This window comes from Zingiber officinale, chromosome 3A (genome assembly GCF_018446385.1).
Source record: "Zingiber officinale cultivar Zhangliang chromosome 3A, Zo_v1.1, whole genome shotgun sequence".
Taxonomy (NCBI): Eukaryota; Viridiplantae; Streptophyta; class Magnoliopsida; order Zingiberales; family Zingiberaceae; genus Zingiber; species Zingiber officinale.
The window spans coordinates 58,019,716-58,091,804 of NC_055990.1; the positions used below are offsets into that span (position 1 = coordinate 58,019,716).

General features: G+C 34.4%; 1 protein-coding gene across 4 annotated transcripts; it reads right to left on the reverse strand.

Moving 5' to 3' along the window:
* Positions 1-16,336: 16,336 nt before the first annotated feature.
* Positions 16,337-46,182, reverse strand: LOC122051927 (COP9 signalosome complex subunit 7-like). 4 transcript variants are annotated; one of them, XM_042613265.1, is made up of 9 exons: positions 45,967-46,182; positions 45,793-45,868; positions 28,928-29,016; positions 26,313-26,402; positions 25,945-25,989; positions 25,791-25,861; positions 18,221-18,353; positions 17,861-17,949; positions 16,337-16,774 (listed from the first exon to the last, which is right to left on the reverse strand). In XM_042613265.1, exons 1-9 carry the CDS (start codon positions 46,129-46,131, stop codon positions 16,753-16,755), a joined length of 780 nt encoding a protein of 259 aa, XP_042469199.1. In that variant the 5' UTR covers positions 46,132-46,182; the 3' UTR covers positions 16,337-16,752. The 4 variants fall into 4 exon arrangements, with proteins under 4 accessions (XP_042469199.1, XP_042469198.1, XP_042469201.1 ...); XM_042613264.1 differs by having other exon boundaries at positions 17,861-17,952; XM_042613267.1 differs by having other exon boundaries at positions 17,861-17,966.
* Positions 46,183-72,089: the final 25,907 nt, after the last annotated feature.

Below are 72,089 nucleotides of genomic sequence, written 5' to 3' on the forward strand. Positions count from 1 at the left end.
TGTAGTCCATTGAGAATATCCTTAATTCTCATGTGTAGTTGGCTTGCTGACTCATCATCTAGCATTTTAATATTTAGTAATGAATTTAATAAAATATCACACTTTATTACCTTTGTGGCATGTGTCCCTTCATGTAATTTGACTAAATTATCCCACAAATCTTTTGCATTGTCAAAGGGGCCGACTCAATTTAATTCTTCTTTTGATAAGACACATTGTAAAGTGTTGAGTGCCTTCGAATCAATTTTTACATTCTTCTTTATTTCTTCAGCCCATTCCTCCAGGTCGTTGACTGGTGTTGTGTAGCCGCATTGGATAATAATCCATTGGTCAATGTTCGTTTTGAGAGCATCTTCTATCCTCTTTTTTCAATATGGGAAATCACTTCCATCGAATAGAAGAGGACACATGGTGCATGGATTATGTCATTTGTTCTTGCACCAAAAATTGAGAAACAAAACAAAATCCAAGACTCTTGTCTTGGGATTAGCAGTGCAAGATAAAAATTTGCAATGAAGATATATATAATGTTTTTTAAAGAAAAAGAAAAGATTTTTAAAATTACTTGAAAAATAGTTAAGTTAATTCAGAACAACCTTACTCTGATACCAATTGAAGGATCGAATAGAGATGATAGAGGGGAGTGAATCTCGTTCGATTAAAAAACCTTTTCTTTTCACATCAATTCGTAAAATGAATATCAAAGTAGCAATGGAATAAGATAGCAAGAACAATGCACAAAAGGCACAGTTGGTTACTTGGTTCAGAGCTTGTGTCGACTTCTACTCCAAGACAAGCGATCCTTGATCATACCGTTGGACAATTCACTAATAGTCTTCTTTCTGAAAACTTCGAAAAAGAAGTAACTCATACAAATGATGTATAGGATAGTAACAAACTACTATCTTTACAGAAATAATGCAAGCACAAAATATACCGAAAAAGATGAAGAGTTGAAGCGTAGATCGTCGGAGAAGAGTCGTAGAAGCTTGCACATGTAAATGAAGCGTAGTAGTAGCAACAGCATGAACAGAGAGAATGAGAATGTTGCTCAGAAAAGTTGTTCTTTGACATTGAGCTCTAGGTTCTTTTATAAGCCACATTCGGTAGACCGAAAAGACATTCAGTCGACTGATCCTTTTGGTCGACCGATCTCCCTATCGGTCGACTAGTCACATGGATTTCCTTCTTTGCTGAGATCAGATTTTCTCTCCATTAAGTGCATTAATTGTTTGGTCAACCGATCACCTTGTTTGATTGACCGATCCCTCAAATTATCTTCTTCACTGTGATCTAAATCTGCTTTGTCATTCATACTTTTATTGTTTAGTCGACCGATCCTCAAAATCAGTCAATCGATCATACTATTGGTGTAGGAAGCACCAGATGATCGAACCTGAGTTTTGATTATGGGCAAGGGTTCAAAAGTTAAGATATCTTATGATCTAAAAAGTGTGACTGAGCTTGCAGAAAAATCCTAAGTGCTCTTAAGAAAAAGTCCTAGTGAATTTTAGGTAAGTGAAAACCCCTAGGGAGATGTAACCCTAGGTCCTAGGGAGACGTAACCCTAGGCTATAGAAGATCCTAGCTATGATTAGGCAATGAAGTCCTGGTCCAGGGGACTAGCAAAGCCTTGGCGGGTCAAGAACATTAGGAGAAATCCTAAAGTCGAGGACTCTAGGTGAAAATCCCAAGGGTCGCGGACACCGGGTGGAAGACTAGACGGGTCAGGATTGGATGTTCAGCATGAAGTCCTGATGTCTCGTACACTGAGAAAAAGTCCAGTTGGTCTGGAGGGCCGGTCTGGTAAAAGATAATTTCTCCTGAGAGGAGTAGGTGAGGATACATTTCTCGTTGAGAGAACAGTAGACATCTGTTTGACCTAGTGGTTTCAAGAAATCCAAAAGTCGAAATTGGACAGTCCAGAGATAGGGATGGAAGGTGCCTTCTATGTGCTTGAAGGCACCTTCAGAGAGATAAAATTCATAGAAAGCAAATGTTATTGACAACAAAAACTGTGGGGATAAGATTCGAGCTGGAGGCGCCTTCAAGGAGGTTGAAGGCGCCTTCAACAGCTTATAAATGTCCTCTTCAAGCAATGCATCATTAAGAACTCATTCTTATGACTCTTCTCTTGCGCGCTGCTTCAAGGATGATCTTGTGACTCCACGACACGACTCTGATGACTGAAAACAAGACTCTCCGAATTCCAAAATTCGTCGGTATAATTATTGTAAAGCATTCAAATTATATTTTTATTGTGTTCGTCCTTGTAACTGGAATTTTTGAATTGATAGTGAATTGCCCAGCGAAAGCGATTGACGATCACAAGCCTTGGAATAGGAGTCATTAAAGGCTCCGAATCAAGTAAAACCAACACGTGTTAGTGATTGTTTTACTTCCACTATATTTTTGCTTACTATTTCCGCTACATTTATTCTTTGTTTTTTGAAAAGTGTGAAAAAGTCACGAGTGCTATTCACCCCCCCCCCCCTTTTAGCACGTCTCGATCATATAATTGGTATCATAGCAAGGCCACTCTGAATTGGTGAAACCACCAATCGAGCAGGGGGTTCCTTTTTAAAAAAGAAAATTGTATATTATTTTTGTTTAAAAATTATTCTTATTCCTTTCATTTTTTCCCTCTAATTTTTTTAAAAATTTCACTTTCAGTTTTTCACCATTAGTCAGAGTTGGTGAAATATCACATTTAACAAAATTTACCTTAATATTTTTTAGTATTTTATTATTATTTTATTATTTTTCTCGAAATTAGTGAAACACTCTTATTTTATTTTTCTCCAGCACTACTAATTCAAGACCAAGTCTTATGACATTTGTCATTTTTTTATTTGTATGCAAGATTTTTCTAAATGACCTACCAAGAAGGCTATAGCACCGTACGCCCACCACTTTTCTCTGGCAAGGACTTTGGATACTGGAAAGGCAGGATGGAGTGTCACCTCAAGATGCAAGTGGAGATGTGGATCATAATCCAAACTGGATTCACACTCCCCACTTAAAATAGAGAACCACTCGCCTGTGACAAATGGGATAAACCAACAAAAAGGAAGATCGAGGCAGACACAAAGGCCACCCAAACCCTACAGTGTGGCTTGACCAAAGAGGATATAAACCGAATTGGACCATTTAGCAATGCAAAAGATCTCTAGCAAAAGCTGATCAAACTTCACGAAGGAACCTCCAATGCTTAGCTATGTAAAAAAAAAATATTGTTGAATAAATTATATAACATCAAAATGCAGAATGGAGAATCAGCAAGTCAACTACACGCTCGGATCTAAGACCTACTTAATGGACTACATGTAATCAGCCAGAAGGTAGAGAATCATGATATTATATGGTAAACACTACGAGCCTTTTCTAGGAATACCTTATGGGCATCCATGGTAGATGCCTACAAGGTTTCCAAGGATCTTTCTATTAGTACCCCGTGATAGTTTTGATGTGGTCAATCAAGTTCAATTAGGTCATGTTATGTTTGATCCTTATGTCTAAGTGTGCAAGAGCTTAGGAACACAAGAAGTCAAGCGGAAGATGCAGCTAGCGAGAAGGATGGCACGGGAAGGGAATCGATGGGTTCAGTACATCCTAAGGACAAGATGTTGCGGAAGAGTACACCGGTGGATGAGAAGGATGGGTGTGGCGGTCTGAGGGATAAGAAGCTAGGGAGGAAGACTGCTCAAGGAGAATGTCAGAGTTGGGCTTAGATGAGCACAATTCCGATTAACCGAAGAATTACCTACGCGAAGAGATCAACGTTGAGCTGAGTTGTCCTATGGAAGACACCTTCGATGAATAGTATGAAGGTACCTTCCAGCCTTTGAAGGCGTCTTTGATGAACAGTACGAAGGCTCCTTCCAAGCTATTGAAGGCGTCTTCCAAGTGACAGTTAGCAAAGATAAAGTTTATCTTTGCACAGATAAAACTTGTCATGCTAGAGGCACCTTCCACCCTATTGAAGGCGCTTTCCAATCTCGGATAAGATTTTCCAGAGGCTATAAAAAGATCCCTGAAACTATAAATAAGACAACAACTGAACTACAAGTCTTGTATTCACTTCCTAGTCATTCTATGAGCTGTCAACGTTTGTAAAAGACTACTCCGCCTTCAACAAAGGAGTTTTTCTAGTGAAGCTTTCTTCAATGCCTTGAATTAATAACCACTTAGGTTGTAACCAAGTAAATATATTGTTCTCTTACTTTTCTTTAATTGTTCAGTTTTATTATTCTATTTATTATTATAATATTACTAATCAAATCAAAAAAAATGAGAAGGGGTTTATTCTTTCTATAGGTAATTCATTCCCCTCTTGTTGGTCCTTAGATATGTTTGATAAACTAAAAATAGAAAATGAAAAATTGAAAGCAAAAATAGAAAAACTAGAAAATGACTATGCATGTTTGAATTCGAACAGTTATCGAAAATCAAAATTTATAAATTATAATAGAATCAACTGGTACATTATAAATCACCAAGGATAAATTAGGAAAATTCCTAAAAACTATGTACCCCAAAATTTTTAATATATCTAGTAGGAATATATATTGGGTTCCAAAATTTTTTTTAGATTAAACTTAATTTTTTTTATTATCTCAATTAGAAAAATATTATTTTTAAAATTCTTCTATTTGTATTTCGAGTTGAAAATTTGCTTCTGTACTGAAATATATTGGCTTATTGATAATATTTGTTATGTTATTTTTCCCTTTTTTTGATGTAATCAAAGGGGGAGACAAAGATATAAGTACAAGTTAAGGTAGAGTTAGGATAATTCCCATAATTTTTATCCTTGTATTTATTTTTGCAATTAACTTATTTAACTCACTGCTTTAATATATTATTTCATTGCATTTTTCACCCTAACTTGAACTTGGGTTGATGCACATTAAAAAGACAGAGATTGTTAGTACCCCGTGGTAGTTTTGATATGGTCAACCAAGTTTAGTTAGGTCTTGTTGTATTTAATCCTTGTGTCTAAGTGTGTATAAGCTTAGAAACACAAGAAGTCGAGTGGAAGACACGGGTAGCGAGAAGGATGGCACGGGAAGGGGGTCAACGGGCTCGGTGCATTTAAAGGATGAGATGCTGCGAAAGAGTACACTAGTGGACGAGAAGGACGCGTGTTGCAGTCTGAGGGACAAGAAGCCAGGGAGGAATGATGTTCGAGGAGAAGGTTGGAGTTGGCTTTGGGTGAGCTTAACTCTGGTTAGCCGAAGAATCACCTACATGACGAACTACGTGAAGAGATCAACATTGAGCTGAGTTGTCCTGTGGAAGGCGCCTTCCATGGCCAAAAGGTGTCTTCGATGAACAGTATGAAAGTGCCTTCTAGCCTTTGAAGGCGCCTTCGATGAACAGTACGAAGGCACCTTCCAATCTATTGAAGGTGTCTTCCAAGTGACCATTAGCAAAGATAAAGTTTATCTTCACATGGATAAAACTTCCCACGCTTGAGGCGCCTTCCAGCCTAGGAAAAGATTTTTCAGTGGATATAAAAATACCCCTGAAACTAAAAATAAGACAACAATAAAACTACAAGTCTTGTATTTACTTCCTAGTCATTCTGTGAGTTGTCAACATCTGTAAGAGGCTATTCCGCCTTCAACAAAGGAGTTTTCTAGTGTAACTTTCTTCAATGTCTTGGATTAATAATCACCTAGGTTGTAACTAAGTAAATAGATTATCCTCTTACTTTTCTTTAATTGTTCACTTTTATTATTCTATTTACTATTATTGTGCTACTAATCAAATCAAAAGAATGAGAAGGGGTTTATTCTTTTTATAGGCAATTCACCCCCCTATTGTCAGTCCTACTGTGGCAATACTTTCAATTATTAGATTAGATGAATTATTTTCTAATTTTGAGTTACACGAATAGACTAATGTATGCTCGGTAGAAAAAGGTATTGCTTTAGTTGTAGACACAAGCAAGACTAAGAAATAAAAGCTCAAATTCTGACCCGAGCCCAAAGATGAATCAGACTCAGAAGATGGCGACGAGATCACTGCCAAGCTCATCAACCTTGTACGAAAATTGTACAAGAAAAAGAATGGCTTCATAAAACGTGAGATCAAAAAGGTGATCCAGTCAAAGACAACACAACCAAGCCCAAACTCAAAAATGAAGAATGAAGTCACGTTCTATGGCTACAACAAGAAGGGGCACATCAAGGTGAATTGTCCAAACCAGAAGGAAGTGAAGAAGCAACAAAAAAAAGAAGGTACTACAAGCAACATGGGATGAATCATAATTTGAAGACTCTGATGAAGATCTCGAACAGATAAGCTTCCTCGCACTTCTGGCCAAAGAGCAAGTCATTGAATCTGAGTCCAAGATATAATCAAAAGTTGAATCTCAGCAAAGCCACAGATCCGCATCCTATCCAGAAGGTTCCCAAACCAATGTAAGTATCTCTTTAATTAGATTGCATAACTTAATTTTCTACTTATTGAGAAAGTTAGCTAAGTCAAACCTCCGGGTCAAGTCACTCCAAGAGAAAGTCAAAGCCCTCAAGGAAGTAACTAACCCAAGCTCCTTGACTGAATCAGTTCAAGCTAAGGAAGAAAATTCTAACTTGAAAAGACAAGTCAAGAAACTTAGGGACTCATTGGAATGGTTCACTTTGGGTTCCAAGAACCTTGACCTAATTCTTGGGAAACAAAGGATCGTATACAACCGATCCGAACTTGGGTATAATGCCAAACATAAATTTAAATCCTACCTATCTCTTGTTAATCGAACAAATAGAAAAGTAGTCCAAGCATGGGTTCCCAAGTCCAACCTGAGTAATCAAGTTGAACTCAATCAATATTGGATCCCCAAGGATCAAATTCATTACCTTGATAGACTTTATTGAGGCTATGATCCAGAGGAGCCAATAAAAAGACTATTTTTGTTATCAAGTAGACTTGTTTGATATTTGATTTATTGCTTTCCCTATGCATGCTTAGATTAGGATAGATAAGGACAGGTCTGATCTACAGTTGACTAGTTAGACCTAGGATTTTCAGAAAGAAAATTAAATATTCAATTTCCTTAAAAGGTTTTGTCTAGAAGTGGTTGTTGTTCCAATACCCAAGAAGGCCTAGTGTCTTGCCACAGCCTGGAAGCCAATTATTAAAATTGATATTTAATTGACTAAATGGTAAACCTTAGTCTAACTCAAATGTAAATGAATCCTTAGACTTTAATCAAACTTGAAGATATAATTAACCGTCTCACAAAACAAACAAGGTCCCCTGATTGACAATTTAGAAAAAAAAAAAAAGAGTTGGATCTAAGTTTAAGATTAGTTAATTAAAAGCTTAAACCTAACTTAATCAAAGAAAATTAATAAAACTCAATTTAAATTTAAATATTTTTAAAATATTAAATTCAAATTGCAATCTTAATTATTTTTCAAATGTTAATTAATAATAATTAATATTCAAATTTTAATCTTAATTATTTTTCAAATGTTATTTAATAATAATTAATTTTAAAATTTTAAAATTTTAAAATCTTAATTATTTTTTAGATATTAATTAATAATAATTAATTTTTAAAATTTTAAAATCTTAACTATTTTTAAATATTAATTAATTATTAAATCATAATTAATTATTTCCAAAGAAGTCCAACTTAAATAAATTCAAAGTTCAATGTTCTTAGATTCAAACTTACAGTCAAATTCAAATATTCTAAAATTCAAAAATTCAGAGATACTTAAAATTAATATTAACATCATCTCACACAAACTCATAAGCTTAACATGTTTGACAACTTAGAAAAGGAGAGATGGAAAGTCAAAAAAATAAATGATTAATTTAAATATATTCTTAATTTTTTTTTTTGGACTCTAGGATTCCCAAACTTAAATAAGTTATCTAAATTTTTTTGGGACATTAATCAAGGGAGAGAAAAAGAGAGTTAAGTTAAATATTTTTATTTTCAAATGTCAAAGTATTTTTCAAAAGGAAGTTAAGTTTTTCTTTGATTTAACTATTTTTAAAAAATAACCTTAAATATTTTTTTAAGGCAAGTTTAAATAATTTTTTTTTTTGGCAAAATAAGTTTTTGCAAAAGTTTTTTTTAAGTTTTTATGAAATCTTTTCAAAAAGATGAAATAAGTTTTTGAATCTTTTACTTAACTAAGTTTTACAAAAAAACTAATTACTTAACTAAGTTTATGTTTAAAATTTTTCGAAAACTAAGTACATAATAAAGTGTTTTTCAAATCTAAGATTTTAGCTAAGTTTTTTATTAAGGAAAAAGCCAAGTTCTTTTCTTAAAACTTTTATGTATCCTTTAAAGTTTTCTTTCAAAGTTTTATAAAAAGACTAAGTTTTTTTTTAAAAAAAATGAAAAGCTGTAAATTTTTGAAAAACTAAGATTCAAAAACTATATTTTTAGCCAAGTTCCTTCTAAAAAGTATTGTTCAAAAGTTTTTTCACAGTCTTTAGCTATGTTAATCTCCCTATTTGAATTTCTTTTAGACTCTCTTTTTCAATGTTTTTCAAAACAAAAATTCTACTATCTTAAAAAGAAGAGTTTTGTTCCAAAGTATTTTTCTAAGACAAAGTATTTTTCAAAGTACTTGAAAAGCTAAAATATTAGATTTTGAAATTAAGTGTTTGTTTCCTCCCTAAATTATTTTTGATATATGTCAAAAGGGGAGAGAATATTCAAAAGTTAATTGGGGGGGAGTTAAGGGATTAAAGGGGAGCTAAGAAGGTAATTCTTTTCTTTATGAATGAATCTCTTAACTTTTGCTACATGTTGCATTTTTTGTTATATATTGCTATATATTTTACTTAACTTTTTTATCAAATTCTCATAATTAAAAAGGGAGAAATTGTTGGTGCACGGAGCACCAGACGATCGAACCTGAATTTTGATTATGAAAAAGGGTTCAAAAGTTAAGATATTTTTTTATCTAACAAGTGTGACTGAGCTTGCATAAAAGTCCTAAGTGCTCTTAGGTAAAAGTCCTAGTGGATTCTAGGCAGGTGGAAAATCCTAGGGGGAGGTAACCTTAGGTTCTAGAGAGAAGTAACCCTAGGTTATGAAAAGTCCTAACTATTGTTAGGCAATGAAGTCCTGGTTTGGGGACTGATAAAGTCTTGACGGGTCGAGGACGTTGGACGAAATCCTAGAGTCCTTGACGGGTCGAAGACGTTGAGCGAAATCCTAGGGTCAAAGACTCTAGGTGAAAATCCTGGGGGTCACAGACACCAGGTGAAAGACTAGACGGGTCGGAATCGGACGTTCAACATGAAGTCCTGACATCTCAGACGCTAAGCAAAAGTTCAGTCAATCTGGAGGACCGGTCTAGCAAAAGGTAATTTCTCTTGAGAGGAGTAGGTGAGGGCGCATTCCTTGTTGAGAGAATAGTAGGCGTCAATTCTACCTAGGTTTTCTGAGAAATCCAAAAGTTAGAACCGGATAGTCTGGAGATTGTCGAATAATTTATTATTTATATTTTATTGTGCTAACTTTATCTTACAGGGTATACTTTGTATTTGGTCTAATATGCATTGCAAAAAGTGAGATGCATAAAGAAAAGCTCAGATGAAGAGTGTCCGAGGTGCCTCTAGGGATGTTGGAGGCGCCTCGACTGCTTTAGCCGAAGCCTCGCGTGGAGAGGAGCTAAGGCGCCTTCCAAGCGCCTTGGAGCAGGGATAGAAGGCGCCTTCCGTGTGCTTGAAGACACCTTCGAAGAGATAAAATGTAGAAAGCGAATGTTATCGATGATCGAAGCTATTCGGATAAGATCTAAGCTGGAGGCTGTTGGGTTTTTCGGGCCCCGAAAACCGCTTTTCGCATCGCGGAAACCCCAAATCACCCAAAGCCGTAGATCCGTGCAAGGAAAGCCGAACGAAAAATTACGAGTATGACTTTTAAATATTTTAGATCTACTCCTAGATCTATGTGTTAAGAATATACCTTGAAGCGTGCCCTTTCGCGTTCCCGCTCGTCCAAGGAGTTGCCGGATCTCTAGACCGTCAAGCGTCGGTCCTCTAGAAGTATCCACACGAACAATTCTTGATGGAGAAAACGTAAACAAAGGTGTGCTAGCACCTTGATAGGTCACGGCAAGGAAGAGGAGGGAGAGCAAGGAGAGAACCCAAGGAAGAAGAAGGAGTAAATGAGGAGTTGAATGAAAAATGAATTTCATTCCCACCTCTAAAGTGGCCGGCCACATTTTGTTGTGTAACCCCATTTCCACTTAATTACAATTAAGTGGAGGTCATTAAGAGGTGTTGTGTAACTCCTATGATGTGGCACATCATGAAGATGTGGACCATTGCCATTGGTTCACATCTTGCCACCTCACAATGATATGGCAAAGGAGTAACCTCCACTCATTTAATGTGGCCAACCCACATTAAATGCAATGGAGGCTTGTAACCTCCATGAGGTGGCAAAGCAAGATGATGTGGAACAACACTATTGGTCCACATCTTGCCACCTCACTCATGATGTGGCAAAGAGTCAAGTCAAACTTGACTCTTCCTCTCTAGTCAAGTCAAACTTGACTCAATCTCTCTCATGGTTGATCTAATCAAACCATTTGATTCAAGCCAACTTAATATAATGAATCTAATTCATTAAATTAAATTGATCTAATGAGTCATAATCTAAATTAGACTCATTAAATACATGAATCAATTTGAGTCTAACTCAATTAGCCCAATTTGGATTACTCTTAATCCAATTTGATTCATCAAATGAATCTAATCCTCTTGGTTCATCGTATGAACCAAATCTCCATCTAATTGTCCTTAGTGTGTGACCCTATAGGTTCTTGTAACGTTGGCAATGCCCTAAACCCATTTAGGAGCATAAGTAATGAGCGGTATCTAGCAACACATCATTACTACCCAAGTTACAAGAATGTCGAGATCCAACATCACCTTGTGACTATTAATTGTGACTCCTCACAATATATGACAAGTGTCCTTCTATCCTAGACATCTAGATTGATCAATATGAGGCATAGACCGTGTCATCCTCTAATCAATCTAAATCTTGAACTCCAAGTAGACTCACTCGATCAAATGAGCTCAACATCTAATGTTGACTCATTTGGGCATGGTCATGCACTTAGTGGTCTCACTCTATCAAGAATACCGATGTCGCTCCCGTCATATGGGAGGGATAGATCTCATCTACATCACTCACATCCCTCTACATAATTCGTTATATACCCAGTAATCGCCTTTATAGTCCACCCAGTTACGGGTGACGTTTGACGAAACCAAAGTACATAACTCCTTATGTAGGGATCCATGGTGACTTCAGGTCTAAGGACTAATAGTCATACTAATAGCCACATGAGAAAGTATATGACACTCATATAACGATCCATGATACTTTCTCATGGCGGGTCATTCAGTATACATTCTCCAATGTATACTCATGTGTCAGCTTGATATCTCTATATTCATGACTTGTGAGATCAAGTCATCGACTGACCTACATGCTAGTCTTATTGCATTAACATTGTCCCTGAATGTTAATACTCGACTAGGAATGATTTAGAGTAGTGTTCCCTATATCATCTCACTATCGATTCAACTAATCGATTGATATAGGTATGAACCTTCTACTCAAGGACGCTATTATACTTAGTCTATTTGGCACTAATACAAATAAGTATAATAACCAAACAAATGTCTTTATTAATATACAAGAATATGATACAATGAGTCCATACAATCATCAAATGATTGGCTCTAGGGCTCTAACTAACAGAGGCACCTTCAACAGCTTATAAATGTCCTCTTCAAGCAATGCATCATAAAGAACTCATTCTTACGATTCTTCTCTTGCGCGCTGCTTCAAGGACGATCCTGTGACTCCACGATGCGATTTTGACGATAGAAAGCAAGACTCTCTGAATTCCAAAAGTCATCGATATAATTATTGTAAAGCATTCAAATTATATTTTTATTGTGTTCATCCTTGTAATTGGAATTTCCTAATGGATGGTGAATTGCCTAACGAAAACGATCGACGATCACGGGCCTTGGAGTAGGAGTTGTCAAAAGCTCCGAACCAAGTAAAATCAACACGTGTTAGCGATTGTTTTACTTCCACTATTTTGCTTACTATTTTCGCTGCATTTATTCTCTCTTTTCCAAAAAGTGTGAAAAAGTCACGAGTGTTATTCACCCCCCCCCCCCCTCCCCTTTAGCACGTCTCAATCCTACACATGTTGTGATACCATGTTTGCAGGTCTGATCTATTTTTTCCATTTTTGCCTGTTTGGTTTACTGAACCTTCATTCGGTCGACTGATAAAATTGCTTGATCGGTTAACTGAACCTCTTGTTTAGTCGACCGAACCCTTGTTCAAATAAAGATCTTTGAGTTGTGAATGTGAGGTCGTTGACATAGTCTGATTCTGAGTTGAGTCAAAAGTTATGACCCTTTGAAGTTCAAGGGGTCATATGATCCTCCAATACAGAGTTAGATAATAGATATTAAATATACATGAGTATGACAATTAGGACTGCCTTGATCTCAACTTACTTCTGTTGGTTTATTCAATTAGATCAGCGATGTAGGATTTGTCCCTTCCAGAACATGACCTCCCCGTCACTCCATTCCAGTTGCTTATCTCAACTTACCTGTCAAAAATCGGGTCCTCCAGTCTTGTTTAGACTTTACTGCCAAGAAACTACTAGGGCTTTCTTGGTTTAGTAAACAGCCTGCACACTTGGTCACCTCATCAGATAACAACATGACTTAACCTGAACATTTGACAACATCAAAACTCATGTTTGATTCTGGTGCGCTCTACACCATTTTTCCTCCAACTTTGGCACGCAACCAAAGGATGTTGGGTTTCTTGACCGCCAGCCATGAGCACTTCCTGATTTACCTTGGTGGCCGGTGGAAAATTTTCGTGAGGCCAATCCTGTCACCCTAGGCTAGACGTTACCTAGCCTGGTTAATCATTTTGCCCCGGGGGCTATGGTGCAGCGGCAGGGCATCTAAGTTGTCACCTAGATAGCGGTTTGATCCCCAATTATAACGAATTTATAAGAATTTTTGTTCTAAATGAGGCGCCAACCAAAGATACTGGGTCGGGCTTCTAGGCCAACCGCCACGAGCGCTTCCTGATTTACTCTGATGGCCAGTGAAAAATTTTCGTGGAGCCAGCCCAGTCATCCCAGGGCTAGTTTAGTTTATTATAGTTCGTATCCATGGTTCGATCCTGAGTTATGATAAATTTATAAGAATTTTTTCTTCAAATGAAGCACATAATCAAAGGATACTAGACTTTTCTTTGTAACTCTCTTCATAATAGAGGTAGATTTTGGAGTACAAGAAGATAAGAAAACAAAAAATTAATGCAAAAAACAATAAAATAAACTAGACAGATTCTTGTGGTTATCTTTATGCTCAAATAGCTTGATATTTCTACCCTTCATTTAAATGGAGGTGATTAATTTGATTCCGTAAAAAATTTTTACTAACCGCCAGGCCATGAGAGACTGCATCACTAAACATTGTTACATAGAAATTGCTCACCTTGGACAACTCTCCACGGTATGTGTAAATATATATATTTTAAAAAAAAAAGTATCCCAGATTATATATTTATATCAGCTTCAAATCAAACATCGATAGTATTGTTTAAGGATCAGCTTCAAATCAAACATTAACTTGCTTTAATCTCATTGAAAATGCTTACTTTAATCTATAAATAGACACCATAATTATTCATACTGAAAATATATAAAACCATCAACTTGTCATGTATAAAGTCTCCAAGGTTATATACATAAATTTGCTATCGTGTTTGAACTATTGGGACGGTTGGACGACTGGCCACCGAATTACTCATGTTACCAGATTTAGCATTTCCGAATTACTTCACTGAATCGGAAAAAGTCATCTACCTCTAAAACTAGTCAAGCCGAAGGTCTGATATTTGGAGTATTTGTTTTTTATAATCAAATTAAATTTCGCTTGTTTGTAGTTATTGGATTCATCATATCCGCAGAGACTTGAGATTCTATACCTCTCAGACCCCCGACGGATCTCTACTGAACTTGTGTGATCGATCCTTGTGAATCACATAATTAATTAAGTGGTTGTTGATGGGACCATCGTAGCAAAAGGGAGTCAATTGGATTGGCGAAAAAAAAAATTATGAAACATGCACAAAGATATAGATACGTGTTAAATCGTCTCATGCAATGCAAACATTCATTGGCAAAAATAAAAAAGACAAATCATTAAAAAAATCTCTTTTTCATTTATATTAAAATAGCTAGCCTCCATCCCGTCTCTCTTTTCTTTAATACTCTTATTCAACCCTGTTATGATAACTATAATATTATAATTGTTATATAGTTATAGTAATTGAGGATCATAGTTATTACTAGATCTAACTACGATTCAAAATCGACTATCAACAAATTGAAACCGTCAATTCGGTAATTTTTGATAGATCAACTCTTAACATTAATCATCTAAAATGATTACGATCCATGATTTGTCATGATTCAAAATTAATATTATATTAAAAAATATCTAAAATTTATAAATTTATTAAAAAATATATAAAAAAGTATTTGTACTTACTTAAGTTGTCTATGTATCTTTTATGATTTTACAAATGTCCTGATCATGAATCATCATCAACAATAAAAACCATTTTAAAAAAAAAATAAAAACTCTCCTTTCCTCTAACGATCAAAAACATTGATCTAACTGTTATAATATAATTGTTTTTACTCTTCTCCTCTGGATTTTAAATCAAACTAGTATAAATAAATTATTACAAATTTGAAAGAATTTATTTTTTTACTCCCTTACTTTTCTTTCAACTATTAATTAGTTATTAAATAATTAATTAACACATAAAAAAATCAATTTGTTATAGCCTAATTGGTTAGGTTATTAGGTTTTCCCTTAAGAGACCAAGGTTTAAATCTCGGAACATTTTTTTTTAATAAATTTCCATCCATATATAGATATAAAAAATGAACCGACGGTTAACCATCAGTTAGGCGATTTTATTAGGATGATTACGATTCCGACCTGACCCCCTACTAGGCCGATTATAGTTCCAACTTGGGAATCGGATCAATTGATACCCGATTCGTTGACCCGGTTATAATTCTGGACTAGGCATGATTTGGACCTAACCCGCAATGGGGTCTCATTGCTACCTAGTAGTGGTAACTATAATTTTGTAATTACTATGATGCAATGTTGACTAGTGATAAATTATGTGTGTTATAGCAATTATAAATTGTTCCTGTTACAATATAATATTAATCAACATTAACTAATCTAATCTAAGTTGTAACAATTATAATATACTACAATATAGTATTAATTAGTATTATCAAAGATAAATTATTGTATTGTAGTAACTATAATTTTATAGTTGCTCTAGTAACACTGAATAAGTTTTTTTAAATAAAAATGAACAAAAACATAATAGGACATTGTTTTAATAATAAATAAAAAAAAAAGAAATAGACTTTCATTGATTTCATTAAAAAAACGTTTTCTTTTTTTTTTTTTTTTTGGCTGCCGAACTTCATCTTAGGATGAAGATGCAATTGTCACCAGGCTAGAGCAAGAAGAGCATTGCTAGTTAGTGAATTAAAAAAAAAAAAAAAAAAAACTTCAAGAGGTTCTCAACCGTTTAGAAGTTTCCAAACTCTTGTAAAATAAATTTTAATTTAATTAAACATGACTCTTTTAAAAAAAAAAAAGATACAACCCAATGACATATAAATATTCATACTATAACCGACTCCACCTAAATAAAACTTGATTGTTGTTAACAAGTAAAAAATATATCATTCAAATGATGTTGAATAAAATCATAAAACCATGTTATTCCAAACTGTAGTTATTTTTTATAAGTCCATATGTTTAAACTTAATAATAAACATAAATTGTTATTAAAATTAGTAAAAATTTAAAATCCTTTCTATATTCAATTATTAACTATTTTTAGCATAAATATCATTTCATCCCATCAAAGTTGTGGAATCGACTTTGCAACAAAATATGCAGGACCGCACTTGATTCACTTCCCCACTCTTAAATTCTTCCAATTCAATGAACTAGTGCCCCATAACAGAAAGTGCTCACATGTTTCTTCACAAATATTACTAGTTGGCTGTCTTTAGAGGTTAAAATTGGGACGCACACATTATCACATATGAATATAATGAATACAACTTGGATGGCAATGTACTCATCAAGTATCATATTATATGTAAATTCAAAATTAAAGAATCTTGCAAATTATTTCTTGTCCAATCGGGGATGAAAAACTAATCAGACATTTGAATTTTCATTGAATTATTGAACACGCCGTAAAAATAATTTTAAAAAAAATCACAATATCATTATGACTAATACAAACCTGGCAGTCAAAATCATAATGTTAAGGAGTTGGAAACGCACAAAAGTTATCAAGATCAAATCCAAGCCCCATCTTAAGGTCAAAAGGAAACATTGTGAAGCATCGCAACTAAATAACAGCATCCATTGTAACAATTCCAAAATATGGTTGCGAGTTGAAGTTTTAAATTTGGACAGGGGGGTGGTGCCACAGGCAGCAAATGCACCGGTTTCACATACCCACACTAATCTGGGATGGCATTGTGAGGAGACCAGGTGAAGAATGTCATCAACTCCCAAATACTGTCAACTAAAGGAGCTGAAGGACTAGTTTAAATTAGACGAATTGATCAACCTCCAAGTTCAAGGCACTGGGTGCCGCCTCCTGCAGTGCCAATTTCAAAAGATTACTACTGGATATAAAATTAGAGATGGTAAATACTTAAATTAATGCTCATGATAAAAAAATAAAAAAAAATTGAAGAATGGGTAGTGAATCATGTGTACATGGATTAAAACGAACAGAACAGCAAGGCATTTGACGAGCAGAAAAATAAAATATGTAACTGACAATGTCATGAGCTGCTCAAGGCAAAATGTATAAATGGGTAAGGGCTGGTAGCTTTGATGCTCTAGGTGCCCACAGTTTGGCAAAAATTTAAATAATATAATACCTTCAACCTTGTACAATAGAATCTCCCAAAGGCACCACAATTTTCTTGTGCCATATAACAAGAGTTTTAAATAAATGCTGCAATTGGAAAACTCTTAGGACATGTCTACTTGAGGAGAGGAGAGAAAAGGACAGAGAGCTGAGGGAGAGAGAAGGGGAAGGGAGAGGAGAGACATTTCCTTTGTTTTCTTACTTGAAAAGAGGAAAGAAAGAAAATAAAAAAGAACAGCAAATTACATCTTAATTGTCATATTCGAGGCAGTGTTAAACTAGTTTTTTCGTAACTTTCCATTTTCCATGTCTTTTTTTGTCTACTTATAGATGGAAACAACAGAGGATAAAAAGATCTTCAGATTGCTCCCTCTTTCCCATTACTTTTTCTTATTTTACCTAAGTAGACGGGAATATAATATAACTACTTTCCCCATCTTTTTCCTCTACTTTCGCTGCCTTCTTCTTAAGTAGACATGGCCTAAATGGAATGCAATATCAAATGAATTCTTACTATCACAACCCGCTTAGATCAGAGAACTAAGCTATTAAGTTATCAACTTTGCCTAAAATGATTAAACTCGAGTTAATAGTAGTTAACTCATCTAAGCTTGTAAAGCTTTTCCAATCCTTCGTAAATCAATAAATGGGACTAAGTTGGGGGTGTTACACTTACCATATGATAACAAAAAATTGTTAAAGCATAGATAAGAATAGACCAGAACTAGGCACTTACTGGTACTAGCATGTATATAAATACCATGTCAATAGTAAAAAGATCTACCATAGCAACAAAAAAAAAGTTACCTCTTGGGCCGGACACGATCCTCTTCATAATCCATCATCCCTCCAGGTTCAGAAAAGATCTCTTCGTGGCCTCGTAAGTCAAAGTCGGCCTGCTTAAAGAGTTTGACTTCTGCCACCAAGTAAGATACATCGACGAACATTGCCATATTTCAAATACAATATAGTTTTTTTAATTTATAATTTTTTATTTTATTATTTTTATTATAGTATAACTGAGCTAGATGAAACAGGTGATACTAGGCAATGCAAGTGAAAATTATATATGTTCAATCTAGTTAGTTTGAACATTTACTAAATAATATATAACTATGAATACGTGGGAAAACATTTTTGAATTTATTGTTGAATCTTCAAGCTTACCTTGAGGGATTTCTTCACCTCCTCTACCTTGTCCATAATTTCCTTCTTATGTATCTTGTTTGCCTCACTCATTGTGTCAGCCCACTTGATTTTCTCTTGGATCAAGTGGAGCAAACTGTCTGAAGTGCCCAACCTGTAGAATTTGTCAACTGAGTTATGTGTGCTACTGAAAAAATTGGTCAAAATAATCTATAGGCTCATATAGCAGGGAAAAAAGAAGTTCCTGCAAAAAGCACAACTAATGTAGGATGTTAACTGAAAACTCTAGATATTCACAAAAAAAAAAAGTCAACCTGTAAAATGAAATTCTGAATCTAAATGCTAGTCTGTTAGTGAATTTCAGAATTCAAACCATCTGTAAGTCAAAAGACAATCACAAAGGATGTCATAATGAATTTTACATGTATGATTTGCACTTTCATAAGGAAATACCTACTAATCTCACATAAATTTGTAGTGATCTAAACAAATATAATTTTGCAAGCAAGGAAAAATTGTCCCATAAGGTCATAATCATGGGCTATCCATTTTCATGGTGTCATCCTTCAGGTGGTAAAGGGTGTGGAGTTGAGAGAGGAGTTGTTGATACACGATGGACAGCAGTGGCTATTGATCCCAGCAGAATAGTCATTTGTGTTGTCGATCGTTCTTATATGTTTCAATGAGTTTATAGAGGTGAAAACATTTCTTTGAAGAACTGCAAGCTGCAATTTTGCATAAGTTGTTGCATTTGTCTGGAATGTTATTTGAAATACAGAAAATGTGTAAAATAATATTTTGTGCAAGCCAGTCTATTAGGGTCTGTGAAGCTGGATGTGGGTGAACAGCAAGGAGAGAAGCAGAATGCTGTTGCAGCAGGCCAATGAGGGGGAATTTTGAGGAAAATGTAGGCTAATATTGAAAGTTCTTAGCATGCATTAAATCTAGAGAATTTGATGTAGGTTGAGGGGGTTTACATCTATGTTGGGGGAAAAAAAAGGGTTTTTTGCAGTGTGTTGCTGTAGAGGATCAACTATATTCTTTGTTCTTGGGAATTAGGGGACTTTTAAGAGGTTCCTTTGGCCTTGTAGAACAGTGGAGTTAAGGAAAAGATGTAGCCTACGGTAAAAATCAGAAGTGAGCAGAACCATTAGGATTAGGATGTTGATCTTGGACATGTTAAAGAGGAAGTTGTTGTTCTTCATTTAGTTGTTCAACATTGTAGTTATTATCCAATCATCATTTGTTGATAAAATAAATGTAATTAATCTATCATATGTAACAAAATCCATTAGCTTCTGCTAAAGTGTATATTGATCATTAGTTCAAGCATTGTTACCCCTGATGCCTGACAATGTACATGCAGAAAATGCATGAGATGGAGTTACATGTATTTCTAAATTCATGCTAATTAAATTTGTTGTATTATCATTGCGGAATTGCATAATACAAACAAGTGAATTGCATGTGTGAGGTTGAATTCATACATGTGCTGGTTGGACTTGGTTGTAGCTACAAATGTTGATAAAGGTGAGGAAGAAGTATTGAAAGGGGCAGAAGACAAGGCAAAAGAAGATGAAAGCGAAGGAGAAGACCCCACACTACCTAGGCCAGAGATCAAATCAGCAAAATTGATTCAACGATTCAACTGGTTGAACCAGTTGATCCAACAAATAGCATTATATACCATAATTTTGAATCTTTACATGTATCAATTTTTTCTTATATATTGAATAAATATACTAAAATTATGATAAATTGTTTTAGTATGTAAAATACATACATGAAAAAGAATATAAAATGACAACTTAGATATAATAAATAAAATTGATTGTAAACTTAAAAACGATAACATATATATATATATATATATATATATATATATATATATATATATATATATATATATATATATATAATTCAAGATTTACCACTCCAAGGCCCCTAATAAGCAGTTAATAAACTTACTCAAAAAAAAAATGGCTTTTTGTGAGCCTCAACGCCATGAACTGCAGTTTCACATGAGCAATCAAATAAGCATACCAACAAGTGATTTGGAATTAAATTCTAAAAATTTGGGCTTCACCATTTATTCTGGTTTTTATAGGATTTAGTTACTCTCAGATTTTTAGGCCAAACTGGGTCAGACTGGCCTCCGGTTCCCAGTTTTAACTGGTTGAACAACCAGTGCAGTCTGATTAAGTAAACACTGGTAGCTGGAAGACAACCAGACCTTCCTCCATGGATGTCACTTAGGGTTCCATAATCTTGTTGATCTTTCAACCTCATCAAAGCTATTTGATGCTGTTGAACCTTGCTTGTCCACTTCCAATTTGGTGGTCATTTTGACAGTGTTATGTGTCTACAAAAGAGTGTTTTAATTGTTTTGGGATATTAAAAAGCAGGTTATTAGTCCATGTTTGAAAGATAAAAAAACCATGTTGTCTATAATGTCAAATTATCATCAAGAGGTGTGGGCATCGATTACATAGACTTTCACTCCGTAGAACTTTATGCAACAAATCAATTAAAACACTATTTATAACATTAATAAATTTTATTTTTTATTTTCTTTTAACTCTTACACATTTAACTTTAATTGATTCAACTAGTACAACTTTATCTATTGTCGCCTTTAAACAAGTTCATATGATCCATTTTTCTCATTTTATAATCTGTTGAAACTTGCCCAAAATTTTCCTTAATAGTAGTGTTTTTTAATTTATATCTCCTAGTAACCCACCACCCACATTTATCTTAGAATGTTCACCTCTGTTATATTATTTTTTTCGCATTTTCTAATTATCGCCCATGACGAACCAGTCATGGTCAGTCCCAAACCCAAATAAAGGAGGGTTGTGTTAGGTTATCAGCCCGCGTTAAAACTATGACAAATGTTTAATGAATGAATCCATTAAACTATTGTGCTAATGCTAGGTTGTTCCCCGGAAGGAATGCATTGCAAGGCAGGGTCCGACTGTAACGTCTTAACAAGGACCGCTACATCTCCAGAACTCAGGTGCAGTGCCAAATATGCAAAAGTTTGTGTTGCAGGTCAGACTGTAACGTATTGGCAAGGACCGCTACATCTTTATGAGAACTTGGGTGTAATGTTAAATAGGCAAGAATTCTCACACCATAAGTTGGATAAGAACAAAAATGATAGAAAAACTAATAGTATAAGATTTGGAACATGGAATATAAGAACCCTCGTAAATCAATAGAGGTAGTGGATACAATGATTACGAGAAGAATTAATATTTTGTGTGTATAAGTGACAACATGGGTAGACGAGAAGACAAAGATGATAGAGAACTCGGATTTAAGTTATGGTACACAAGAAAAAGTAAAACAAGAAATGGAGTGGCATTATTGTAGATAGTTCGTTAAAGTAGTTAGAAAATGAGATAGAATTATAACCCTTAAGATAATAGTGGGGAAATAAACTATGAACACAATTAGCGGATATACACCGCAAGTAGGATTAGATAAAGCTACCTAATCATGATTTTGGGACGACTTAGATGGAGTATTACAAAACATTCTGCCAAATGAAATGATTTTAATAAGAGGTGATCTAAATGGACATGTCGGAGTGAAAAATAAGAAATATAAGAGGGTACATGGGGTTATGGGTTTGAAACGAGAAATGAAGAAGGAAAAACTATATTAGATTTTGCGATAGCATATGACCTTATATTAGCTAATACATTTTTAAGAAACGAGAAGAACACTTAGTCACGTTCAAAAATAGGAATAATAAATCGCAAATTGACTTTCTTATAATTAGAAAAAAGCATAGAAAGATTTGTAAAGATTGCAAGATCATCCATGGAGAAAGCTTAACTACCCAACATAGGTTAGTAGTATTAGATATACGTCTCAATCATAGTATCAATAGAAAGAAAATATATACGATTCCTAGAATTAAGTGGTGGAAGTTAAAGAATGGGAAGCAAAATATATTTAGGGAGAATGTAGGAGTACAAGTATTATGTGAAATAAATGGTGACTCTAATACATGGGATAAGATGGAATCAAAGTTAAAAATAATAGCTAAGAGTGTACTAGGTGAGTCAAAGAAACATGCACCACTAAATAAAGAATCTTGGTGGAGGATTGAGAAAGTACAAGAGAAAATGAAGGCAAAATGAATAGTTTATAAGGAATTATATATTTATACAAGAAAAAATTTTTAAAATATATAATAGTAAAGAAAGAGGCTAAGAAAGTAGTGAATGAAGCAAATAATGAAACTTTTGAATGATTATATCAAAAATTAGATACAAAAGAAGAGGAAAGAGACATTTATAAAATAGCTAAAATGTATTAAAGATAAATATAATAGGATACTAGTAAACGATGGAGAAATAAAAGAGCGGTGGAAGAGATATTTTCATTTTCTTTCTAATGAAGGTTTAGGTGACCAACTTAACTTAGATAATTTAAATAGGTCAAATGAGTATAGAAATTTAAATTTTTATCATAAAATTCGAACTTCAGAAATAGAACAAACTTTAAATGAGATGCACAATGGAAAAGTTGTTGGACCAAATGATATTCCGATAGAGGTATGGAAGTGCCTAGGGAAATAAGATATTGAATGGCTTGCAATTATTTAACATGATATTGGAAAAAAAAAATATGTGATCAATAAAGATTAAGTACTCTAGTTCTCTTATATAAGAACAAGAAAGACAAAAAAATGCGCAAACTATAGGGGTATTAAACTAATGAGTCATACCATGAAACTTTGGGAAAAAATAATAGAAAAATGATTAAGGAGGCCACGGTGACCGAAAATCAATTTGGGTTCACAATAAAAACTATACATCTTAAAATATTAAAAGTAAAAATAAGATCTATACATGGTATTCATTGACTTAGAAAAAATTTATGATAGAGTCTTAAAAGAAATTATATGAAAAAATTTAGAAAAGAGAGGTGTTAGCGTAACATATATTAAACTAATTAACGATATATACGAGGATGTAATAACTAGAGTAAAAACTTTAGGTGGAGTAACGAAAGCATTTCCAATAAAGATAGGATTACATCAAAGATCAGCTCTAAATCTCTATCTTTTTTACACCAATTATGAACGAACTCACTGCACACATTCAAGGCACAGTACCGTAGTGCATATGTTATTTGCAAATGATATTATTTTGGTAGATGAAACGCGTGAAGCAGTAAATGCTAAACTAGAATTTAGGCGGAAGACATTAGAAAGAAAATGTTTTAGACTTAGTAAAATAAAGACAAAATATATGAAATTTAAGTTTAGCAATATTTGACATAATGAAACAATTGTTAAGATAGGAGATAACGAGTTGCCCAAAACCGAGAGGTTTAAATAATTAAGATTATTTTTGCAAAGCGATGGAGGGATTGAAAGAGATGTCTTACATAGAATACAAACAGGATACTTAAATGGAGAAGAGCGTCGGGTGTTTTATGTGACCGTAAAGTACCTCTAAAACTTAAAAGAAAGTTCTACAAAATCACAGTTAGACCTGTTATATTGTATAGAGTTGAATGTTGGGTTATGGCTTGAGCACATGAGCAGAACATGCGAATTGCAGATATGAAAATGTTAAGGTAGATGTGTGGACATATGAGGGTGGATAGCATAAAAAACGAGAGCATTAGAGAAAGTCGGAGTTGCATCTGTTGAGAGAAAACTCCGAGAGACATGTTTAAGATGGTACGGGCATGTACTTAGGCGACCAATAAATGCTCCAATTAGGCGATATGAAACTAAGACGCACACGTATATCAAACGAGTAAGAGAAAGACCAAAAAAGACTTGGTTACCAACAATAAAATAAAATTTATTTAAGTATATATGATGATATAGTAGAAGATAGAGTTCAATGACGCAAAATGATTCATATAACCGACCTCACCTAATGGGATATGACTTGATTGTTGTTGTATTTTCTAATTATCCAATACTCTGACTCATAAAGTGTGGGGTAATGTACCAAAATCGTATAAGTATTCTATTTTAATTTATGAAGCACACACAGTGATTACACTCTAAAAGCTTCATTCCATTTCAAACTTCTCTTTATCCTATTCAAGATATCATCATTAGTATCTCTTTGTTGTAACATATCCAAAATATCTATAACTCATACTTAAAAAAATTCATATTAATTCATCTTAGGAATGGATGAACCAGGTCGAACTCAGTGTCTTCCACATCTGTAGTGGATGAACCAACTAGGTATATTGATAAAAAAAAAAAGACAGCCCGGTGCACGAAGTTCCCGCCATGCGGGGTCCCAAAGAAGGATCCATTGTACGCAGTTTTACCTTACTTTTTGCAAGAGGTTGTTTCTAGAATTCGAACCCGTGACCTTTTGGTCACATAGCAACAACTTTACCGTTGCGCCAAGGCTCCCCTTCCAACTAGATATACTGATGCAAAATAGAAATTCAAATTTGTTTTTTGTCTTGGTTTGTGATGATTAATTTTAGTATGATCTTCACTTTAGTAGAGTTAGTTTCTTGGTCATTGTTTAATTTTGGGGATGTTAATAAGTTTTGCTATGTTTTGATTTAAATGGTAAAATAATTTTGGTAGGAGTCTAATTATATTGATGTATATTCTAATTTGCATTTGGTTATCTACCTAGTTTGTTTGGGTTGAGATCTATAAAAGAGGTGTATCGTTTATTATTTTCCTAGTATGTTTAGGTTGAGGTGGTATAAATTTTCTATGTGGATCATTCAATTTAATAAATATTCCTCTGAGTTTTTGGTCATTTATCCCTCTGTGTTAAATAGTTATCTCTTGTGCCAAGTTAACTTGATCTCAATTCTCAGTTAAGTCTAGGTTCCATTTTAGCATTGCAACATCAAAACATCAAATACATGATAGCAAATGGGATTTGACAATTTGAACTATTAGGTATACATAGGGTCGAATAAGTTCCCTAGTAAATGTTTTAATAATCAATGAGTTAATCTAAGCTTGTGTTTTCTATAGTGGAAAGAAGGGGAGGGGGTCGAATTGATTGAGCTCAAGAAAAGGTGGGACCTAACTTTCCATAGTTTCCTATGGGAGAGAGTGGGAAGAAAAAAATTTCTCCACCATTCCTCAAATCTCTTCCACCCATATCAACCAGAAATGATTGAAGGTATGCCTCGCTGGTACGCCTGACCCCCATGCAAAGGGCCCTCCATGATTTACCTCTCTTCCAATTCGCATGGGGTGAGACTCCCGGAGTGAGAGTTATCACCTTTTGTTGCAGAAATGATTAAAGACAGCTTGCAACAGAGTAAGTACTAAATAAATAAAAAAATAACTCGTTACTATCAAACTATTTTCTTACTGTCAAGAAGAAGAAGAAGAATACATGAATCAAATTCAAGTGTTGTCACGGTAGTGAAATAGTTTCCTTAGTATCAAGGAGAAATCTTTAATAAGAGTATGAAAGGTCACATAGGAAATATGACTATCACGTATGAATATCCCAGTCATTGCCAGTATGACAAAGCAAATAGCATTTTTCCCATAGTCAAAAAATGTAGTCAAAAAAAACAGAAATTAACAATATATATAATAAATCAAGAAAATTACCAGCTACTTAATGTATGAATCATGTTGTCAAGTTGTTCAGGTCTAAGGTCCCTTCCAGCAGCAAATTGCACCTGTAACACAAGTTTAAAATATTTTGGAAAAAAACTGAGGAAATTGTCTTGGGAAAAAAATCAGTGAAGGAAATGTGTCCAACCTCAAAGCATCGTCGCAGCTGATCAAGTTTTCCCCGAGCAATACCCTGCACCAATCACAACAAAACTAGCATGAGCATATCAATCAACATTAGCATCTTCTAAAGCCTGAATTAACCACAGGGAGTTATGTGTCACCCTCCAACATTCTTGGTAGGTTCCATGAATGGTAAGTTAAAAGTTGTAAGGTTGACCGACATAAATAGCAGTCTCAAGACAAAACGCATGAAGATTTAAACAAATGCCCACAGGATGGTCTAGACTAAAATAAGTAGAAAGTTTGGGAGCATTTTCTCTTAGTAATTAAGAAGGAAAAAAAAGTATGAGGCGTATGTATTTTTATTCAGTCAGCATATTCTGCAAAACTTACCGCATACATGCATTCATTTATAAGGAAGTCTTCTAGCTCCCTCACATTTGAAACATCTAGTTCTTCCATGAGTTGGTCATAAGGTAATACCTGACAAAAACCAAAATAGATCAACAAGTTTATACTGCAATGTGGATATACTAATTGAGGATAACATTGTAATCAAATGTCTGAAGCATAGTTATTTAAGGCATGAGTCGCCCAAAAGCGTATAGGTGTCATGGGGCCTGCACAGTGCAAAGTGAGGCGCATGCCTTACCAAAGTAAGATGTTCTGGGTATAAATTTTTATAATTCAAACATATATAAAGAATTTCTGTCAAAATATTTCGCTAATAAAATTATAGACCATAAAATATTAAACAATAATATAAATATAAAATTCACTTGCAAATAAATATGTTATACCTGCAATTCAAATTTTTTAAAAAAACTTCAAATATTTAAATCATCTAAATCTTCATCATCTTCCTTAATCATATTATTATCATTAGCACCAAATGTTTCATATTTGTATAGCTAAATCTTCATCGGTTTCTTCAAGATCAATTTCTTCCTCTTTTTCATCGATAAGATTTCTCTCCAACTCCCAAAGCTCATGCAACTTCACTCCAAATCAAATTGTCGTAATCAAATACTAAATCATTTTCTTCATCAATGTTATCATTCAATCCCCTCATCAACACATTCATTGCTATCGCATATCTCATCCAAAGAAATAGGATCGACAGTGCCACGCATATCATATCAACATCTCAAAATCTTATTATACTTAATAAAATCTAAATCATTTAGTCTTTTTTGCTTTAGCATGTTTTTTCTTTTGGAATGAAGCTTCACACAAAATAAAAAATTATTTTATTTTTATTTTTTATAATAAATTTATTTAACATTTCCTTAAATATTTATACTTACATGTTCAAAAGCACTCTAGTTTCATTCACAAGCATAGAAATAAGTGTCATATGCATGCTACATAATTAATTAAAAGGATAATTAAAGATATGGACTAGGCTTTAAAAAGTCTTTTTTGGACATAATTTGCATCCGTATGTCTCACTCCAATGAGGTGAGAAAAACCGTGCCTCAAGCACGCCTGTCACCTCTCATAAAGGGCACGCTTAAGGCGCACAGGCACAAGAGGCTCGCCGAGCTATGCCTTGCACCTAGGCGTAGCCAGATGAGCACCTTTAATAACTATGGCCTAAAGAAATAACATAGTACAAAGGCATGTCTCTAAACCTAGAATGATCAATGTCTTATTCAAATACATGAGAAAAATTGATAAAAGGACTCAAGAATTAAAAAATGTTTAGTCATGAAGCCTTAGAAGCATATAGCACTTGTTACCATGGTTTCAAGTGTCGATTGATATCAGCCATCAATTTGATCATAAATTAATACTAATACCAATACAATGTTAGCAAAGGTAAATTCCATTATACCATCAGTACCACCACAATTTCAATGGTACTTATCAAGATAGGCCTATAACAACTTGTCCAAGCTAGTTTTGTACGATGAGAAGATTCTCTCATGTCCTTCAATTCTACTTGTCAATTATGGAGAGAATAAAAAAACATGATAAAGAGAGAGAAACAAAAAGGGGGAGAACAAACAATAATAAAGAGGAAGGGTGAGTCAATGTCGAAAAAATAAATAAATAAATAAGCATATCTTATACTTGTGCCGCCCTTATTTCCAATTGTACTACTTCAAGTCCTAACTCCTAGTGGTTAACCACAATATACTAGTATGGACATGGAAAACCAGTTAACTAGATGTTCTCGGAAATTATGTAGCTGACCTCACTACATTGCTTGTAATATTTTTAACTTGTTGCTATAAAATTTTAATTTAATTGACTTTTAATTTTAAATACTAGAGATTTATATTTAGACATGAACAAGCTAAATGAAAAGAGAATCATAGAATTAAATCTCATTTAAATTGATGTTGACAAGCTACAAAGCATGTTGACATGTTGAGTGTCAGCGTAATATAATGTTAAAAGCATATCATTCGACCAAGAATCGAAACTACAACAAGATTATACTTCAAACCTTGCTTATCACAACCTAAAATTATTAATGAGAAGGTACAACTCATTAATCAAAGTTATTATTCATTTGCATACCCAATTGAACTCAAAAATTGCTAGAATATACTTAGAGACTTCAAAAAGCAATCACAAGCAGCATGTGACCTGTGAAGGAAACACAGCAAAACATGCAGTACAAACTACAGATGCATGTGCAAATGATAATGTTGTTAAGAAAAATTCAAATCAAATTATATTCATAAACCTGTAGTATAAATACAGAATCCATAATGATTTGTCTACAAATAAGATCAATTTGCTATAAAATTGAGAGTACATGCATAGATTTGTTAAAAATCAGAATTACTAGATTCATTAAAACCTCAAAAATTTGCACTAGATGTATCAATTAACCCCTAGTTAAAAGGGGAAAAAACAAATAGTAGAAAGCAGAGATGCCACCCACAAAGAACTTGTAAGATGAACTAAAGGTGCACTTATGATCATCATATCAAATGGAAGTCGTTGCTCCACTAGAATATATCAAGACAAAAAGATGGTGAATATATATCCACCTTTTCTGTCTCAGCCAAAGTCAATACAGTGAGTTGCTTCAGCTTACGGATTTGATCAGGTAATAGAGTCGGAAGGCAACCAACATTACCTGTAATGATGTCAAGTTAACCAATTTAAGGGCCATTTATATGTTATAAATCAGAGTTATTACAAAAAAAGAAGTATCATTATTGTTTAACCATGTTCACATGTAGAAGAAGGCATTCCATTAGAGAGCATATACCATAAGAATGATAACTAGAGACATACCAGTATAAAGTTCATTTTTTCATTTCAAATGATTAAATGATTCAGGTGTTACAACCAATCTATAAGACTTATTTACACTAACAGTACAGTTGATATGAGGCGGTAGCTTAAACAATTTATATTATTATCACCTAGCATAAAGAAAACTAGAGAAACAACAGTAGATATACTTCTTTTTTTGGGGGGTTTAATTCCAAATTATTAAGTGATCCATGTATCATGGTGGTACAACCAATCAATAACTTATTCTTACTGATGGTACAGTTGATGTGAGGCAGTAGTTTAAACCCCTGAATAAAACCATACTCATGCAATTTATTAATTAGAGATCGAATACATGAATTTTCTTCATTAGGGAGCATTTTATTAACCAGATAGCCAGTGCATAAATAGATAGGATAAACAAGCACAACGAACAATCATAGATCAGAGTAACTACTGTAAGGAATTTATTATTGTTGAATTTTACTGAAAGTTAGCCAGCCTATTTAGAATTAAATCAGGATTTTCCTAAATCTGGATTTTATCCTATAATATGGATTTTCCTATATTGGATAATCTGGAGTTTATCTTATAATCTGAATTTTCCTAATAGGATAATCTGGATTTTTCTGTATTGGATAATCTGAATTTTATCCTATAATCTAGATTTTCCTATATTGGATAATCTAGATTTTATCCTATTCTGGATTTTCCTATATGGGATGCCTTAAGTTTAGGATGATAACTAATGGTAATATCCTTCCTTGTTTTAGGAATTTGTTAGTATGTTCAGCCATGTAAATCATGTATATATTAGGATATATTATTCTCCAATTGAAATAATGATCTTCCTCAAAAATTCTTTATGATATCAAAGTAAGGATCTTTGAAAAACCCTAGCTTCCATTCCTAACCGTCCTCCGTGGTCAAGTACAGCATGGCAACCAAAAAACTCTGCTTTACCTCTTAAAGTATCTTCTCATTCCAATCAAATATCTGCTCTCCCAAATTTTGGGAATTCTAAAACTCTAAAAATATCTCTTCTCATCACCAACATGGCAACATGCATGCACAAGCTAGTAACTCACGTTTTGCATTCTCGATGTGGGGTAAGCGTTCAAAACATTGGATTATTGACTAGGGGTGCGGGACCATATGACGGGAGATGAGTCCCTCTTTCATGATAATCAATCGTGTCACACCAATCTTACCGTGTGCATTGTCGATGGTTTTCTATTCAAGGTGGCTGGGACTGGATCTATTCAACTCTCACCCAAAATTACTCTCAAAGCCGTACTTCATGTCCCTAAACTTGAGTGCAACTTAATGTCCATTAGTAAGTTGACTCATGATCACAATTGTTCTACTAAATTTCTTCCAAATATGTCTGTTTTTTAGGAATTGGGTTCGAAGAAGAGAATTGGCAGTGTTGAGATGTGCTCTGGACTTTATCTCTCCAAGACACCTCAACCTGGAAAACCCTAGTGGTGAGTAGTGATTTTTCAAAGGCTAAATCAGTTTCTTATTCCAGTCCTAAGTGTCTTTAATTCAAATATCAATACAGATAGTGAAGTTATGTTATTGCACTATCAATTAGGTCATTCAAACTTTATGTATCTTGAAAGGTTGTCCCTCACTTATTCATCAATAAAAGTTCAAAATTATATAAAGTGAGATTTGTCGAGTTGCTAAACACACACATTCTATCTATCCAAATGTGCCCTACTGTCCATCAAAACCATTTGCATTGATTCACAGTGATATTTAGGGACCCTCTCAAATAAAAAAATATTAATGGGGCTTGGTGGTTTGTGACATTTGTGGATGATCATACCGGACTCACTTAGGTTTCCCCTATGAAAGAAAAGTCAGAGGTTGATAGAATATTCAAAGCATTGAATTACATGGTCCAAACACAATTCAATACCAAAATTCAATTTCTGAAGTCGGACAATACCAGGGAGTATTTCAATTCGATTCTAGGTGAATACTTGTCTATGTCGGTGCAAGGAGCACCATAATCGAACCTATATTTTGATATTGTCAAATGTTCAACTTAAGCCTTATTGTTATCTGATGAATTGATCAAGTATGCAGGAATTTCAATTTGGAAAGTCCTAGTAGATCAGCTAGACCCGATACTAGGCAAGGGAAATCTCAGCAAATAATAGAATCAGATAGAAAGTACAGATGGGTCAAGTGGATCTGACATCTGGCAAGCAGATTCGATAGGTCTAGACCCGATATTGAGTCAAGTGGAAGCCGTAACAGCCGATCCGATGCTAAGCAGTTAAGTCCAAATAGGTCTGGAAGACCCGATGTTTGGCACGTAAGTTAAGATAAACTACTGGAAGTAGTAAAGTGAGGTCGTGTCACATTAGAGGCAAACCTTAGGTACTGATCCAGCTACAGAAACCGACAGAGGTTTCTAAGTTGAAATCAAAACAGTCATTACTGTCTTATTCATGCATACTATATTAACACTAATCTTACTGTGCAGATTTATATTCTAACTCTGTTTTGCAGGATAATTATTACTAATACTGTTTTTGCAGAAAATGAGGTTTCGTCGACGGAACAAATGTGTTCAGTCGACGGATCAAAGAAACATCAGAATAGTAAAATTTGAATCAGAATAGAATAGAAAAGGAAAAAAGTTGTTCAGTCGACAGATAAAGCCTTATCAGTCGACTGAACACCGTGATCTCAGAGATTGGGCGGATCAAATCTAAGCAAACAGGGAAAGCAAGGTTCAATTGACGGAAAGATCTTGATTCATCAACAAAACAGCGAGATTTCCAAGATCGAACAGATCAAATCACCGCAAAAAGGAAGGAATAGTGGATCCGTCGACGAATAAATGCAACAGTCGATGAATAAGTTAATTCGACGAAACGAACCCTATAAAAAATAGCCCTCAAGCTCCGAGCTAGATACATCCTCCTGCTTTTCAATTTACTATTGCGCTCATTCTCTGCTCGTGCAAGCTGCAACTACTACGACGCCGAGAGGCTTCCGACAACCTGCACTACTTCTTAGATTCATCATTGTCGGTATACTTTACTTTTACTTGCACATTGTACTCTCATTTATAATATCAGTTTATCATTTAATAAATTGCCTAACGAAAGTGATCGACGATCGCAGGCCTTAGAGTAGGAGTCGGTTGGGCTCCAAACCAAGTAAAAAAGATACGTGTTTTTTATTTTTACTTTATTCCGCTGCTTACTCTAAGTCTTTACAAAAGATAAGAAAAAATTTTAAAGCCACTAGACCCCCCCCCCCCCCCCCGGTTCTTTCACGATCCAACAATTAGTAACAGCGCAACATTGCTCTGAAAAGACTTAACAGTCTTTCTAGCGATTTTTCTCTTCTTTAGACTAATTTTTTATTTGTTATTATTATTTTCCCTGCACTACTAGTCCCAAGACGAAGTCTTGGAAATCTTATTCAATATTTTTTTTATAATAGAATGGTAAACTCTCACCAAGAAGGTTACAACACCGTTCGTTCACCCCTCTTCAATGTAAAAGATTTTAGCTCTGAGAATGGAATACTTTTTGAAGTCCGACATCGACATGTGATTTAGCATTAAAAGGGATACAAACCACCAAACTAAAACGGAGAACCACCAGATCCAGAAGATTGGGATCAAAAAATGAAGAAGAATGTTCAGATTGACTTCAAAGCAACGAACACCCTTCAGTATGGTTTAACAAAGGAAGAGCTAAACAGAGTCAACCTCTTCGAAAATGCCAAAGAACTATGGGATCGACTAGTGAAGCTACACGAAGGAACCGACGACTCAAAGGTAACGAAAAGAGATCTTTTAAATCAATTGTTCAATATTAAAATGTTACACGGAGAAACCACAACTCAACTACACGCAAGAATAAAAGACATAATCAACGAACTCCACCTCATCGGCCACCATTTAGAAAACCAAGACATGATAAGGTATACGCTAAACTCCTTCCCTCGAAACGCACGGCATCCATGGTAGATGCTTATAAAGTTTTGAAAGATCTTTCTATTATAAAGTTAAATGAATTATTTTATGAATTAGAATCGAATGAGCAAACTAACACTAGCCAGATCAAGAAGAATATAGCCTTGTATGCAGATCCAAACAAGATCAAGGAGGCTAAGTCCAAATCAAAGCCAAAGCAAAACAAGAACCTGAGAGCGAGTTAGATTCGGATTCAAACAAGGAAAAAGAAATAGTAAACATGATAAGAAGAATGTTTACTAAAAAGAAGTTGAACAGAAAGAATCCGAAAAAAGTACAAAGCATTTCAACCATATCAAAATCGGATATAATCTGCCACGGATGCAATAAGAAGGGTCACTACAAGCACGAGTACCCCCAAACTAAAGGAGAAGACCAAGTTTGCAAGAAGAAGGAAAGCACTTAAGGCAGCGAATCTGCATCGGAGGAGTCGGATATAGAAGAACCAAAGCAATCAAGTCATCTTGCACTTATGGCAATGAACGAAGGATACAAGTCCGAATACGAATCCGAGTCTGAGTCCAGTCACAGATCCATATCCGTATCCGTTTCAGAATCACCAAAAGAGAAATTTATTTTCAGAATTATAAATGTAAAAAGTTATTAAATGTTTATTTCAGAAATTGACTAAATCCGAGGCTCAGAATGATTTGCTACTTAAGAAAGTCAACGGAGCAACTCAACTTGAATCCTGAACTGTCCATGTTCAGGAACTTCTTAATTATATTTAAATTAATTCATAATTATTAAAACAATTATTTTAATTAATTAATTAATTATCTTAATTAATTCTAAATTAATTAAACCCAAAGCCAATAATTAATAATCAATTATCTTAATTAATTAAGCACCTTAATCCAATTTAATTAAAATAAGATAAACTTAAACTAATTAATCAAAGCAAATAATTAATTATTTCAAAATATGCAATTAATTTTAACTTATTAAAAAGTAAAAGAATAATTAATTAGTTTAATTTAACCTTAAAGTTATCTTTCATCAAACCTAATAATTAATTCTAAACCTAATAAAATTATAACCAACTACTTAATTATCAACTTAACTTTATAATGTGAAAATATAATTAAATCAAATCAATTTCTTACTTAAATTAAAACAATTAACAATAAATTAATCCTTAATTAATTCACTCTAAGAAATTTTAATTCTAAACTTAATTAATCCAAAAATATCAAATAATAATTCAAAATTAATTCATCAATTAATTACTTTAGTTAAAATTGAATTCCTAACTTAATTCAAAATTAAAATAAATTTAAGTTAAAATGATGACCTTTTTATTAAAATAAGTAATAACTAACAATTATATTAATGAAAATCAATTCAATCTAATCTAATCCGAAACTAACTTTAACTAATTAACCTAAAATCCAAATCTGAAAAATAATTAATTAAATTCAAAAAAATAAAATTATATTTAAATTAATTCATAATTATTAAAACAATTATTCTAATTAATTTGAAATTAATTAATTAATTAATTATAAATTAATTAAACCCAAAGCCAATAATTAATAATCAATTATCTTAATTAATTAAGCAACTTAATCCAATATCAATAATTAATCCAAAATTAAATTAAACTTAAATTAAAATTAATAATTTTAACTTAAACTTAAATTAAAATTTAACTTATAACTCAAACTCAATCTCAATCTCAATCTCAATTAACACAAACTTAAATTAAATTAAAACTAATTAACTTAAAATTAAAATTAAACTTAAATTAAATTTAAGTTTGAAATAAAATTTATCCATCAAACCAAAACTTTGGTCAGACTCCTCCTTTATATGTAGAAACTCTTGCATCAATGTATACTAAACACTGGATGCTTCAAACATATGACCGGAGATAGACAAAAATTCATGAACATAAAGTTCAAAAATCTAGGATCAATTGTTCGGCAATAGTAGTAAACTTAGTAATTAGAACAGTTGATATTTAGTTAAAATCAAATTTATTAATTAGAAAAATTTTACTTGTTGAAAATTTTAACTTTAACTTGCTTAGCATTAGTCAACTATATGATCTGATTTTGTAGTTAAGTTTTTATCATCTGTATGCTTTTTAAATCATTCTGAATATTCAAACATAACCCTAAAAGGATTTAGACAAAGCAATATTTATTCAATAAATTTACCTAGGACTTCATTTAAATGTCGTTTGACACAATAAAAAGAAACATGGTTATGGCATAAGAGATTAGCACACATTCATATAAGAAACATACTAAAAATAAATAAACTTGAATTAGTAAAAGGATTACCTAAACTAGGAGTCATAGATAACAAAATTTGCAATGTATGCCAATAAGAAAAACAAACCAAGTCAACACACAAATCAACTGACCAAAGACGAACTAATACAATACTTGAACTATTACATCTAGACCTGTTTGACTCTTATGATGTCAAATCAATAAATGGAATTATGTATTGCCTAATTATAATCGACGACTATTCCAAATATATTTGGGTAAAAATTTAAACCATAAAAGTGAAACCTTTGAAATATTTAACAATTTTTATAAGCAAATAGAAAATGACCTAAAAATTAAGAAAATTAAAAGTGGCAATGATGGAGAATTTAAAAATTATAATTTTATAAATTTTTGTCTTGAAAATGGATACCACCATGAGTCCTCTTGTCCTAAAACACTCCAACAAAATAGAATAGTAGAAAGAAAAAATAGAACTTTACCAGAGGCAACTAGGTCAATGTTAAATGAATATAATTTACCTAAAAACTTTTGGGTTGAAGTCATCAATACAGCATGTTATGTTCAAAATAGGGTAATAATTAACAAAAAAAATAAATTAAGACACCTTATGAAATCTATTTTAATAAGAAATCAAATATAAAATACTTAAGAGTATTTGGTTGTCAAGTACATATTTTAAATACCAAGGACTATATTAGAAAGTTTACATTAAAAACTCAACAGAGTATATTTTTGAATTATTCATCATATAGTAGAGCTTACAGGGTCTATAACAAAGTAACACAAAAAATTAAAAAATCAACCAATATCATATTTGATGAAAACTCTCACGAAAATCAAGATCAACATAATATTGAGAAAATAACTGAATTAAACAAAAATAATACAACTCAACAAGATGAAGATACATTAATTCAACAACAAGAAGAAAGTCAAAATATTCAAGAAATAGAACCAAATCCTAGAACATTACGTATAAATACATATCATCTAATAGAACAAATCATAGGTGACCCTGAATCAAGAGTTCAAACTTGATCAACATTTAGAAATCTAAGTCAGATAGCCTAAATCTCTAAAATTAAACTTAAAACTATAGATGAAGATTGCAATGCAAGAATAGTTAGCTGAATTTGAAAGAAATAAGGTTTGGGAATTAATACCTCCACCTAAAAACAAATTAATAATAGATATAAAATGGATTTTTCGAAATAAATTAGACGACAAAGATGTAATTATCAGAAACAAAGCACGTTTAGTAGCTAAAGGGTTTAGTCAAGTCAAAGGAATAGATTATGCAACACATAAAATATTCAAACTATATCAAATGGATGTAAAATCTATATTTTTAAATGGGTTAATTAAAGAAGAAGTCTACGTAAGTTAACCACCAAATTTTGAAGAATTAGAAAATCCAAATCATGTCTATAAACTAAAAAAGGCATTGTATGGGTTAAAACAAGCTCTTAGAGTTTCGTATGAAAGATTATTTTCAAAAGGTTTTAAAGAAGGTCAGATTGACCTAACATTGTTTATAAAAATTTTTGATTCAGACATATTCATAGTCCAAATATATGTAAATGATATAGTGTTTGGGTCAACTAATGCTAAATTTTTAAAATAATTTATAACCTTAATGAAAAATGAATTTAAAATGAGTTTAAGAGGGGAATTAAATTTCTTCTTAGGGTTAAAAATAAAACAAACTAGTGAAGGAAACTATATACACCAAACAATACAAAAGAACTACTTAAGAAATTTGAAATGAAAAATGCAAAAGAATTTAAAACTCCAATGACAACAAACATAATATTAGATAATGATCAAAATGGTAAGGCCATAGATCTAAAATATTATAGAAGTGTGATAGGTAGTTTAAGTAGACTCGATATATTATTTGCAATAAGCATTGCGCTAGATACCAAACTTGCGCTAAAGAATCTCACTTAACACATGTTAAAATAATTTTTAGGTATCTAAAAAGAACAATTAATGTAGGAATATGGTATCCTAGAACTGTAAGTTTTGAATTAGTTGGTTATTCTAACTCAGATTATGTCATATGTAAACTAGATAGACAAAGTACAAGTAGAGGTTGTCAATTACTAGGATCCTCATTAGTAAGCTGGTTTAGTAGAAAACAACATGGTGTTGCACTATCAACTATTGAAGTCGAATACATAGCTATGGGAGAATGTGTTGTCCAACTATTATGGATATCCCATACCTTAAAAGATTTTACATTAGACTATAAAAATGTTAAAACATTTATTGATAATATCAATAAATCTTACTAAAAATCTAATATATCACTCTAAAATAAAACATATAGAAGTTAAACATTATTTTGTTAGGGATCATATTACAAAAGAAAATATTGAACTTAACTACATTGAATTTAAGTCAAACTTAGCAGACATATTTACCAAGACTTTACCTGAATTAGAATTGAATAGTTTAAGGCGACAATTAGGTATGTGCTTTGTAGAATAAGTATTTATTTTTGTGTTTTTTTTTGTAACTAATAGTTTTCAAAAACTTATTTTTATTTTATATCCATGATTTACAAAAAATTAGGTTTTCCAATATCAAGATGGAATTAGCCTAGGCAATACCGTAGCGATCCAATAGCTTTAGGAAGCCAACATCTCACCAACACACTAGGATCCCTTGTTTGTGTATTGTTAAACATAGAACGGTGGGAGATGCTTAGGCGTTAGCCTAGATTTCATATGGTTTTATGAATGCATTGATATAAATCCGGACTTTAAACATACATTGATCAAATTGGGTGTTCTTGCTTAGTAAGAACTAATTGGAATCCAAACACTCAATTTGACTAACTTTAGTTAAATAAGCTGATATCTTATGATAAATAGCTAAAAGCTAAAGTTGGATATTTCAAAATAAGGATTTTTTTTTCTAGTTGTTTCATCTATACATACTTGGACTTTAGGATATTTTTAATTTAAAGGGAGCATTAACATCGATCTTGGAAGAATTTTTTTTTCAAAACTTATTTTCAAAATTTTTCTTTAGAAATTTCAAAACATATTTTCAAAATTTTCCTTAGAAATTTCAAAACTTATTAGAAATTTCAAAATCTACTTTCCTTAAAAACTTCAAAAGTTAGAAATTTCAAAATTTTCTTTTATTTTTGAAATTTATCATACACTTATTTTCTAAGGAAATTTGTGAACATATTTATCTTATACAATTTTCAAAATTTATCTTTGGTTCAAAATTTCTACTAAGAAAATCCTTAGAAAACTTTTCAAAATTTAACACTTATCGTTATGAGTTTTTCAAAACTTATTTCAAAATTTTTTCTTTGATAATTTTTAAAATAATTTTTAGATTTTTTTTAGTCTTTCAAAGATCTTTTTAAAATGAATTTCAATATTGTTTTTCAAATACTTATATCTTAGATATTTTTCGAATCTTAGTACCATCTCCAGTGTTTTCAAATTTTATCAAAACTCTAATCTTAATTGATGCTTGTGTTGTAACCCTAATTTTTGATGTATATCAAAGGGGAGAGAGGTTAAATTTAGGGAGAGCTTATCCAAAGGGGGAGAAAGTTAACTATCATGTTTTAACTTATTTAAACCAAGTTGTCAAAGATCAAAAAGAGGGAGATTGTTAGTACAGGGAACACCATAATCGAACCTATGTTTTGATATTGTCAAAGATTCAAGTTAAGTTTTATTGTTATCGGATGAATTAATCAAGTGTGCAGGAAGCTCAACTTGAAAAGTCCTAGTAGATCAGCTGGACCCGATACTAGGCACGGGAAGTCTCAGCAGATCGTGGAACCAGGCAAGAAGCCCAGATGAGTCAAGTGGACTTGACATTTGGCGAGCAGACTCGATAGGTCTGGAAGACCCGATATCGAGTCAAATAGAAGCTCTGACAGCTGATCCGATGCTGAGCGATTAAGTCCAAACAAGTCTGGAAGACCTGATATTTAGCAAGTAAGTTTAGGTAAACTACGGGAAGTGGTGAAGTGAGGTTGTGTCCCATTAGGGGCAAACATTAGGTACTGATCCAACTAAAGAAATCGACAAATGTTTCTAAATTGAGATCAAGACAGTCACATTCATGCATACAATATTCACTAATCTTGCTCTACAGATTTATGTTCTAACTCTGTTTTGCAGGGTAATTATTACTAACACTATCTTTGCAGAAAATGAGGTTCGAAAAACCATCAGAACAGTGAAATTCAAAACAGAACAGAAAAGGGAACAAATTGTTCAGTCGACGGACAAAGCCCTGTCAACTGAACACCGTGATCTCAGGTATTGGGCAAATCATATCTGAGCAAACGGAGGGAAAGCAAAGTTTAGTCGACGGAAAGATCTTGATCCGTCGACAAAACAGCGAGATTTCCAAAATTGAACAGATCGGATAAAAAGGAAGATCCGTCAACGAATAGATGGATCAGTCGATGAATAGGTTAAGTTGACGGAACAAGCCCTATAAAAAATAGCCCTTGAGCTCTGAGCCAGATACAACGCGCTATTCTCTGCTCGTGCAAGCTGCAACTACTACGACGCCGAGAGGCTTTCGACAACCTACGCTACTTCTTAGATTCATCGTTGTCGATATGCACATTGTACTCTCATTTGTAATATCAGTTTATCATTTAGTAGATTGCCCAATGAAAGTGATCGACTCCAAACCAAGTAAAAAAGAAACGTGTTCTTTATTTTTATTTTTACTTTATTCTGCTACTTACTGTAAGTGTTTATAAAAAATAAGAAAAGTTTTTAAAGTTACGAGATTCAACCCACCCCCCCCCCCCCCCCCTCTCTCTTGTTCTTTCACGATCCAACAGTCTAGACAAGGAATTTTCCAAAAAAAGTTTATGTATCAATATAGCCCAACAAAATGGAGTGGCTAAGAGGAAATATTGTCATTCGTTGGAAATAGCTTGATCTCTTATGTTTTCTACTGGTGTTCCAAAATATCTTTGGGGGAAGTCATTCTTACTTCTACATATCTCATAAATCAGATGTCATATCGTATCCTAAAATTTGAAACGCCACATCAAGCCCTCATTAAAGTTTTTCCTCATGCTAGGGTTCTTTCAGAGCCTCTGATCTTCCTTTCAAAAATTTTGAGTGTTTTGCATTTGTTCATGTATACCCTCAAAATAGGAGTAAACTTGATCCAAGATCCACAATGTGTCTTCATAGTTTACTTCACAAATAAAAAAAGGATACAAGTGTTTTTGTCTTAATACGTGAAAAATATTTGAAACAATGGATGTGACATTCTTTGAACAAAATCCTTATTTCTCCAAACTTGAAATTTAGGAGGAGAATCAAAGAGAAATTCAGCTTTGGAGTTGGGATTCCTCACTGTTAAAACAAAGTCCAGTCCGTGAACCTGATCCAAAAAATTTGTCACTAAGTCCAATCTGTGAACTTGATCCAAAAAATTTATCACTAAGTCCAATCCTCACCACCTGATCTTACTTCATCTAAATCTCTATCTAAACCTCACCAGTTCTCAACTAAAATTCCTCCATCAAGTCTATCCAATCCGCCGCTGTCAGGTATATTTACCAGGAAGAAAAAGTAAACTCGGGAGGAGATTGAGAATGTAGCACATCTCACACCTGTCCAAGAACCTGCACTAGATTCAATTACTGTGGAAACTAGCACAGGAGGTGAGAATGAACTAGAACAAAAAAGGATCGGAGGAAATTCAAGTCGAAGATAATTTGGAATTACCTATTGCCTTGAGAAAGATACTTGAACCTGATCAAGAACTTTATGTCATATGCAGGTTTTCTCAGTCTCATTGAGCATTTATTTCAAGGACAGATAATGTTTAAATTCCAGCAAATATTCAAGAGGCTCTAAGTCAACCGAGTTGGAAACAAATTGTTCAAGAGGAGATTATGATCTTGGAGAAAAATGAAGATGGATTATTACTAAACTCCCACCAGGAAAGAAAATTGAGGTGTAAATGGCTCTTTACCATGAAATATAAGGCAGATTGGAGCATTGATAGGCTCAAGGCCCAATTAGTAGCAAGGGGCTTTACTCAATCCTATGGTGTTGATCACCGAGATACCTTTGCTCCTATTGTGAAGCTCAACACCATTCCAATACTCCTCTCATTAGCAGCAAACTTGGATTGGTCATAGCCACTTTTCATCAACTTGATATAAAGAATGCCTTAATGAAGATCTTGAAGAGGAAGTCTATATGGAAATTCCTTCGAGTCTACAAATAATCAACTGCAACAATAAGGTGTGCAAGTTATTAAAATATTTGTATGGACTTAAACAATTTCCACATGGTTTGGCAAATTGTCACAATCAGTAAAAGAAATGTATTTGTTCAGTGTCAAGCTGATCATACTCTCTTTATGAAGTGCTCTCCTGAAAATAAACTAGTCATCCTCATTGTATACATACATGCAAGAACCCCTATGGAACCTACTAAGAAGTTAGGGAATGAAGAGGAAGGAGTTTCAGTAGACAAAGGAAGATATCAACTCCTAGTGGGAAGGCTCATTTATCTATCCCATACTCGACCTGACATTGATTTTGCAACTGAGTGTCGTAAGTCAGTTTATGAACCATCCACAGAGGAGCACATGGAAGTTGTGTACCGAATTCTCAAATATCTAAAGATGACTCGTGGAAAAGACTTACTATTCATGAAGAATGATTGTAGATATAAGTCTAATAGTCCGGTGCAGACTGGGCAAAAAGCCAGGAGGTCACTAGGGGATTTGCTTGTTCATCTGGGGTAACCTTGTAACATGGAGAAGTAAGAAACAGTGAAACAGTGCCTAGGTTGAATTAAGAACCTTATCCATAGCCATTTGTGAAGGAATATGGATCAAGCGAGTTATGGTCAAGTTGGAGATAGAGTTTGAGAAATCGATGAAGCTAAAGTGTGATAATCAGGCTACTATTAGCATCACAAAGGATCCACTTCATTGTGACAGAACAAAACATGTGAAGATTGATCGACATTTCATAGTTGAGAAGATTGAGAACTCGAAAGTGAAGTTGATCTACACTCCTACATGAGAGCAACTCGTAGAAATCTTAACAAAGGTGCTGCTAAGACCTAACTTTGAGGAACTATGTAACAAGTTGAAATATGTACAACCGGACTTGAGGGGGAGTGTTGAATTTCCCTCAAAGTTAGCTTATTTAGAATTAAATCTGAATTTTATCCTATAATCTAGATTTTCCATTATTGGATAATTTGGATTTCCTATATTGGATAAGCTGGATTTTCCTATATTGGATAATCCTATAATCTGGATTTTCCTATATTAGATAATCTACATGGGATCAGGAAAAGAAAACAAACAATGAACTTCTTCAATTAATTTATGTCACAAATAGTTGTTGGATTCACCTATCTTATGAGCTCACTCACAGTTATCTAAACCAGAATCAGTAGCAAGATGAGATGGTCAGAAATCTAAATATTGGTCATATCAAAGTGGTAAAATTGGTGGCATTGTAATTCATAGGAAAAATAATAAAGATATTGTATGATTTCAGCAATCTCTTGGTCAAGAAATGTAGCAAGAAAAGGAAAAAAAATAGATATAACTGTCACTATAAATTTGCATTGCACTCTCTAATAAACATTCTAGCTTACCAGAAACACGTCAAAAGCATAATAGGTAAGAAAGCAAAACAAAATTTGCATATGGAAGTCCTCTCCTTTCCATTGTCTACCTCTTAGCCCTTATAAAAATCTCCAAGTCATCATATGGGAATGGCACTTTCTGACAATAAGCTAACCACAACCAGACAATGTGATGATCTCTAAGCACTGACTGATCCCTCATAGCTCATACCATGTAGCACAATCCCAAGAAGAAAGGAGTTTGGAATGATCCAAGGATGACGCAAGGAGTTGATACATCCCATTATTTTTGGTGGATTAGCAAAGTGTTTAGTCTGCAAACGTCATTGTGTGTGTAGGCTACCAATTCCACATATTTGAACCTCCTAAACCTCCTTCCAATTCATAAAATAAAATAAAATAAAAAATAAAATAGATTACTTTAGCTAGGTTTAGCACTACATTTGCATTTCAAGTGTTGGTAGGTAAACGTTGTTTCGTACAGTTGTTTAGTGTTTGGTAATCTACATCTTAAGATTGTTTTGTAAAGTAATTTGAATCCTATAAAAGTGTACTTAGAAAGCATTTTTCAGTTTAAAATAAAAATTAGAATGAAATAGAATTATTAATTAATGTTTGAAATAAATTATACATATTCTCATCGCAATTTTTAAAATCTTAACATGCAATTTAGTGTAATATGTTATCTGTTATTTAAAATATAAATATCTCAGTGATTAAATTATTAATTTTCATTTTATTTATAAAACAATTATTAGATGTTTCTATATTTATCATTAAATAATAAAGGATATTAATTCTCTGCTTGTGTTATATTGTTTCTAGTACTATTATCTGTCAAAGACTATTAAGTTTCTATTTTTCATATAATATAACAGAAAATGGCAATTGAATAAACCATAATTTTTATAAATTTGTATTATTTTAATATTTTATAAAGTTTTGACAATTAAATAATCATCAAGGAAGTAATTAATTAGTTAAAAAATACTTTGATATTTAATATTAATGTGCACAATATATTAATATTTCTACAATTTATCAAAAAATATTATAATAATTTTAAATGTATTCAAAAATTTTATTGAGAAAACAGCTTATGGAGTGGGCTCTTCCACCCACATTGGGAAAATGAACTTAGGAATGCAGTGGTTTGAGTGCAAAAGACGGAAAAAAAAACTTACACATAATTTTATCAAACAATAAAGTTTACTCCCAAAGTGTTGTAGCCCTTGAGAGCCCTTTGGTAAGGCATTCCAAAACCCAGTGTTCATTGACAAGTCTCCTTCAATCGGTATGGTTAACAGGCCACTCCCATACAACTATAGCGAAAGTGGTTGGGTAATTAATTGTGAAGAATTGTGCTCCGCGAGTCCCAAAATCAAAAGGGGAAAATTCACAAATAATTTTAAAAAAAGAAACCTCAATATGAGACCCACTTTCATATTTAAACTTTTAAAATCCATGTCAGCTGAGAAACCCACTTAACTCGACGTTACAATCCTCACATTTGACAGATTTATGCATCCCAAATTTATACATCCAACACAATATCGATGGTATGATCAAAAGTGATCAAGTCTAAACCTTTTTATTGCAATCTCCATGGCAAATCCTACTCTATGGAGCCTTCAGAATTGAAGTCGAATTTGATCAAGAAAAAGGGGCATTAAGTACAAATTTAAGCTTTGCCTTACACTTGCTGCCAAAGCCATTGCCTTTGACTCTCAAGTTCACAAGCCAACAAATGTTCCTTATGATAATCGAAGATCAAAGGCATTGCCACTACTCTTGTATGTCTTGTGAGAACAAAGCAAATTGAGATTGAGATTGAGATTGAGCATCATTTCATTTGTGAAAAGGTGCTAGATGGTATCATTCAAATGACGGAAGTGAGATAATGTTACAAATTTTTTCATGATGTCTCTCCAAAGGATCTTTTGAAGCATTTAGAGTCAAACTTAGACTTGTCTCCAAAAAATCACTTTAAGGGGAGTGTTAAATTATCATACTAAATTTTTGATAAACATTTGATTCTTTTAGGCATTAATTATGTCTCTATGATAGATTAAGGCAATGTCTCTTAGTAAAGAGGAATCTACTCAAAGAGCCATGTCTGCTCTAGGAGTAATGTCAAGGGAGACTTGTATCTATAAATAGGAAAAGTTGCTAGGTCATTTGGTATCCAAGTTCTACAAGTGTACAATTTCCAGTATTCCACTCTAATGATACTTTGTAAATTTTTTCATAAAAGGTGAGTGAAAGTTTTATCTTTTCACTTGTTCTTTTGATAGTTCTTAAAGAAGGTTGATGTAGAAAATTACTAAAACGGACAACTTAAAAATAAACTATGAGATAAACCATTTCTATTTCTAGCAGCTTGGTTTATGGCAAACTGATTGCCTATTAAATCTAATTACAGTTTTAAAAATACTTAAATATAACTAAGTACAAATATGATTATTTGCTGACCATTAGTACATAAAAGAGTAGCTACTCTCCATCTGTTAAGGCCAAACAATCAGCAATATAAAACAAATAATCATTTATAAAAGATATTGAGGAAAATGGTTAACACAGTTAATGGTTCGAAACTTTGGGATGCCAAAAAACCAAGTTTAAAAGCATCACCTTGTCATGGAATTCATTTCATAAGCCCATCAATCCATTAGAAAAACACCGGACAAGAAAAGGAAAAAAATTGAAATAAGAAGATGCAGAAGAAGAACGTTCAAGCTAATTCTTACGCTTGTAATCACTCCATGTGCCATAGGAAAACAAGCGCAGCACATCAAGAGACGACGAGTACTGCGTTCCTTTCAGCTGCACGACAGATAAACAGTCTAAAAGGTGGAGCAAACGAAAACGAAAACAAAAATTTACATGAAAAATATAGAAGAAAGGGGAGGATAGAAGAGCACTTTGGCGAGGTTGGGGACGGAGAGAATTTCGGAGAAGGCGAAGAGAGAGGGGTGAGCGGTGGCCTCGAGGATGAGGGCGGCGAGGTTGGAAGCGGACGCATCTTCGCCGGCGGCTTGCTTGACGAAGTGATCAATGAGCTCCGATTGCTTGCGTTCGATATCCATCGTCCCCCTCGGGAGATCTCTCGATCGGCTCGAAGTGTAGGGTTTGTTTGATTTGCCAGGTACCCACTTTTTATAATATTTGAACCGACCCAAAACTCCCTCTCATACTTGTGGGGCCGGGGTGAGGGGGCCGCTGGGTTGGCGGTTCCAACCTTTTTGCATCATGAACCGACCCAAATATGCATATTCGTTTTAATGTTAGAAAAGTGATAGTAAACAAATGGATTAAAATGATTTTAGTATGTACGAAAGATTGATCTTAATTGAAAGTTTCATACGAGTTTATATTGAATCATAATTTGAAAATATTATGAATATTATTAGATAAGAAATTCTTTCTTATATGTGAGGGTACAAATTTAAGACCTAGTCTGAATTAAACACTTTTTTTTTTTTCAATGCAATTCTGGTCTATAATTATTTCCGTACTTATTATACTGAAATATACTAAAATATATTGATATTATTGATATATTAAAAATTTTAATACGATATTATATTATATTATATCTTTTATATCAATATTGGTTTAAAATAAGGATGGATATAAGATATTTGCTTATTTACGATGAAGTGTCAAGTCCAACCAAATGACTCTTGTATTCCTTAAGGACTAACTTTATATTTAAGGGTGGAACCACATGTAGAACTACTCGGGCCGTAGCTCGAGAGCCTTATTACTTTGAAAAGAGGCAGAAATGAAAATTGTAAAAAATAGAGTACGAAAATTTGTTAATCATGTGGATTTAGCCCGAGGGCTTCTCAAAACCTTATATTTTCTTTTAGCTAGGGTAGATCAACCCGTGTAAATTAGTTCTTCTAGTTTCGTTATTATTTCCATTGAAATATCAAAACTCGCTCCTTCCAGCATTTGTTAGTTTACCAACATGGTTTTGCGTGTCATCTCACCAGCCTTCACCAACTTGTTATTTCACCTCCTTTATAGGGTAATTGTATTATTGTCATCCTCCAAGAGATGCACGCTCTATGTGTTGGTGCAATCGACCTCCAAGGTTTTAATGTCCGACAAATATGTTTAAGTATGTTTAATGGAGCTTGATCATGGGAGGTCCTAGTCATGGCTAGGCAAGAGTGGAAAGACAACCGAGTGACTAGTCCTAACTATGTGTTGGTGCAATTGACCTCCAAGGTTTTAATGTCCGACAAATATGTTTAAGTATGTTTAATGAAGCTTGATCATGAGAAGTTCTAGTCATGGCTAGGCAAGAGTGGAAAGACAACCAAGTGACTAGTCCTAACTGCGGTTAGGCAAGGGAAGTTCTAGTTGTAGGCTAGGCAAGGAAATCTTGGTATATCGTAGAAGTCAGGTGGATTCAATAGGTCTAGAGGACCTGATCCCTAGGTAGCCGAGTACTGAGACAAGGAAAATCTCGGTAGATCATGGAAGTCAGGTGGATAGGTCTGAAGAACCTGATCCCTGGGTAGCCGAATATTGAGTCCTAGTGAGTGAAGCTAGGTGGAGAAGACTCTAAGGGATGGTAACCTTAGGTTCTGGTGAGTGAAGTCAGATGGTGAAAATCCTAAGGGAAGATAACCTTAGGTAGCGAGAAGTCTTGGAGGAGTGAACTCCAAGCAAGGTTGATCGGATGGCTTTCGGTCGGCCGTACCATCGGATCTTGGTGATTCTAAGTTTAGTTTTACCATAGCATTCTGTATTACTATTATTGCTGTTGGCTAATGTAGTATTGCAGGAAATGCCTTAGTGGATCAGGTGATCAGACACTAAGCAAAGAAAGTCTAAACAAGTCTGGAAGACCAATGTTTGGTAGGTAAGTCGAGGTAAGCAACTGGAGGAGCGACAGAGAGGTCAAGTTCTTGAAAGGAACAACCTAAGGTCGCTGATCCAACTGAAAAAACCGGGAAGGTTTCCAAGTTGAAATCAAGACAGATTCTATTGTCTAATATTACTCATGCATCATATATTACTGTGCTAACCTTTGTGTTGCAGGGATACTTTGTCCCACACTGTTTTGCAGGTTCAGTCGGATCGGTCGGGCGAACGTAGGGATCGGGCGAACGTAGGGATCAGTCGACCGAACCAGGGTGACTCAGCACAGTTCAATCAGCAACAATCAGTAGGGAAGGAAACTACACTGGTCGGTCGACTGAACTAGAGGATCGGTCTACCGAACAATCAATCATTAAATGCACAGTAAATGCGAATCTCGGTAAATCTCGACGAACAGGGAAGAAGCATGTTCGGTCGACCGAACAGAGAGATTGGTCGACCGAACCCTTAATAATCATTAATTGTCAAAGATCGAATCAATATTGAATCTCAATCAGGAAGGAAGGGAGCTGGTTCGGTCGACCGAACCCAGAGATCGGTTGACCGAACATTGATGATTCTTATAAAAGAGAGTTCGAGGTCCGAGGATGAAAATAACGTTGATTAGTTCGAAGTTCATCTCTGTGCAAAGTGACTTGTGCTACGACTACTCGTCTACTGCTTCAAGAAGTGCTGACCAAACCTCAACTTTTACATACTGTCAGTATAACTTATTTTTGCTTGCATTGTACTTAATTCAAGTAAGATAGTAGGCTGTTACTATCTTACTCATCTTGTTATACGCACTACTTCTTTCTGAGGCTTTCGGAAAGAAGAGACTTAGTGGATTGTCCATCGATGCGGTCAAGGATCGCGGGCCTTGGAGTAGGAGTCAACCTAGGCTCCGAACCAAGTAACTGAACTGTGTCTTTTACTTTCCGCTGCACGACTTTGTTTTTAACGAGTAAAAGAAAGGTTTTAAAAGCACGATATTCCCCCCCCCCCCCCCCCTCTATCACACTCATTCGATCCAACACCATGTTCCTTCCTTCATTCATAGCCTTCGGTTGATCTTGTTTCACAACATCCACCACCTAAAGCCCGTGCATCTTCCCCAGCTCCTGCAATTTCAACGCCTAAGCACTTGCACCCGAGTCGTGTCCTGAACATCTCTATAAGTACGTAAGCACCCTAGAGGCTAGGGCCACCCCATCACTCCTTTCCAAATCGAACCATGTCTTGTGCACCATAGTAGTCAAATTTTATGACCACCTCTTGAGTACCCAAGTAGCCAGGGTCGCCCAAGCAATATTCAACTTGGTTCATGAGCAACCTATTAGTTCCAGTGCAACTGGAAAGAGAGGATGAATTATCTATAGAAATAAAACAATCTTTTTCTCGTTCTTGATTAGTAAGTATAATTAATTTAAATAAAAATAAACTGAACAACTAAAATAAAGAAGAGATGAGGAATTACTTGGTTACAAACTAGGTAGTTATTAATCCAAGACTTTGAAAAAGCTCCACTAGAAAAAATCCTTTGTTGAAGATGGAGTAACCTCTTATAGACGTTGATAGCTCACAAGAAAGACTAGGAAGTGACTACAAGACTTGTAGTTTAGTTGTTGTTAAATTCTTTACTCTATGGGTCTTTTAATAGCCCCTGGAAAATCTATCCATTGCTCGGAGGTGCCTCCAAGGAGGTCCAAGGCGCCTCCAATAAGATAAGTTTTATCAGCTAAAAATAAAACTTTATCTGCAGCTAACGGCTATTGAAGGTGCCACCAACAGTCTTGAAGGCGTCTTCCATGACCTCGAGGGTGCCTTCTATATCATTGAAGGCATCTTCCATGACCGGGTATTGAAAGCTCTTCTATCTCCTTGAAAGCGCCTCCAGCAACTATTATCAGCTTTAAAGTCAACTTAGGAGTTGACTTTTCTTTAAGTGGTTGATAATCCACCCGTCCGGAGTTGAGCTCATCCGAATCTAACTCCAATCTTCTCCTCGAGCAGGCTTCCCCCCCCAGTTCTCATCCCTCGAACGTCGTGCATGTCCTTCTCATCCATTAGTGTACTCTTCCGCATCACCCTGTCCTTCAAATGCACCGCCGAGTCCGTTAACTCACTCTCTGTGTCATCCTTCTCGCTAGCTACGTGTTCTGCTTGATTTCTTGTGCTCCTAAGTTCTTGCACACTGAGACACAAGACATCAAACACAAACAGGACCTAATTTAACTCGGTTTACCACATCAAACTACCACAGGATACTTATAATCTCTTCCTTTTTGATGTACATCAACCCATATTAAAGTTAGGGTTAACCCAAAATAAAATGATTGATACTAAGAAAATGAATTTACAATTATAATAAGAATTTACAAATAAGTATTAAAAAAACCTCCCCTTAACTTACTCTCTATTTCTCTCTCTTTGATCACAAAAAAATAGTTAGAAAAATTTGAAAAAAAAATCTAAGAGTTTGTGGACAGAATTAACAATAAACTAATATTTAAAAAAAATTAAAAAACTTCTTAATTTTACTAATTAATTTTCTATTTTGATAAAAATTATTTATGTGTTCGAAAAGATTTGTCAAAGACAAACAGTAGAAGTTAGATCAATTGAAATTTTTGCACGATAAAAAAAAATTGACCAAAATAATATTTTTAAGTAGAAATATTCATTGTAACAATTAATGTTTAAAAATAGAATATAATTACAAAAAATTATGATAATTTTTCTAAATATGTAAAATTTAATGTTTATCCATAGAAAAAATTAAAGTTTTCAAAAATAATGTTCGATAATTTTTAATAGTAAAAATTTTATTTTTGAAAAAAAATTATAATAATTTAGATAATATGTAAAAATGTCAAAAATTTTAATGATGATAGAGAACATTATGTTTTATCGCAAAAAAAGTTCAAAAGTAAGTCTACAAAATATTTTAATTTTTAAAATATGATTTTTATTGAAAAATTCATAAAAAATAACTTAACGATTAAAATTTTTTGAAAATTTTATTGTTTATAGATAATATTTATATTTTGTACAAGAAAATTTTTGAGTAATAAATATGACCAGAAAGTTGATGAAATAATTGATTTTATTAGAAAAAATAAATTATGCATAATAAAAAATTCATGGTATATGATTTATAGAGATTTTTCTAATTTGACCCCTAAGAAATCTAAAATACTAATTAAACCTTTCATAATTCTTAACTTTTGAATTTCAAAGAATATTCAAATTTTCACATGTATAATTATTCTTTAAATTTTTATTTATGCTTTCAATTTTTTATTTTTTTATTATTAAATATTAATAGAGGACATGAATTTGCTAAGTTTAATTTTAACTTAACATATTTATTTTCTAATTTTAGCATATTTTCTGAAAGCATTTTATTAAATTTAAAATATATTCTTCAGGAAGTAAGGCACATACCTCACTTACCTCATGGTCTGACGTTTCGTCTTCATTATTGTTTTTTTCTGAAGATTCTCCCCCATCGTCGATACTTATTTCTAAGGAACTTTCGTAATTCCTCCCCGTGGTCTGCCATCATGGCTAATCTAGTGTATCTTCTAACTTTGATTCTGATGATGATGATTCATCTCATATCGTCTTCAGGTTCTTATGCTTCGATCTTATTGGTCTTTTGCCCTTGTTTTTCTCCTTCTTCTTTAACTTAGGGCAGTCATCTTTGATGTGCCCTTCTTCTTGACAGTTATAGTATCAAACTTTCCTTTTGCTCCGAATGTGCTTCTTTGTTTGCGACTTATTAAATTTATTTGTTCTAAGAAAATTATTAAAATTTGTTACCATTAAGACTGCCTCGTCTTCGTTGATTGATGCTTCAGAGTCAGGATCGTCCATTCTTACTTGTAGGGTAATTGTATGATTTGGCTCCTTCTTTAATTTTGCACATCTAAAATCATGAGTCAAAAATATTTTTTTTAATGAACTTATCTTTATATACTTAGAAATATAGTAGGAGTCAGCTATGAATGCCATTGTTATGTTCTAGGAAAAGCATTCAAAGTGTACCTTAATGAATCTCGGATTGTTGTCTTTTTCTGAGATTCATGAGTTCAGTGATTAGCTCCTTTAGTTTGGCGTGCAGTTATGCTACTGACTCTCCTTCTTTCAGCCAGAGGTTCGTTAGTTCATTCCGGAACATGTTCCGTCTCGCAAGCTTTGCTTCGGATGTTTCTTCGTGTAACTCCAAGAACTTCTCCTAAAGTTCTTTTGTTGATTCGTAGGTGTGATCCTGCTGACTTCTTGAGGTGGCAACACACTTAGTAGGTGGAATTCAACTCATCTATTTTTCACAAAGTCCGTTTGTTCCTTCTTTATCCAAAGGTATTCTTTTTTTCTTCACCTTTTTGATCTTTTGGAACTATAAAATTGTATTTAATTATTAATGAGATCTCAAAGTTGATTTTAAAAAATACCTCCATTCGCTTTTTGTATAGGGCAAACTCTCCCTTGAACTTTAGGGTGTCTCTAAGTAAAACTCGGTAGCCTCTTTTCATTTCTATATAATTTAGGTTTATTTTTATAACAAGTATTTATTAGTTAAAGTCGAAAGTTGTGAGAAGAGTGTATTTGTAATTTCAAGTAAGGCACCCCCTTTTGCCGACCTCACTGGGACCAACATAGGGTGCCTCTAAGAGAGGCACGAGGGCGCCTCCAAGAGAGCTCCAGGGTGCTTCGAGCACTGTTCATCCGAGAATGAACAACTCCAATTGCTTAGGTGATGCTCCAATCATCCAGACTTGAGCTCACCTGAATCTAACTCTGATATTCTCCTTGAGCAAGTTCCCTCCCCGACTTCTCATCCCTTGAATGCTCTATGCACGCCCTTCTCATCAGCTGATGTACTCTTCCACAACTTTTCTTCCCTAGGATGCACCGAACCCGTTGACCCATTTTTCGTGCCACCATTCTCACTTGCCTCGTCTTCCACTAGACTTTTGTGTTCCTAAGTTCTTGCACACTTTGACACAAGACATCAAAAAAAAGACAAGATCTAACTTAACTCAATTGATCACATCAAAATCAACCTAGGATACTTACAGTTCCATATGATTTTGGATGGATAAAATTGTATTCACAAAGGAATCAACAGATGGATTTATAAATCCATCCATCCATTATTTTAGATAAAGTAAACAATAGAAAAGATATAAAATCAATTCTCTTATATGAAATAAACGGAGAAAATTGTTTTTGCATGGAAAACTTTCTTTAGTTTCTAAATCCATCCTCCGAAGTAAACAAGGCCTAAGAGACTCAAGCCCCCTAGTAATTAAGCACGATCGCCTGAGAACTAGTCCCGAGTCAAAGAAGATCCTGAAGGGCGCTGGAATTCCGTTCTATTTAAATTTCCCTATACAAAAATTGTACAAATACAGAACTTTTCCAAGCAACCCCCATGTTCAATCAGATATGTGTTTGATCAATCAAGCAAGTTCTTGACGGATCAAAGCACACCTTGATCGAAGTACAAGATCACTGGCCTCTTGTATTGGTATTCAAAATCGATACAAAGAAAACTCGACTAATTACGCAGCGAAATTAAAGAACTAGTTGTACCTTTTCTTTGTAGCTAAAAACCTCTTGATCTTCTGTTGTATTCCTCTCCTCTTCTTGGACGTCGTGTGGGCTACGATCTACCAAGACAACACCACCCTCCTTCTCTTCTCGGTTTCCAAACCGTCGACTACAAAAGGAGGCTCTAGGATGAGGCACCTTCTAATCTTCTTCCTTCTCTTCTTCCTCTTCTTCAAGCAGCCGCCCACCAAAGAAAAGGAGGGGGCGCCGACCCTAGTTGTGAAGGAGGAGGGGTGTTGGCCACAAGGAAGAGATGTGGCCGACCTTAGGTGGAGATGTGGTAGCCCTAGCAAGGGAAGAAGGGGCGCCAACCACAAGGAGGAGAAGAGAATTGTGGAGAATTAGAAAATTAGGTTTTAAGAGCCACTACCTACTCCTTTTTATAGGCTTAGCGTCGGTTACAAAGAAATAAAAATAACAGAATTCTGTTTAGAAAAAATCTTTCTTTCTATAATCGAATTCTGTTTAGAAAAAATCTCTCTTTCTATAAACAAGTTAAACCAAACCAAGTTAAGTTAAACCAAACAAAGTTAAGTTAAACCAAACCAAGTTAAGTTAAACTAAACCAAGTTAAACCAAACCCAATTAAACCAAACCAAGTTATGGATGGGTGGATACGAGGCTTTATATAGAGGCTACAACAGGGACCTAGAGGAGGAATTGGTTTAGGCCTTCTGATAGGCTTGGCTTCCTGTGTTCGACTCAAACACCCAACCTAAGTCCATCAATAATAACTCATACCACTAAAGGGTTATTATTGAACTACCGCACCAATCCCATATCACAATATGAGCTCCTTCTTATCATGAGTGTGTTAAACTCCCTGTGTTTAAGATATCGTATGTCCATTAATTAAATGAGTTACTGACAACTCAATTAATTAACATCTAATTTCAATAGTAGTACCACTCAACTTTATTATCATGTCGGACTAAGTCCACCTGCATGATAATTCTTATGAGTTCCTCAATGGGAAATCATTAACCTAAATAATTAGGACACAATTTCCTTCTATAATCAACAATACACCATATAAATAATACTATCTCCCAACTCATCGGGCCTATTGATTTAACGAATAAATCTCACCCATTGATAAGTTAAAGAAATAAATACTAAGTATACGTGCTTGTTATTATATCGGGATTAAGAGGGTGCACATCCATAATAACAAAAGTTCTGTTCTTTTATGTAGTCAGTATAAATCGAACAGCCTCAAACGGTCCTACTCAATACACACATAGTGTACTAGTATAATTTTAAAGTCAAGACATACTAATATCAAATTACACTACAACCGTTCTAATGATTTGCCCCAATCCATCTTGGTTGTAAGCTACTATTTATAATTTATAAAAAATCGATAACATAATCTTCTGTGTAGCACCACACACTATATTATCTACAATATAAATTAAATGGACAACTGCATTGACATATATATAAATATAAAATACAAACATTTGACCAAAGTGATTCTCATTTCAAATATTTGAAAATAGATGTTCATACAAAAGCTATGCTTATAGTATACATCCCAACAATCTCTCACTTATACTAAAAGGTTATGCTGCCATAAATACTGTCATACATCTGATTCTCATCCCCTCAACATGCATATCAAAAGCTCTCGCCAGAAGGGCCTTAGTGAAAGGATATGTCAGGTTATCTGCTGATGTAATCTTGGCGACAACAACCTCTCCTCGTTTTACGATGTCTCGTATCAGGTGGTACTTGCGCTCAATGTGTTTACTTGCCTTATGGGCTCGTGGTTCCTTCGAGTTTGTTACTGCACCATTGTTATCACAATAAATTGTGATAACTTTAGCCAAACCAGGAATCACATCTAACTCCATCAAGAAGTTTCTGAGCCATACAGCTTCTTTGGTTGCCTCAGAGGCTGCCATATACTCAGCTTCCATGGTGGAGTCTAAAACTCATTTCTGCTTAACACTCTTCCATGCTATGGCTCCACCTCCCAAAGTAAACACATACCCCAAGGTTGATTTACTGCTGTCCCTATCCGATTGGAAGTCCGAATCCGTGTAACATACAGGGAGCAAATCATCTGTCTGGTAAACCAGCATATAATCTCTAGTCCTTCTCAGGTACTTTAATATATGCTTTACGGCAGTCCAATGTCCTGGTCCTGGGTTACTTTGATATCTGCTAACCATGCCTACGGTAAAACAGATATCCGGTCTTGTACATAACATCACATACATTAGGCTTCCTATAGCCGAAGCATAAGGATCTGCCTTCATCTTCTTTATCTCCTTTAATGTTTTATGACACATTTATTTAGATAAAGGTACTCCATGCCGAAAAGGTAGAAAATTTTTCTTGGAGTTTTGCATGCTAAAATGAGTTAGGATAGTATCGATGTATGAAGTTTGGGATAAACACAACATCCTTTTCTTGTGATCCCTTATTACTTTGATCCCAAGAATATGTCCACATTCTCCCAAGTCCTTCATATCAAACTGCTTGGACATCCATACCAACACTTTGACATTGTTGCCAATAAGCAAATGTCATCTACGTATAGTACAAGAAATACCACCACATTTTCGTCACTTTTCTTGTATACACAAGACTCATCCGGGCAATGAATTAATCCATAAGACTGGATCACTTCATCAAACCGGATGTTCCAAGATCTTGAAGCTTGCTTCAGTCCATAAATGGATTGATTGAGCTTACATACAAGATGCTCTTTGCCCTTCGCAATGAATCCCTCTGGTTGCTTTATATAGATATTTTCTTCAAGACTTCCATTAAGGAAAGCTGTCTTGACATCCATTTGCCAAACCTCCTAATCCATATGAGCAGCAATAGATAAAAGAATTCGGATAGACTTAAGCATGACTACCGGCGAAAAGGTTTCCTCATAATCGATTCTCTCTTTCTGAGTATACCCCTTCGCAATAAGCCTCGGTTTAAAGGTTTCCACCTTCCCGTCTGTTCTTCTTTTCCTTTTGTAGACTTATTTACATCCAATGGGTTTTTCACCATTTGGTGGTTCTACAAGCTCCCAGACCTAATTAGAATGCATAGATTCTATTTCAGAGTTCATTTCACTTTGCCAAGATCCTGCGTCTTTATCTTGGAGTGTTTCATCATATGTCTAGGGACCAGCTTCATGTTCACCAGGGATCAAGTTCGAAGACTCTCCCAAAAACATGAATTTATCAGGTTGCTTAATAACCCTCCCACTACGATGAGGCACTACCTATAATTGTGTATCATTTGTGACACATATTGCAGTTACTTGTGGTATCTCATCTTGTACCATTGGAACTAAAGTAGAAGTGCCCTCTCTTATTTCCTCAAGAACAATTTTACTCATGGGCTTATGGTTCATTACATAATCCTCTTATAGAAATCGGGCATTGGTGCTAACAATGACCTTCTGATATTTAGGACTATAAAACAAACCACCTTTCGTTCCTTTAGGATATCCGATGAACAAACGAACTTCTGTACGTGATTCCAACTTATCAGCGTCTCCCTTCAGCACATGTGCTGGACTACCCCAAATCTGAATGTATTTCAAACTAGGCTTACGCCCATTCCATAATTCTGTGGGAGTATAGGGTACTGACTTAGAAAGTACCAAGTTCAGAATGTACGCCGCCATTTCCAGAGCATATCTTCAAAACAAATTTGGTAATTCTGAATAACTCATCATTGATCTAACCATTTCCATAAGAGTCCTATTCATTCGTTCCACCACACCATTCTGTTGGGGTATACCAGGTGCAGACAATTGGGATTGAATCTCGACCTTTGATAAGTAACTCATAAACTCTCCTAAGAGGTACTCTCTAACACGATCAGACCGTAGTGTTTTGATACTTTTACCATGACGTTTCTCCACATCAACCTTATACTCTTTGAACTTATCAAAGCACTCAGACTTGTGGTGCATCATGTAAATGTACCCATATCTCGAATAGTCGTCTATAAAAAAGATAAAATATTCGAAACCATGATAATTAGTATTTTTGTACATTATTTTGGCTCTTATTCTTGGAGTTTTTACCTTCTCGCATGTTTAATTTTGAATTTATATTATGTTTTGTGAGTAAGATATATTTTGAACTTAATTATAAATTTTCTGTAAATTGTGCTATTTAATCTCATGTTTTTATTATGGATTTGTAGAAAATCAAAAGAGCCATCAATTAGGGTTGGATCAAATTTGACTTGATTTGGAGGTCAAATGAGGGAGATCAAGCAGAATTAATATGAGCCGTTGATCCAGATCAAGAGAGATCTTCCTCCTTCATTCAGATCTAAGCCATCCAGCCCTCCATTCAGATTTGAAGCTACATGGACCATTGGATCCAAGCAAGAAGGCAACTAGATCCGCACCACTCATCTCTTTATCGGCTAGATCAAATGGATCCATCTTTATCAAATCGGACGACCCAGATTAAAGGAGGAGAAAACCATTCCCTTTCCTTTATTCTTCGCACGACACAGTAACCAGAGAGTTGTTCGCGACTTCTCCTCAAGCTAGGGCTCGCGATGCACCAGCCACTTCTCCTCCTTCTTCACCAACGGTCGGCGACCACTTCTCCTCATTCACCGCCGCCGGCCGGAGCTTGTCCCTCTCCATCATCCCGCAGTCATCTCCTTTCCACCATCTCCTGCTCAGATCAAAGCGGCAACACAAGCGGACGACAGCGAGTACAGTTGGCGGGAGCAGCAAGCTTCGGCGATGATTCCATTGGTCAAACTCAACTCACCGGAGGGGTTCTCCGGTGTTTATCTTCATCCCTCGAATCCTAGAGGCTAGCCACAGCGGGTTGCAAAAGCTAGGTCCTCAAGATTCGGTGGTGGCAGCGAGCTCCGACCAAATCCACCTCACCGGAGGGGTTCTCCGGTGAGATTCTTCACTTTCCGGCGTTCTTCCTTAACTTCTGCTTTCTAGGGTTCAGGCGATAGAGCAGAGGAGCAACGGTGGTCTCGTTCATTTCACAGCCGATATTTTGGTTGCTGTTCATCGGTTCGTTCAGGAGCTGGGCGTTTTGTGTGAAGCCTCTACGTTCCACGACTTCAATTCCAAGCAGCACGTCTTCCTTCATCAGATTTGGACAGTTTTAAATTGTTGCAGTTTTTCACTTGATTCAAATTGATTGTTGATTTGTGTGGTTGATTGTTTGATGCTTGTACTAAATTGTTCTCCCATGTTTTAGTGCACATACTCATGTCATTTTGATTCATGCTCGTAAGGTGTTCGACAAAATGTTTCTTACAACAGTAGGTTTAAATTCGTGCACTTTATTTTACTTAATGTTTGCTTGTCTTGTCTCTTTCAATTGCTATAAGTTTTGTTCTTCGTTTGAATGCAATTAGGATTAGATTTCTTTAATGCTCTAGATCACGTTCTATGCTTAATTTCTTTAGTTACTTACTTTATGTTGTCTTTAATTTCCTTGTAATCATAGTTTAAGTTAGACTAGGTTTTCTTATTCGCATCATCTTTCATTTACTCGGTTAGGTTCATTTAATGCTTTTCTATTTCATTCCTTAGTTTAATTCTATTATTGGTGAAATCGTAGCGTAGAGTGATAATGCACTATGAGATCACTATTAATGGATAGATAGGATATTTTTTATTAATCAGGATTAGATTTCATACTTGCTTTGCTCTTTTGTCCCTTAGGTTTAATTTCATACTTGTTTTGTTATTTCATATCATATTTCAAAATTCAAATCCCAAACCCCCAGTCTCATATAAAAAATTCAAAAGTCATAACCAATCCTAAAGTTATCATCCTATCGTTACGTTTTTTGGGAGACGACCCGAGTCATTTCTATACTACTTTAGTGTAAAGGGGTTTGCTAACTTTAATTGTAATTTGATAAGCTCCCGTAGTACGACACTCAAGCTCATATCAAACCACCTCTTACCTGGATAGTCATAGGCTCACACAAATCAGAATGAATCAATTCCAACACTTCTTTGACTCTATACCCCTTTACCTTAAAAGGCCTTTTGGTCATTTTTCCTTCCAAGCAAGACTCGCAGGTCGGAAAGTTTTCCACTACCAATGAACCCAACGGTCCATTGACTATTAACCTTTGAATCCTACTCATATTAATATGACCCAACCTTAGATGCTAAAGATATGTTTGATTCATTTCCGAAGGTTGTTTTCTCTTATTAGAATTAGAACATGTATTATTAATTTTCATTTGTTGCATCGTGGGAGTTATTGGATTAAGAGTATATAAATTGCCAACCAAAACACTAGAATAGATAACCACCCTATTTTTCTTGATAATCACTTTGTCATCAAAAGAAACAGAATATTCATCCATAAATAATTTAGAAACTGAAATCAAGTTCTTTATAAAACATGGTACGTAAAGATAATTTTTCAAAATTAAAGTTTTATTCCTATCAAAAGATAAATAAATATCTCTCACTGCAACAGCTGCAACTCTCGTAGCATTGCCCATGTAGACGGTGATTTCCCCTTCATGTAGTCGTCGGGTTTCCTGGAACCCTTGCAATGAATTACAGACAAGATCAGTGGCTCCCGTATCTACACACCAGGTACCGGTAGATAACACCACTAAACATGTTTCAACAACTAATGAATAAGATACACCTTTATTGTTCTCCTGCCTGGCAGCCCGATTCTGGTGTCCGAAGAGTTTCTTGAGATTGAGCATCATTTCATAGGCAGTGGGTAGGGTCTGATGCTGATGTTGCAACACATTTGACATAGAAGCCAAAATGTAATACCGCGCCATCTCATCTTCTTTGATCCATTTCCTATGTCTCTCTATCTCCTCTTCACTAGAATCCTTATCAGGCACGCTAGGACAGACCTCAAGAAGTACGAACTTATATTCTTCAGCAGTTAAGACAATGTCCAAGTTTCGTTTCCAATCAATATAATTTGGACCAGTAAGTTTGTTTTCTTTTAAAATAACAGCAAGAGGATTGAAAGCTATTTTGAAATCTTGAGAATCACAAAATAAAATATTTTGGTCAAAACTTTAGAATTTAAAATAATATTGATTCCTCAAACAATATAATTTAAATTCAGTAACACCTCAAAATACCATGAATTTCGTATGCCACAATAGTGTGGACGTATACTAATTCAAACATTTGTAAAAGGAGGTTTTACCCATTAATTAATTTGTCAATCTAACTTTATGACAAATAAAATTAATAGTTGGTTCATCTTCGGTCACATAAATAATAGCAGTGACTCCGATGGGGAGGATACTATTAATACGCCTAAGTATATACCATTACTTGATACTTAGTCCATTAATTATGATTGTGCCCCTTCAGATGAAGAAGATCACACATACCTAAGTAATTTCCTATAATCATCCATAGAGGAAGTTTGATCTAGTGATCCGCAAACAAACTCATCCGATATGGAGGAAGGCACTTAAAGCCAACGCGCAAGTTTAAATGCATCACTTACAAACCAGTAATGGAGATTATGGAATTTATTTAAATAATCTCTCTCCTACTTAGTTATTTAAATCGAAGAATTTTAACATGCACACACATCACATCACAGCACATAAAACAACATATAAAGGCAATAAATATGAAAATAAAATTTTCAACTATTATGGCCTTATCCAACGCTGTCCTCTAATATGCCTCTAATGGATCGCTGTCCTCCAATATACCGCCAATGGATCAAGCCATCGCGTCTATCTCGTTTCCTTTTCCGCCGCACCTCCGATCCTCAAAATAGCACCACCCATAGCAAGGATACAAGCCGCAACAAAAAATAAAATTTTTACATTTATAGATCCTATATTCCACAAGGGAATTCACATGTAATCTAGATCGAACAGAATGTAAAAAAATAATAATAATACGGCAACTGACCGCATTTAATTATTATAATCATGTACACACAACAACCTCGACATGCCCGAGGTTTCAAATCATACACAAACACACAAAGCCATAATAGTTGGATCTAGGATGCCTACAACCACAGAGTTAATCTATCTTGCACATCCTACTATTATCCGACCTAAATTTATATATGATCAGTGCATAATTTAACCGAAAACTTATCACACAGAACCAGAAAACTTGCTCTGATACCACTTGAAGGGCGCTAGAATTCCGTTCTATTTAAATTTCCCTATACAAAAATTGTACAAATATAGAACTTTTTCTAGCAATCTGCATGTTCGATCAGACATGTGTTTGATCAATCAAACAAGTTCTTGATGGATCAAAGCACACCTTGATCGAAGTACAAGATCGCTAGCCTCTTGTGCTGGTATTCAAAATTGATACAAAGAAAACTCGACTAATTATGCAGCGGAATTAAAGAACTAGTTGTACCTTTTTTTTGTAGCTAAAGACCTCTTGATCTTTTGTTATATTCCTCTCATCTTCTTGGATGTCGTGTGTGCGACGATCTACCAAGACAACATCACCCTCCTTCTCTTCTCGATTTCCAAACTGCTGGCTATAAAAGGAGGCTCTAGGATGGGGCACCTTCTAATCTTCTTCCTTCTCTTCTCTTCTTCCTCTTCTTCAAGCCACGACCCACCAAAAAAGAGGAGGGGGCGTCGATCCAAGTTGTGGAGGAGGAGGGGCGCCGACCACAAGAAAGAGATGTGGTGGGCCCTAGGAGGAGATGTGGCCAACCCTAGCAAGGGAAGAAGGGGCATCGGCCACAAGGAGGAGAAGAGAATTATGGAGAATTAGAAAATTAAATTTTAGGAGCCACCACCTACTCCTTTTTATAGGCTTACCGTAAATTACAAAGAAAGAAAAATAACAGAATTCTGTTTAGAAAAAATCTCTCTTTCTATAACCAAATTCTGTTTAGAAAAATCTCTCTTTCTATAACCAAGTTAAACCAAGTTAAGTTAAACCAAATCAAGTTGAGTTAAACCAAACTAAGTTAAGTTAAACCAAACTAAGTTAAGTTAAATCAAACCAAGTTAAGTTAAACCAAGCCAAGTTAAGTTAAACTAAACCAAGTTAAGTTAAACTAAACCAAGTTAAATCAAACCCAGTTAAACCAAACCAAGTTTTGGATGGGTGGATGTGAGACTTTATATAGAAGCTACAACAGGGACCTAGAGGAGGAATTGATTTAAGCCTTCTGATGGGCTTGGGCTTCCTGTGTTCAGCTCGAGCATTCAACCCAAGTTCATAAATAATAATCTATACCACTAAAGGGTTATTATAGAACTATCGCACCAATCCCATATTATAATATGGGCTCCTTCTTATCATGAGTGCGTTAAACTCCCTGTGTTTAAGATATCGTATGTCCATTAATTAAATTAGTTACTTACAACTCAATTAATTAACATATAATTCCAAGAGTAGTACCACTCAACTTTATTATCATGCCGGACTAAGTCCACCTGCAGGGTTTACATGATGATCCTGTCCGAGAGCGAGTAGACGGACGCTGGGTAGACGACGCTCACGTTGATTGGATGTCGACCGAAGATGACATGAACCTCCGACGAGCTGAGCCTGCAACCACAAGTCGTTAGTACCGAGCTAAGGAGGGGTTCCCCGGTGATGACCCTTCGACACTCAAGTCAATCACCGACAGTAGGAGAATGAAGAATGAACTAGAGAAGAAAGGAGCAGCGTAACTGTAGCTACAATGATCAAAGCATATCTCCGATGAAGCTTTGGGGCTTCTTATATAGAGCTCCCAAGAGGCGCGCGCATGCTTCCCAAGGTGTGCATGCTTCCCAAAGCATACCTGGAAAGGCCGTATCAGAAAAGCATGCCTGATGCCATACCTTAACAGCCCGAGCATATCCCTGACGTGACAGTCGAAGCTTCCACCGTACGATTCTCTGCCTGACCATGCCGTCTATCAATGACACTAATCCTTAGGAAGATATTGCCAACTGTTCCCTTTGTTTGTTATTAGATCGAGCGGGAGAACCGCTCAACCAGTCTGCCGTCCAGGCGATGCAACGACCGGGCTGAGCATCCGCTCGACCAATGCTCTACTGGCTGGCTTTCCCCGGCGAGCGAAGAGTCTTGTCTACCGGGTCGAGGCTACATCCATTGTTCTGTTGAACGGGATGGCCACTCTGCCTTCGTACCTTCCTAGTTGAGCTTCATGAGCGTCCAAAGCTCGATGTCTGATCAAGCTGTTGAAGTGTTAGACCGACTACTCTATCTGTTGACCAGGAAGGAAGTTCGCCCGATCGGACGTCCGGCTAACGTTAACCACTTTGACCACCTGCCGGACGAGTCCTACCTTACCACCGGATCACATGATAATCCTTATGAGCTCCTCAATGGGACATCATCAACCTAAATAATTAGGACACAATTTCCTTCTATAATCAACAACACACCATATAAACAATATTATCTCCCAACTCATCGGGTCTATTGATTTAACGAATAAATCTCACCCATTAATAAGTTAAAGAAATAAATACTAAGTATACGTGTTTGTTATTATATCAGGATTAAGAGGACGCACATCCATAATAATAGAGGTTCTGTTCTTTTATGTAGTCAGTATAAATCGAACAACCTCAAACGGTCCTGCTCAATACACACATGGTGTACTAGTGTAATTTTATAGTCAAGACAAACTAATACCAAATTACACTACAACCGTTCCAATGGTTTGTCCCAATCCATCTTGATTGTGAGATACTATTTATAATTTATAAGGAACCGATAACATGATCTTCTGTGTGGCACCACATACCATGTTATCTACAATATAAATTAAATAGACAACTGCATTGACATATATATAAATATAAAATGTAAACATTTGACCAAAGTGATTCTCATTTTAAATATTTGAAAATAGATGTTTATACAAAAGCTAGGCTTATAGTATGCATCCCAACAGATCCAGAGTCTCATAGCAATCGTGGTCAACTCTCAAGTGCCCAAGCACTTTAATAGTCATGCCTATTCGAGCTCTGTGTCCTGAGCCATGAGGCGAATCCTAGTAGTAGATAAGGGAGGGTCACCCAATCATTTTTGCTGGGGTTAGTCCTTGTCTCAAGTACTACTGTGGTAGATAATTGATTAACATTAATTTAGAACCATTGGGAGAGCTATGACCATTTAGATGGATTTAAAAGGAGGTGCAAGGGAGCTCCAAATGTAACAAGAATATAATACCTCTCTAAAAATCTCTCTATCTTTTTTGTCCATAACAAATTATTTTTATTGTACTTTTGAGCTTAACTTTTTTACCGTTAGGCTCTATTTTTTAAATTCTTTTATTGCACTTATTTTATATCTCTTGTTAGAATTTTGTAAAAGATTTTCTCCCCTCCTTAAGAGTGAAAGTTTTGAGCTATGTGAACGGTTGAGTTTTCTATTACTTTGTTTATTTATTGTGCATTTACTTTTGTTGTTGTTATTAATCTAATAAATTATTACTTTAGAAAAAATATTATGTTTTTCACTTCTCCACTATGTGGAAATCGAGTATAGATTTCGCCATAGGTTACTTCGGTAATTTATAAATACGAAATAATATATGATAATAAATTTCGATAATAAATTTAATGAAGTCAATTTTATTTTAGACTTCATAGATTAAAAATAATGAGCTCACTACTAATTTTTATTGATATTTTACTTCATATTATATATTTGATGAAGTAATAGGTCTTAAAATAAAATTCATATGTTTACATACCGAAGTAATAAGTCTAAACCTATTAAAACATTTTTCTATTTATTAATAAATTAATAAATTTATTGTTTTTAAACTATTCATTTGGTAAAACCCTATTAACTTAGGATTTTTTTCCCCGCATAAGTCTGTCTTCGCCGCCCCAACTCAGCCGAGCGCTCATCATCGCCTTTGTCACAGGAAGAAGAGGAGGCAAGTGCTTTCTTCACCGCCTCGACCTTTCCTTTCGGCCGCACGCGTCTTTCCTCTCACACCCCCTTGTTTCCTTTCCCTGCTGCATCGTGTCTTCGTTTTTGAGGTTTCCTGGCCACGAGAAGAAGAGGCAACTACTTTCTAGCATTTCAAGTTTGAGATCGCCGTCTCTAACCAATTCGATCTTGCAGCGCCATCAACTCGTCAACCAAGTTGGTTTTCTACCCATGGTTTCTAGCATCTCCTACCCTAGGGCATCTCCTTCCCTATAGTTAGTAGCCCATATTATCCTTAATTTTGAGATCGTCATCCTCTCTTAATTTTGAGGAGGGTGTGGAACAATTATTATCATTTTCCTTTCTTTTCTTTTGCTTGTTTCATTCTATTACCTTACATGCTAAAAATTCTTTTTTTTTTGAAAAAAATCCATATAATTCCATCTGTAACTGCCATTTATTTATTTTGTTTTTTGTTTTAAGAGATGTTTTCATATCCATAATTTTATTTATCTAGTTTCTCTAAGTTGAATTTTTTGATAGTAAATGCAAAATTGGAGTTGCCTAATTTGTTTTACATTTTGTATTTGTTGTTTGCACATTTCTATTCTTGTACATTTTTTGCCTAACTGGAATTGCAACATTTCTATTTTGCAAAATTGGAACTGCCTTCATGTTTTCATCTGCTGCCTAATTGGAACTGCCTCATTTTTTTGATATTATTATATCTCCTACCTAATATATTGTCATTTACACATTTCTATTCTTGTATTGCCACCATGGTTGTCATCAACCAATATAAATATAGTAATTCGGCTTAGATTGCTATTAGTAAAGGGTAAAATGATTTTTCCAGAGAAATAGATACAAAAAGATTTTTGGTAGAATTTCAAAAAATAGGATTTCAAGAAATCACTTGGAAATGAGTTAGCTTGTACTATGAAATAGATGGAATTAATTGAAACTTGATCAAATTTAGAGGAAAATTTGAAATAAATGTAATTTTGTCAAATAAGGTTGATTTAGGAAAACTCAACCGATGTACCCAATTATTTGCTGATGCAACTTGACTCCTAGCCAACATAACAAGAGGAGGACATATTCTTCGTCACTTATTTGAATTGCAGATTAACTCAACCTCGACACCTATATAAATTTATCAGAAAATCAATTGTTTAATCTTACTATTTTTGGAATCTACCACTAGCTAGACCAAGTACCCCATCTATCTCATATATCTGTCTCTTGCATAATCTTGCCATATCATTATTACCAATCAAGATAAAATACAACATTTCTAATTTTCTTGATAGACAAATTGAAGTTCCATGCATTTTATATTTTGAGTTGCGTGTAGTATTTTTTAACTTTTATTTATTTACTTTAATATCTTCAGATTTTAACCTATTTGTTTGGGGATTTTGCTAGATTGAAATGATTAAATCCTAGATATACTTGGATAGAAGGTCCAAATAGTATGAGGAGGATGTGGAACAGTTTATTAGAGATTATTTACAGAATCCGAATATTGACCCCAATGACATTCATTGTCCTTGTTGCAAATGTATCAATCTTAAAAAAGGGTCGGTTAAGTCCATTTTAGAGCATCTTTATTTTCATGGTTTTAGTCAAAATTACGTGAATTGGATTTGACATGGTGAGCCTGCTAAAGATGATAAAGTAAAATGGAGTGTCAACCAGGGGCCAATTAATAATGATTATGACAACTTTGAAACTGCTTATATGTGTGAGGCAACGTACGATAACTATACAGAAAATCTTGAAGCGTTTATGAAATTTTTGGAGGAATCAGAGAAGCCGTTGTACAAGGGATGCTAACGTTACACAAAGTTGAGTGCACTTGTTAAACTGTACAATACCAAAGCAAGACATAGAATAAGTGATGCTCTATTTTCAGATCTACTATTGGATTTTGGGGATATGCTACCAAAAGATCACAATCTACCATCCTCAGTGTATGATGTAAAAAAGACGTTGAGTTGTTTGGCGTTGACTCATGAAAAGATTCATGTTTGTCCCAATGATTGCATTCTTTATACGAAACAATATGAAAACTGCATAAGTTGTCCTAAATGTGGCTTATCACAGTGGAAGCTAACCAAGAAAAAGGTTGAGAAGAAAGGTATTCCTGCTAAGCTGGTTTGGTATATTCCTCCTATACCAAGATTTAAGCGCATGTTTAAATCTTTAGAGACCTGAAGAAATTTAACATGGGATGCAAATTCTACAAGATTTGCTGGTCAATTACATCATCCAATTGATTCGTCGTCATGGAAGTTGGTGGATCATATGTGACCCGACTTTGAAAGTGAGTTAAGAAATCTTCGCCTAGCACTTGCAGCTGATGGTATGAATCCTCATAGCAACCTTAGTAGTCAGTACAACTGCTGGCCAATCATGTTGGTCAACTATAATCTACCTCCAAACATGTGCATGAAGAGGAAATATATCATGTTAACTATGCTCATTTCAGGGCCTAAGCAACCTGGAAATGATATAGATGTTTATCTGGAGGCGCTAGTTGAAGATTTACAATGATTGTGGGAAGGAGTTGATGGAGTATATGATGCTTATCGAAGACAGTTCTTTACTCTTAAAGCAGTCTTATTATGAGCCATCAATGACTTTCCTGCCTATGGTAACCTTAGTGGATGTACTACACATGGTTATTATGCATGTCCAGTATGCGGAGAAGATACTTATGCAAAGCACTTGGAAAATGGGAAGAAAATGTCATTTGCTTGCCATAGACGATTCCTATCACAATTTCATCCCTATCGTAGGCAAATGAAAGAGTTTAATGGCATGGAAGAACTTGGAGAAGCAGCTAGACCATTATCTGGGATTAAGTTGTTTGACAAACTTTTTGACATAAAGTGTGAGTTTGGTAAGAAGCTAAGTTTCAGAGGGAAAAAAAGGAATGCAAAGCCTAATAAGTTGGGAGTCAATATAGATGAAAAAGATTTAGAAGCAACAAATTTCAGAAAATGTTGGAAGAAAAAATCAGTCTTTTTTAAATTCCTTACTGGAAACACCTGCATGTTAGGCATTGTCTCGATGTTATGCACATTGAGAAAAATGTCTTCGAATCCCTCATTAATACTTTGATGAATGTTAAAGGAAAAACCAAGGATAATGTGGCAGCAAGGTTGGACATGGTTGAGATGGGAATTAGGCCTGAATTAACACCTATAGTTGGGGAGAAGAGAACATATCTTCCTCTTGCTGCGTGCTCTTTCACAAAAAAAGAAAAGTTACAAGTGTGCAAGTCATTAAAGGATATACAAGTTCTGGAAGGTTTCTCTTCAAACATGAACAATATTGTGTGCATGGATCAGCTGAAGTTGACTTGCTTGAAATCCCATGATTGTCATGTTTTAATGCAACATTTCCTGCCAATAGTCATACGTGATGCGCTGCCAAAACATGTTAGATATGCCATCATAAGATTATGCTTCTTCTTCAAAGATATTTGTTGCAAGGTTATAGATGTAGCCAAGTTAGATAAGCTACAATCTAACTTGGTTGTTACACTCTGCTTATTGGAGCAATATTTTCCCCCATCTTTCTTTGATATCATGCTTCACTTAATAGTCCATCTTGTTCGAGAAGTCCGATTATGTTGTCCAGTTTACTTCAGATGGATGTATCCATTTGAAAGATGCATGAAGGTGTTTAAGAGTTATGTAGGTAGTCGAAAATATCCTGAAGGTTGCATTGTTCAGAGATATTTAGCAGAAGAAGCAATTGAGTTTTGTTCAGAATACCTTAATGACGTTGATCCTATTGGGGTCCCTCAATCAATTCGAGACCCAAAAGCAAATGTTTCAGGCTTCCAAGCATGCAACACACCAATTATAGTGCAACAAGTTAATCTGCAACAAGCACACTTGACTGTACTAGAAAATATAGAAGAAGTATCTCCCTATATAATGTAAGTGAATTGTATTATTTATAATTCTGCATACGTAATAGAGATTATCTACTCTCACACAAATTTACTTCTACAGTGAACATAAAACTTTCTTGAAATCAATGTTTCCCAAAAAAGAGAAAGATGAAAGGTGGATACAAGATGCTCACAACAAGAGGTTTATTGACTGGTTTCGTGCAAAGGTGCATATTAGATTCATCAATTTTTTTATTGTCATTTGTGGTGAATAATTTGTAACTTCTATTTTTAATCACCATAATCAATTTGAATACATTCTAGTAGGGGTGTAATCAAGCCGAGCCGAGCCGAACTCCTGAATGTTTGAGCTTGACTCGTTTATAATCGAGCCGAGCTCCCGTTTTATTTAACGAATATATTCATGGCTCACGAGCTTATTCAAGCTTTTATCGAGCCTAAACGAGCTTAATAAATATAAATTATAAATTTAACTATTCATTAAAAACTAAATTATATATTTAGATAAAATTATAATAATATTATTAAAATTTATAATTTTATTCTAATAAATAAATTTAATATATTTGTCTATATTTTTCATAAGTAGAGTGTAAAATCTATAAATTCAATATCAAAACTATTATTTTTTTATTTAAAAGTTACTTAATGAGCTTAACAAACGTGTTCACGAGCTAACGAGTCGAATATTGCGAAGCTTGAGCTTGGTTTGTTTATCTTAACGAGCCTCATTAAATGAGCTCAAACGAGTTTTTATCGAATCGAGCTTCGAATAGCTCGCGAGTGGCTAGGTTCATTTACACCCCTACATGCCAGGTGACTGCTGAAATTGACAGTTGCAATGGTGGAACAACATCAACATTAACATGGTTGGCCCATGGATCACGTGTACAAATCGTTAAGTATAATTATTTTACATTGACTCTCAAACTTCTGTTTATGTTTCAGTTTGCAACATCAAAAATAAACAGTATTACAATTAATCTCAGTATGATGAAGTCAGAAGTGAATGGAGTGAATTCGTCTACTTCTATATAGGTGCTTAAGTGTAGGCTGTGATATAAATTTTAGATTGTATTTAGAGATTTATGGATACAAAAACTTTTGGATTATGGTTAAATATGTCTTTTATAAATACACTTTTGGATTCTATTTGATACATATTTATGATATATTTGTTCAATTTTGATTGTGAAAAATATTGTGTTGGAGTAACATATTATCATATACTCTTTTGGTCAATTAAAATTATATTGTAGTAAAATATTGTCAATTACTTCGACGGTATAAATAAATGATGGAGTAATACAACACAAAAGACTACAATAAATTTAAATAATGGTGTAGTTAAAGAAACTATTTACTTCACTACTGATCAAATTTGGAAAGTAGTTCGTATAAATTACTTCACTACATTTGAATTTATTTGTTGTAGTAAAATATGCTCTATTACTTCTATACTACGATGAAGTAATACAATAATAAATACTTCGACTAAGTCAAATTATATAGAAGTAAAATAAAATATTTACTGCACCAAAATTTAAAAAATGTGAAGTCGTATACATATTTTACTTCGTCAAATAATGTAACCTATGAAGTAATATATCATCAATTACTTCGATATTTCTACTGGTCTTGATGAAGTAATAAAGCTTTTTTACTTCGAAAACGGTTCGATTTTGAACCGGTGATAGACTTCGGTAACGTGTGGTGAAGTAAAAAATTTACTCTTTTACTTCACGTGCATCTACTTCGGTAATTAACTACCTATTACTTCAGATAATATTCGAAGTCTATTGCTGATTTTCACATAGTGAGCTCCCTTTAATACCATATTCGATCTTACATAAAGTTGTAACATAGAGGTATTCAATCTTATAAAATTGTAATATAGAGGTCATAGACCCAAGAACATGCATTAAAAAAATTTAGTTCAAAGATTGAATGTCTAATAACAGCCACATTATTGACAATAATCTTGTCTGATTATATATATTTATCAATGGAGTTGTCGCTGTGTGCTGCATATTATAATTACATGTGAAGTTGGAAAACCTATGCCCAAGAGTGAAATGCAAAATCTCAAGCAACAATAACTTAAACATGAGAGCCAACAACCCCCATAAAAAGTATAAGCTCAATAAGAGCTGAGATTAATCATGCCAAAATTAATTGATCATTTTTTTTATCCAAAAGTTAAATTGGATGCAAGTCAATAGGGCTATAAATAAATTGAATGTTTGTGAATAAATTTAGTATTTAACTTGGTAAGAGCTTGTTTATGTTCATTTAATATATAAAAGATCAATTAAATAAATAAATTTGAACAACTCGTCAAATTAAATGAATAAGTCTAAACACATATGTGTTCAACTCATTAATATTAATGAATAATGTTCATGAATAAAACTTTTATAAATATGCTAAATAAAGAAAACTCATTTGTCGGTGCAATTATCCTCGAGTTAAGATAACCAGTTTGACTAAGTTTGAGTTGGCTCGAGCTTGAGTTTTAATGTTTGACAATACGTGAGAGAAAAGTTAAGTAGGTCAAGAGAAGACCGGATACTTGTCTGGAAAAGTCTTAACTAGATGTTAGGCAATGAAAAATCCTAATTGGAGTTTAGATAATAGAAAGTCTTAATTGGAGATTAGATAATGGGAAATCTTAACTAGATGTTAGACAATAAAAAAAACCTATAAGTATTCCAGGTTGGTTTTGATGTGGTCAACCTAGTCAAGTTAGGTCATGTTGT

What these genes read in the sequence shown, in the direction of transcription:
- LOC122051927 (XM_042613264.1), bottom strand. Translation starts at nt 46,131, where the DNA reads ATGGATATCGAACGCAAGCAATCGGAGCTCATTGATCACTTCGTCAAG. An exon ending in ATTCATACATTAAGTAGCTG is followed by an intron (nt 18,354 to 25,790) that starts GTAATTTTCTTG and finishes CAAATTCTACAG; the next exon opens with GTTGGGCACTTCAGACAGTT. An exon ending in GATCGTGTCCGGCCCAAGAG is followed by an intron (nt 16,775 to 17,860) that starts GTAACTTTTTTT and finishes TTGGCACTGCAG; the next exon opens with GAGGCGGCACCCAGTGCCTT.